Source organism: Capsicum annuum, chromosome 1 (genome assembly GCF_002878395.1).
Source record: "Capsicum annuum cultivar UCD-10X-F1 chromosome 1, UCD10Xv1.1, whole genome shotgun sequence".
Taxonomy (NCBI): domain Eukaryota; kingdom Viridiplantae; phylum Streptophyta; class Magnoliopsida; order Solanales; family Solanaceae; genus Capsicum; species Capsicum annuum.
Genome location: NC_061111.1, coordinates 77,859,870 through 77,931,958, shown reverse-complemented (window position 1 = coordinate 77,931,958; position 72,089 = coordinate 77,859,870).

Sequence of the window (72,089 nt, the reverse complement as noted above, 5' to 3'; positions counted from 1 at the left end):
GGTTCGCTTGGTACTGAATCCTACTCCAAAATTAATATAAACTGAACTGATTCCTAGTCCATACAAGGCTTGACTGAACTATTACCGATTGTACTGTCTAATTGAATTGAACTGAATTCACTGTGTTCTGCAAACTAATGGTATACTACCGAATCTGGTTATCTAACTTAGTTAACTGAATTCTGGACTGAATACTAAACTGAGACTATGACTGATTATTGAGTAATAATGTTCATAACACCACTGAGAGTATTCTATAACTACTATATATCTAGGTAAACAACAAATTTTTCGGGTATTGAATACCCCCAGGACTCGATAGCATGAAAAGTAAAAACATGGAGTAAATTTGAAAATCATACCACTGTGCACTGGTTCATAACTCATCCATCGAGACATTTTATCAAACACCTATAAGGTATAATTTTAAACAAATACTAACATGCGATGAATTCTTCCCCACTTAACTCACATAAGCATTTTAACAAATAATTGATGAGTACAACTATGCATACGGTACTAAAACAACATGTGGGTATCATAACATAAATTTGCAAATTCCCAAATTCAATGTCTTTAACATGAATTCACATGATACTTCACAAATAATAATCAATTCCACATGAAATTTGTAATATACCATGGATTAGAAACCCAAATAACAGTATAAACACGAATACACTTAAATCCAATCATGAAAATCATGGAATTAATCTACTTGAAGTTTAAAAGAGTTTCTCGACTCCAAGGGTGAAAGGAACCGTTGGATGTAAAATTCACATGCCTGAGTACTTGAATTAATGAAAGTTGATAGTGAGTTCTTAAATCTTGAACCTTGAATTAGAAGCCCTAGGGTTTTGTTTCTTGAGAAATTTTGAGAATAGTGAATAGATTTTGCTTTTAAAGTATCTAAATCTCGTGTTTATGGAAATGATAGATATGGGAAAATAACCCAAATACCCCTGAGGACATGGCTTTTTAGTGACTAAAAACTGGCCTAGCGACGCGCAGACCGACGTGCTGCATCAAAAAGATTGATGCTATGGCTGATGATTTACGTCGAGTCCATATCGATTCACTAGAAATTACACTGGGATCTGGGGAAAATACTCATCGACATGATAGGTGATGCGGAACATCGAGATCGCATCTATAAACTGGTTTGTACTCCCAAACATGCTTCAAATGATGTTCAAAAAATCCAAAACTCATTTAAGAACAGATATTATATTCATTATCATGAAGCAACTTAAAGATCGACATTTAATGGTTCTAAGGGTCACAAAATAAGATCGCCTACTATAAAGGCTAAAATAAATCTAAGTATAAATACTTAGCTAAACTTTTCTAAGTCTAGGATCCCTTAACAAGCTTTAAAGGACTGAATTAAGTTTGAAATTTTGTGGGGTCTTACAATATCTCCCCCTTCGGAACATTCGTCCTAGAATAAGACTGACTAAAATGGGAGAACTGATAGACTTGAAGTACATCCAAGCCATGCACAATTGAAGCATGGTTTCATGGCTGAGACTACTGATATACTGAATTATCATACTGAACAAGCATAGTTGATACATGATTTCGTAACTGATATTACTGATAAGCTGAGTATGTATACTGAACATGCATATCTAATGCATGAGTACATGACTGAACTGATTCATGAATGCATGACTAAGTATGAAATATTACTTGATACCATGTTAGTAACTACATCAGAACATGAAACTGAGTAAATTTAAGGAAAACTGTTACCTTGAGCTTAGTCTGAGTTTGTGGAGAAGAGGTGAGGATACTTTATATATCTGCTTCTGCTTCCCAAGTTGCTCCCTCAACAGAATGATTCTACCAAAGAACTTTGACTAGAAGGACTTCTTTGTTCCTCAGTCTATGAATCTAATAATCAAGAATTTTGCTTGGAATTTCCTTATAAGAGAGATTGTTATGAACATCTATACCCTCTACAGGGACTACGACTGCTGGGTCACCTATACATTTCTTTACCAAGGAGACATAAAACATAGGGTGCACTGAAGCTAAGTCTGAAGGCAACTCAAGCTTATAAGCTACCTTTCCCAAATGGCTGAGAATTCGGTAAGAACAGATATATCGGGGATTGAGCTTCCCCTTCTTTCCAAAACTCTTCACTTCTTTCATAGGAGATATTTCCAAATACATATAGTCAACAATATCAAACTCAAGATCTTTTCTGTATATATCAGTATACAATTTCTGTCTGCTCTGAGTTATCTTAAGCCTTTCCCGGATAAACTAAACTTTTTCTAAGGTATCATATACCAAATCAGGCCCTATCACTATGACCTTATCCACTTCAAACCAACCGATGGGAGATATACATCTCCTCTCATAGAGCACCTCAAATAGAGACATCTAAATACTAGAATGGTATCTTTTGTTATATGCAGACTCAATCAAGGGCAAGTCATTATCCCAACTACCCTTAAAGTCAATAGTGCATGCTCTTAGCATATCTTTCAAAGTCTGAATGGTCCTTTCTTCTTAACCATCTATCTGAGGGTAGAATGCTATACTAAGGTAAAATTAGGTACCAATAACCTATTAGAAGACTTTCCAGAAATTAGAGGTAAACTGGGTACCTCTATTAGTGATAATGAACAACAGATCTTCATGCAATCTGACTAACTCTCTGACGTAGAGCTTGGAAAAATCCTAGGCTAAATAAGAGGCATGGATTGGTAAGAAATAAGTTGACTTGGTCATCCTCTCTATGATAACCCATATAGAATTATGCTGGCGATGAGTACAAGGCAAACCCGTCACAAAGTCTATGTTCACTCTTCCTATTTTCATGTGGGAATACTGAACTCCAACATGGACCCACTAGGCTTCTGATGTTCAATCTTAATCTGCTGATATGTTGAGAATTTAGCTACAAACTCTGTAATATCTCTCTTTATCCCACTACAATAATAGAATTCTTGCAAGTCTCGGTACATCTTAGTGGCCCCTAGATGAATTGAGTAGCGTGCACCATGCGCTTCTGAAAAATCCGTTGCCTCAAGTTATCTACATATGGAACATATAGACGACCCTGGAAACGCAATACACCATCTTCACCTTGGGAGAAAACCTCCCCTTTATGATCTCTGACTGACTTTTTCAACTTAACTAGACTGGGATCTTTGTCCTACTTTTCCTTCACCTCGGACACCAGAGATGATTCTGAACTACTCTGCACCCATACACTACTTTCTGCTGAATCGACTAAGCAGACACCTAGTCGGATAAGATGATGAACTTACTGAGCTAAGTTCTTCTTATCCTTATCAACATGAGCAACACTACCCATAGGCATCCTACTGAGAGCATCAGCCACTATATTGGCCTTGCTTGGATGATACAGGACACTCATGTCGTAGTCTTTCAACAACTCCAGCCACCTTCTCTAATGTAGGTTTAGATTTTTATAAGAGAATTCATACTAAAGGATCGTATGGTCTGTGAACACATCAACATATACCCCATACTAATAGTGCCTCCAAATCTTTAAAGCAAATACTACATTTTCTAACTCAAGATCATGGGTGGGGTAGTTCTTCTCATGGGGCTTAAGCTATCTAGAGGCATAGGCTACGACCTTACCTCTCAACATCAAACACACCCTAAAATAACCCTGGAGGTATTACAATATACCGAAAACCCATCTGAACTATCTGGTAGAGTAAAAATTGGAGTTGTAGTGAGTCGAGTATTCAATTCATGAAAACTCTTCTCACAAGAATCTTACCACAAGAACTTGACTTTTTTCTGAGTCAATCTGGACATGGGGGATGCAATAGATGAAAATCCCTTAACAAACCATCGGTAATAGCTAGTCAAGCCTAAGAAACTCCTGATATCTGATGGAGAGATGAGTTTGGGTCAGTTTCTCACTACTTTGATCTTTTGGGGAACAACTCTATAATGTCATCACTGAAAATGTTATGGCCAAGGAAAGCTACTAACCTTAGACAAATTTCACATTTACTAAATTTGGCAAACAGCTAATGGTTTTTGAGAGTTTGTAACACTATTCTAAGAAGGTCTGTGAGATCATGTTCAGTATGGGAGTAAAAAAGAATGTCATTTATGAATACTATGACAAGCATGTCTAAGTACTGCTTGAACACATGGTTCATTAAGTCCATGAAAGTTATTGGGTCATTTGTAAGACCAAAGGACATGACTAGGAATTTGAAGTAACCATACCGCATTTTGAAAGTTGTTTTTTGAATATCACATTCTCGGACTCTGAGCTGATGATAGCCTGATCTGAGGTATATATTAGAAAAGTAACTGGCACCCTAAATTTGGTCAAACAAGTCATCGATTCTGGGAAGTGGATACTTGTTCTTGACCGTAACCTTATTTGGTTGATGGTAGTCAACAAAAATTCAAAGAGAATAGTCTTTCTTGCACACGAATAGGACTAGTGCACCCTACGAGGATACGTTGGGTCTGATGAATCCCTTATCTATGAGATCATTCAACTTTTCTTTTAATTCTTTGAGTTCTGTTGGAGCCATTTTATATGGCAGAATAGATATGGGCTGAGTATTAGGAAGAATGTTTATTCCAAAGTCAATTTTCCTCATAGGAGGAACCTTAGGAAGATCTTTGGGAAACACATCTGGGAATTCACATGCTATTAGAACAGACTCAAGATTGGGTATATCGGAACTAAGATCCTTAACTCAAATGAGATGATAGACACATCCCTTAGATATCACTTTTCTCACCCTTAGGTAAGAAATAAGTTGACCGCTAAGTTCTAAGGTACTACCCCTCCATTCTAGGATAGGTTTATTCAAAAACTAAAATTGGATAATTCTATTTCTACAGTCAATTGAGGTATAGAATGAATGAAGCCAATCCATACCGAGAATGACATCAAAATATGTCATCTCTAATTCTACTAAGTTTGTTAAAGTGACTTTCTAAGATAACATAAATGGACAGTTTTGTATAACTATAGGGCTATGATAGATATACTCATTGGAGTAGATATAGAGAAAGGCTCTATTAGAATTTTGAGACTGACTCCAAAGTCAACAGCTATATAAGGAGTTATAAAGGACAAGGAATCTCCTAGATCTAGCAAAGCAAAAACATGTAAATGATAAAATTTTAATGTACCAGTGACCACATAAGGAAAACTCTCCTAATCCTATCAGGACTAAAGTGCATAGAGTCAATTTGGGCATTGCCCAATGGTGGCGCTGGAAAGTGGCACCCTGCTGATTCAGGTGACCGGATTGAGCTGGTAGAAGATTATGCTGACTCTGTAAACCTACCTGAGGACACTATATAACCTTGTGGCTTGTTTTTCACATCCAAAACATACATCACCACCAGCTCTACAGACACCTTGATGGTTTCTGCAACACTTCTGGCAGAGAGTACTTGTTCGGGCATTGCTAACACTACCCTGGGGTTTAGGGCCTGGTGCCCTATCTCTATTGTCATCTCTGAATTTCAACACTGGAGCACTAGCTGAGGATAGAATTGAAACTGAAGATTTTGGGTAGAACTGAGAACAATTCCTACCCTCTGACTTAGGCTGAGTAAAGTTGAAGCTACTTATTCTATCTCTCTTGTTTACTCTCTCCTTCTTTTTATTCTTAGCCTCCTCTATCTATTTAGTATGTACCATGAGATTAGATAAATCCATCTTCTTAATCAACATTATGGTCCTACATTTCTTGAACACACTGTTGGACACACCAGAAACAAACTTACTTATCTTAGATCTGCTATCTGCTACCACATGAGGGGCATATCTGGCTAACTAATTAAGCATTAGAGAATACTCTTGTACTTTCATATTTCCCTACTTTAGATTAATAAAGGTTTGTCCTACATTAGATTAATAAACTCTAAAACCTTTGCGTTCTTTAACTCTAGCGGAAAGAACCTATCCAGGAAAGCAATGGAAAACTCCACCCATTCTATGGGTCTTACATCTGTGGCCCTCTCTGCTTTCCGCTATTTAAACCATGAGTAAGCCATATCTTGTAACTGATATGTATCCAACTTAGCACTCTCACTAACAATGATCCCCATAATATCGATAACATTCTGCACCTGATCAAGAAATTCCTGTGGGTCCTCATCTGACTTCAACCCAAAAAAAAAGAGAAGGTTTATTTGGGTGAAGTCTCAAATTATGGTTGTAGTAGTATTGGCCACTAGGTTAGCCATAATGGTTGTTGGGTATTCATTCTGGGATGCCACAGAATGAGCTAGGATGGTGAAAGTTGTTCTAAATTTTGCGTGGGAGACAAGCTCATCTTGAGGATCTGGCTGGATGGGCTGAAGTACTGATTGGTCTCCCATTCCTCTTCCCTAAGTCCTTTTAAAAGGCATGTTTTGTAAATGGAAAAAGAAAGGATAAGACTGAGAGTTTATCTGGAGCTCATGCTCACTAGCACGACATGAATACTGAAAAAAGGAAAAATTTTCCCAAGACATCTAATATCCCCTGTACATAAGTGTGGCACACTACACACCCATGCACAAGACTCTATTAGGCGCAGCTTTCAGACTTCCTAAGACTCTATTGAACCTTAGGCTCTGATACTAAGTTTATAATTCCCCGAGTCTGTACCCCGAATGCTACACAGTGCTAGCGACCCCAAAGGACCACCAGCTAACCCATGACTGGTACCTACTGTGAGCACTAAAAATAATAGCACTGCAATACTGATATTACTGAAATAAATATGGAAAGTTGAATAAAATCACCATAAGGTTTATAACTGAAAACAAGTACTGAATACTGAAAACTAAATACTAAAATATCTACCTAAAATACTTTAGTTTGAAAGCCTCTAACTGTCTGAATTATAGAGTTGATGGGATAAGCCCCCAACTAACCCCAACTACTGAAAACTATACTAATATACTGAAATAATACTCTATCCTCAAACTATGAGGACTCACTACTAAGTTTGTTTTTGATAGGATAGACTGCTAAGTATAGTCACGAGACCATAAGTCTAAACCTATGATATAAGACATCATAGCGCAAAATAAAAGTATGTGTCAATACTTTGAATGTACTGGTATGCTAAGTGAGGTAGGCTGATATGTATGGGTTTATATGCATGAACAATAACTGACTGAATAATGTGAAAATAATTATGAGAGTACATGCATAAACACATAAACTATAACTGAGATCATGTCAATGCTGGTAACTAAGTTCTAAATATTGATTAACTGATATCTGAGTTTAATGATATTGTAATACTGATAACTGAGTGACTATTTTTGATTGTCTTGATTGATAACTGGGTGAGTGTTTCTGACAATCCTGATTTTGTAGAATTGAACGAAGTTTTATACTGAGCTAGGTGACTGTATCTGACAGTCCTGATTCTATAGAATCAAACTGAGTTTTATACTGATACTGAAACTGAAATTGAAAGTATGGGAGGTAATTATCTAAATGATATGCACCTCTCTATATGGATTGGGGTCCATCCTGTAACCCAGTAGGAAGAGTGTCAATACCATACCATGGGTAAAGATAAGCCGTGAGTTAACTCTCTCTGACTGGACGCTCTTTCATCAACCCTCGCTAGCAGGAAAACTCATATAAGATATATCAACCCTAGTCTGGTAGGAAGATATCTCAACCTATGCTGGCTACGTAGTTCTGTAATATAGGGATTGCTACTAAGGATCAAACCTTATACTGGCAGGAATACCCCCATCCTTGGGTTCGCTTAGTGCTAAATCCTACTACCAACTGATTAGACACTGAACTGATTTCTAGTCTATACAAAGCTTGACTGAATTGTCACTGATCATACTATCTAATTGAACTAAACTGAATTCACTGGGTTTCACTAATTGACGGAATACTACTGAATCTGGTTATCTAACTGAGTTCACTGAATTCTAGGCTAAATACTGAACTAAGACTGTGACTGATTACTAAGTAGTACTATTAGTAACACTACTAAGACTGTTCTTTAACTAGTGTAGCTCTAGGTAAATAGCTAAATTTTTGGGTATTGAATAACCCCATGACTTGATAGCATGAAAATTAAAGCATAGGGTAAACTTGAAAAGCATAACACTGTGCACTAGTTCATAACTCATCCATAGAGACATATTATCAAACACCTATAAGGTATAAGTTTAAACCTATACTAACATGCCATGAATTATTCCTCATTTAACTCACATTGGTATTTTAACAAATAATTGGGGAGCAAAACTATGCACATGATACTAAAACAACATGTAGGCATCATAGCATAAATTTCCAAATTCACAAATTCAATGCCTTTAACATGAATTCATATGACAATACACACATAATAATCAATTTCACATGAAACGTGTAATAGATCATGGATTAGAAACCCAATTAATATTATAATCATGAATACACTTAAATCTAATTATGGAAATCATAGAATTAATCGACTTTAAATTTAAAAGAGTCTATTAGACTCCAAGGGTGAAAGGAACCCTTGGATGAACACTTCACATACCTAAGTACTTGAATTAATAAAGGTTGATGGTGAGTTCTTAAATCTTGAATTGGAATTTCCATCAATCATGAGCTCCATTCATCTGCCATTTCATGTATCTATTTTGCTGAAATGTATGGGTGATCCTTCATTAGTTGTTCCCTTGGAGAACATTGGTATTTTAGATTTCTTGTCCTGTGAGGAGGTTACGGTGAAGATATTAGATTGGCAAGTTAATTGGTTATGAAAAAAAGATGTGGCTTCGATATAGGTTCTATGATGGAACCAAAAGTTCAAGGAAGCTTCTTGGGAGGCCAAAGAGGACATCAAGTCCAAGTATCCATCCTTGTCCCAATTTTAGAAATTATGCATAAGGTATATGTTGCTCTTAACATCTTTGCTTTCTATCTTTGTTGATGGTAGATTGTGAACTCCTTAGTGAATTATTTTATGTCTTAAAAGTAGGAGTAGATATATTTGAGGTCTAATCATTCTATTCAATGCCTTGTCCCATTATTCGAGGATGAATGATCTTAAGGAGGGGTGACTGAAACATCCCTAACTTTGGCCCTTGCAAATTTCTTGAGTTTTGAACCTTCAAATCATTATATGACTCACACCATAATTCATATGGTGTTGTTGCGGGTCTAGGAACCCTAGTCGTATGTTGCTCAGTATAATGTTGTGCAAGTTCTGTTCAAGGTATGAGAGAATCCATATGAGTCGTATGGTCATATGATAAGAAGTATAGAGTCAAACGGTATGTTGTCCAGTATCTAGCCATTAATGTTCTGCCTAGGGTATGACTTGATGATATTAGTTGTATGGTGATGATATGAGTTGGGTAAGGGACTCGTATGTTAGATAGAATGTAGTGTCCAACTTTTTGATCTAGTGACGATCAGAGGGTACCACTCGTATGATGTTGTTTCGAGTTGGAGGGTCTACTCGTACCCATCTATAAGTTTTCTACAACTTTTAAGATGAGGGTATTCTGGACATTTACCATACTGAGCCCTTGAGACCCCACATCTTATAACACTTATTTGCCTTTCATTATACACTTTAGAAAATTGAAACACTCTCTAAACACTCTCTAAAAACACTCAAGAAGATTGGGCTAGGGTTTCTTAAAGATGGTTATCAAAAGGCTTAAGGATCAAAATCTCTCCATAAATCTTTGTAACTTAGGCTTGTGACTCTCCTTTCATTGTTAGTTCACAAAATTCATGTGTTTTAAACATTGTTTATGAATCATTAATGTTTGTTTTGAAAACCATGGTTGATGGTTTGAATGCATAATGTTAAGTATTTTTCTCTCACAATTTCACATTTTTTATGCTTGATTTAATAATAGTTTTGCACATGTGGGTGCTTGGGAATTGTGATTTAAACTAAGGGGTCATGGTTACCACTCACTTAATGGTTTATGGCCTGAATAATAGTTTAATAATGTTATTCCCTCAACCAATTTGTGATAATGTCAATTAGAAGAATCTTGTCACGTATGAATTGTGACTTGAACTATAGCATTGGCCTTTGAATGTTGATGATTGGTAAATGGTTTTATGAAGGCCTTATTAGCCATAAATTAATTCGAATTGTAACCTTAGTGGTTTAATTGGCTAAATTGGCTCGAGTCCTTAATTATTGAATTGAATTGATGTCTTTGTTTAAACAATAGGTTCGAGTTCCAAAATTATTTAATAATGGTTATGGAATGTTGTACGCTTGCAAGTGGGGTTTGTATGACAATACCAACGGTATGCCTTTGGTAAGTAATTGGATTTATAGTCGTGTATGTGTAATGAATATTTTAGTTAGGCTTTAAAGTCGGATATGTATCCGAGCCGTGAAAGTAGAGTTCGAAGGACTAACACTGGAAACTGCACTAGTCTATATGGGTGTTATTATGATTAGGAGGTTTGAGTCTCCCAAATGAATATATGAATGGGAGGTTTGAGTCCCCCATATTATACACATTTATACTTAAATCACTTTGACTATACCAGGAGATTTGAGTCCCCCATAAAGGCATATATAGATACAAATATTCTCTGGTTCGTGCAGCTACACACATTGGGGACCTTATATCTAGGGTAGAGCTGGAACCATATAGCCTGTGGGTGCCTTGTTTTATGGTGGTTATGTTACACAAAGTAGGTTAAGGTTTACAAAGTTCATACTAAGCCTTGTTCTCTATCCCAACACGATATATATGTATACATGTGATTGCATATGATGATTTGATTTGATTTTGAATTATGGCATTATTTTAGCCTTTTCCCTAAGTTACATGTTAGCACTCCAACTGCTAACAATCTCTGAATGTGGTATCTCCATATGATGCAGGAGCCAAAAATTCTTTTTTATTTCCTGCACAGTGATTAGGTGTTTGAGTAGTTTGTGAGTTAACATTGAAGTTGTGAGATTCCATACTTTAGAAGGACTCAATTCATGGTCTATTACATGGCTTAGACTTTTTAATACTCTATTTTGTCTATTATCGAGGGCATATCCCGATATTTTATTCACTTTAGATTTATAGAGGCTTTATGGATTATTGTGGACTTGGATTTGTTGGTTTAGTGTGTTATTTGGTGGATTGGCTTAGACTTTTCATGAGTTCTCATTAGTCTTATTTTTCACTATCTTTTTATATGTTCAGAATTCATCCTACACTTGAAGTTGTTAAGATGACTAGGTTAGGTGTATAGGGTGATCTACGATCCATGTGGCACTTGAGATACCCATCTAGACAAAGCCCTTGTTCAGGTTGTGACATTAAGATTTTAAAGTGCATGTTAAACCTTGTTCTATATCCAGGCATGAAATATATATAATATATATATGTGTGTGTGTGTGTGTGTTTCTGTGTTTGTGTGTATTTACATATGGTTTTGTGAATTGGATGACTTGTCTTGAATTGACGACTTTATTTTATATTTATCCTTGAGTTATATGCTAACGTTTACCCCTCTATACATCTTCAGACATGGTATCCCCACACAATGCAATATTTGGTCATACTTATTCTTCTCTTGCTTAGTGATAGTAGATTGATTGAGTGTTGACTTGAAGTGGTGTCTTCTATGCTTTTGAAGGCTCTATTAAAGATTATGTTTTCCTTTTGAGTTATAGACTATTGGATACTATTTTTGGATATAGTTAGGGACATAACCCAATAATTTATTGATATTCGATTTGTTAGAGGCTTTATCGAACTATTGTAGACTTGGGATGGTTTGGTTGTTTATTGATTTGGTTATACCCATATCAGAATATCTTTAATTTCAAGTTCTCTTATTTTTTATATGTTTGGGGGTGGTCTTTGATCCTTGTTGGATTGGAATACCCATGATGACCAGGACCTAGTTTGGGTTGTGTTAGATGGTATCGGAGCCAGGTTTATGTTCAATTGGGTATCCACAAAGTTGTGTTTTGTAGAATCTCTTTTATGGTTGGTAGAACCCAACATATATAAGGGAGAGGCTTTGAGGCATTTAGGAATATTTTTATTTCTTATTGTCTTATTTAAGGTGGTGGAGTCTATTGTCTTGAAATTTTCTCTAATATCCATTTTTTTCTTTTCAAATCATGCCTCCCATATAATCAAAAGCTTATGGAAAATCCTCCGTCCTACTTGAAGACAATGCTAATTAGACATGCCTTGCTTATGAGGTACAAATCTAGTCTAAGGGTCCAGTTCCTGATTTCCCTTCTAAAGTTCCACTAGTTCCCTCTAGTCCTCCTCGAGTTCCTCAGAATTATGTGTTGAATATGGAATTTCATCAGTCTATTCATATACTGGATCAGTTGGTAGCTTCTCAGTCTGAGCGTGTAGATTCTGTTACTCCATCTTCTAAGGCCACAAGGATTGTCCAGTTTATAAGATTAAGTCCTCAAACTTTTACTTGTGTTAAGGTTGAGGAGGATCCGTAAGGTTTTATAGATGAGATGGAGAAAACATTTTGGGTAATGCATGCCTCAAATGTTGAGGGTATGGAATTCTCTGCCTATCAACTGAAGGATGTAGCATACAAATAGTATGAGGATAGGGAACAGCCTAGGGGAGATAATGCCAAATTGACACAATGGGATAATTTCTCTAGTGCTTTTTTGGACTGCTTCTTTTCTAAAGAGTTAAGGAGGCAAAAGAAGAAGAGTTTAAATCTGAAGCAAGGCAAAATGACAATCAAGGAGTATGCCTTGAAATTTCATCAGTTGCCCCAGTATGCTCCTGATTTAGTGTCTATAATGAGGTCTAGAATAAGGAAATTTTCTTTTAGGTTGTCCCATGATTTGATTCTAGAGAGTAAGGCTCCCTTATTGAACAAGGATATGGACATCTCTAGACTGGTTATATGTATGTAGTAGGTTGAGGAGTAGAAGAAGAAGCAGGTGGAAATAAGGGAAAGACAGAATAGGAAGTTTAGATTTTCTGATCAGGGTGGAGGTTAGTACCAGAGTGGCAGAGATGGTGGAAAGTGGTCGAAAAAGAAGTAGGGGAGTTCTGGTTCCTACTCTATGGATAGTGTTTCTTATCTAAGGCCATTGGATGATCGTCGTTCTTAGCATAATAGTGGGTTTAAGGAACTAGGTGCCCAATATCCTGCTTGTGGGTTTTAGTCAACTTTATCATATCTTTCTTATTGATTCTGCAGGTGGGTGCACCATGGTTTTTTGAGAAGATAGAAGGAACAAGTGTTTTAAATATGGTCAGAGGGGTCATTTGCAAGGGGAATATCCTTATAAGGTTTCTTTTGGGGTAAATAATATTCCTATTTCCACTTCATTAGTTCCTGCACCAAAGCGTGCTACTTCTACTTTTTTTATCGGCATAGCCAAATTGCTTATATGCTTTTCCTACCCTCCAGGACTCCGAGGCATCTCCTGATATCGTCACTAGTATGTTATGACTCTTTTCTCATGATGTGTATTTCTTACTTGATTCATGGTCAACTTTTTCTAATGTAACCCTATTTCTGGATGTATATTTTCCTTTCAGTCCTAAGTTTATCCCTGATCCTTTTGCTGTTTCTACCTTAGTGGGTAACTCTATTGTTGCTAGAAGAGTCTATAGGGGTTTTGTAGTGTCTGTTGGTGGCAAATAAACTCTAATAGATTTAGACATGGTAAATTTTGATGTCATATTAGGGATAGAATGGTTGCACTTGTGTTATTCCTCCTTAGATTGTTGAACCCATAAGATCTTCTTTAAATTTTAAAATGAGCTAGTCGGTAAGAGGGAAAGGGGTTTCCTAGAGCCCAAGGAAGGATTTATATCGTATCTTAGAGCCTAAAAGTTAATTTCCAAGGGATGTCTTTATCATTTAGTTTGGATAAAAGTTCTAACTCAGAGGGTCCTTTCTTACAATCCATTCCCAGTTACTATAGCTGCCCCACTGACTAAGTTGATCAAGAAGAAGGTGAAGTTCTTGCGATCTTATTATTGTGAGGGTAGTTTTTAAAAGTAAAAAGATAAGTTGACTTCATCTCAAGTTTTAACCATTCTTGACGATAATGATAGATTTATGGTTTATTGTGATTTATCCCATATGGGACTTGGGTGTGTGATGACGCAACATGGTAGGGTGGTGTCCTATGCTTCTACGTAGTTGAAAGTTCATGAGAGGAATTATCCAAGTCATGAAATGAAGTTGTTATCTATGGTGTTTGCACTGAAGATTTTGCATCATTATTTGTATGGAATCCCTCCTATTAATTGTACTAACCAAGGCAAGACCCGCGAAATATGACACGGTATAGTAGTTAGAAGGTACTCCATAGTAACCACCTGGGTAATAAATGGAGGACCGTACTGATATAAACACACCATAGCACTAGTCCTTATGACTGGGCACCAGGAGAAACACACTTGCATATATCATGGATAATGTAACGTAAAGTTGAGATTCATATTTAGGAAACAAGGTGAGGATTGTCGCTTGAGACTACTGTTTCATGGAAGGAGACATGATGTGAGACATGAATATATGAATCATGAGTGTCATGATATAGATCTTGAACACTTGGAAGCTCAGATTTCTGAGAATCATTAATGCCTTTGTTTTAGGGCTAGAGTATGGACAAAAGCGGCACACAGAATGCGGACATTAGGCATAAGCATTATTAGAATACGTTCAACACTAGTAGAGCACCCTCCTAACAAAAATAAGAGGGAATCACTAGAATAGGATTAAATTTACCCCAACTTTCCTATAAAGTCCACCGCTAGGAGAAAATTTAAGATTATCCCTCGATCTCCATCTTACTACACCTATAAGCACAACACTCCGCTCTAAGGGGTATCACCATGGACATGTACTAGGGACACTTGGATCTCTTATACTTAAAATCTCATCTATCCAGATGCTACCTAGGGTTTAGCATAGTCTTATAAACTCCATGCTCTAACCCATTGAATGACTTAGCCCCCGATCCATCAATTCAACCTGGACCTCTGGCCTATATATCACAACTTTCCCACTTTTATATCCCCTAAGTCATCAACCTTATCTCTTCTTCAAACCTTACCAAGCGTACCATTCTACCTCTATAATCTCGCCTTTTTATCCTTAAGCTAACATATTCCTTCACTAAAATTAACATCTATGGTTCAAACATACTGTCTATCAACCCTCATGTACTACTAACAGAGTACCCTGCGTAGAATATATATATGGCCCACCTTATAAGGAGGTCACCCTAAATCCCTTATTCACCCATCTTAACCTATACATGCCCAGAGAAAATCATCATTCCTTACGTACAAAAGAATGGAAACATCCCACAGAGAAATGCTAGGATGGACAAACCCTTATCCAAAGGATACTTCAACTATTTCTAAAACTCGTTCAACTCAATAGAAGCCATTCTATAAAGAGGGATAGAGATAGAACGAGTGTTCGTAAGGAGAATAATCCCAAAATCAATTTCCCCATCGGGAGGGGTACCTGGAAGGTCATCAGGGAATACCTTAGAAAATTCATTAACCACATAATAAAATGTAATGAAGGACTTTCTAAGTAAGAATTTTTAACTCAGACCAAATGGTAAAGACACCCCTCGAAAATCAGTTTTAAGGCTTGAGGATATGATATGAGCCTCTCCTTAGGCACTAGGGAACTCCCTTCCCATTTCAAATATGGGATCCTTAAGGAATTCAAAAATGACCTTTTAGGTTCGACAGTCTAGAAAAGCTTATCACAAGTGCAATCAACCCATCCCCAGTATGACATCAAAGATGACCACGTCTAATTCAAACAAATCCACCAAAGTCTCTCTACCACCCATAGTTCAAAACCAAACATCAACATCTCATGAACAAAACTTTGAATCATATGCTTTTATAAAATTAACAATGAGAGAAGAGTAACATGCCTTAAACACCAAGAAGTATAAATAAAAATCACCCTTGAAATCCTGAATTGATATCTTGATAAAACCATAGCTTGACTTACTTGAGGGAATAGAGAGAACCTTTTTGGAGTGTTTATGAATCACCCTAGTTTTTGGACCTTAGAAAATTTTCTGGTATTTTGGTCAATCATCTCAATACGACTCATGGGTACGAGATATATGTTGGGGTATAAATGGTATGGTCCAGTTGTATGCTTACCAGTGTTAGTTGTTGGGATAGAGTTTTTTCACTAGAATGGGCACGACTTAGTGGTATGATTCATATGGTTGGATAAGGTCCATTTGGTTCCTTTACTTAACCTTAGACTATTAAGTTGTATCTGCATACGAGTGGCTCACCAAGAATTATAAGCCAAGGTAAAAGTTGTACTAAGAACTCGCATGGTGGACAATGTTCAAATATTCTATGATTCTATCGTGCCAAGGATATGTGTGAAGGGTACAGATTAAATATTGTCAATATGACTTGAGTAGGATAAGTCTTAAACTAGATAGTGTTGGGTCCAAGGGTTAAGTCTTAGGATACAAGTGGTGGGTAGCACTCATATCAAACGGTACGACTCGAGAGGGTCATTCGTACCCCTATGATGGGATTTTTTTACAACTTAAGTAGGGGTATTCTGGTCATTTCCCTAACTTACCCTAATAAGGCACCGAGACTTTTAATCATTTGTGAGGCTATTTACCATATTATTCTATTCATTAACACTTTGAAACTCTTCGAAAATACTCTATTATTCTCTTAAGAGCTTTTGGACAAGAAAGCTAGGGTTTCCACAAGAGGACTAAATTGGGGATCTTGTTGGTGGTTTCTCTCTGTCTACTTTTTAAATTAAGGCATGTTCTCTTCCCTCATTATTAGTTCCAATTAAAGGCATGGTTTTATTTAATGTTTTTATGATTTGAATATTGTATGATTTTGGGTTCTTAAATATGATTTGGGAGTTTTGGTTATAAATGCTTGGTTATGGTTCTTTGGTAATGGACTTTGGTTTTGGAAATACTATGCCCCAAATGTGTTTGATAATATGCCTTTAACAATGTTTCCACTATAATATTGGTTTTTGAATGGAACTTATGCATAGTTTAAACTTGGTAATGGAACCTATATGACATGAATGGCTTAAATGGTTTTAAATAGATTTGAAAGGCCTTGGTGGCCGTAGTTTTGGTTAATTAGAAAGCATGAAAGGTACATGGAATCTCTCAAACCTATATGTGGTTGGCTATGGACAAAACTCGCAAGTATAATTGGTATGATGATATCACTACTAATGGCATTGGTTAATAAATAGTTAATGGATTGGTTGGTTGCTTGGTAATGGTTTTAATTTGGCAATAATAATGGGGTATGTAGAAATGATATGGAAGGTGGAGGTTCTCGGGGGACCAAAATTGGAAACTCATAATTACCAATGTGAGGTTAGGTCCAAGTGATAATGTGCATGATGTCATATTTTATATTTGGAGATGTACTAGTAATACCAGGTTTTATTCCCTGGTCATGTGGCTTCACACACTAGGGACTTTTTAGCAGGGAGAGCTGAACACATATAGCACATGGGTGGTTAAGGATGGCAAAGCTACATATCCTAGGTAAAGGTTTTAATGGCATGCCAAGATTGGTTCCCTTTCCCGGCATGGATATATATATATGGTTTGTGTGCATATGGATGGTTTTACTTGGTTTTATAAATAGAAAAATTTTATCCTTATGTTGAGTTCATGCTAGCGTTCACCTGCTAACCCATCTTTGGCTGGCTGTATACCCACGCTATGCAGGATCTAACCATTCTACTCCCACTATATAGTGATTGACTCGAGGATAGTTGTTGGATTAAAGTGATGAGCTTCCATATTTTTGGAAGGCTCTATTTTATGTCATGGATAGTTTTAGACATTTTAATTTATTGTTGGATAATGGTTTTGGCTATGGTTGGGGGCATTTCCTAATCAAATATTCTTATTATTTTGGTTAAAGTCTTTGTAGTGCTGCTATGGGTAGTCAGGATGGTGGAAAATGACAAAAAAAATAAGTGGGGGAGTTTTGGATATTCCTCAACTGCTAGTGCTCCTCATGTGAAGCAGTCAGGTGATGGGCTTTATTAGGGTGGTCAAAATTTTTGGGCATCGGGTGCCTAATCTCAGGCTAACAGGGGTTAATCCTTTTTTTTAATCTTTTTTATCGGTTCTATTGTCATCCTCATAAGGATTATTGTGTTGAACACAGGGAAAAATGCTTCAAGGGTGGCCAAAAAGGCCATCCGCTCAAAGATTGTCCAGTTAATAAGGTTGTTACAGGAGAAAATTAGGTATCGATGGCTTTATCTTTTGCTCTTGCACCCAATGGTTTCATTTCTACTTTTGTTACTGCTCCTGGTTCTAGTATTGGACAAAATAAGTTGTATACTTTGGCATCCCGATAGGAATTCAAGGCATCGTCTGATGTCGTTACTGGTATGTTATAACTCTTTCTCATTACGTGTATTGTCTACTTGATCTGATATCTACTTTTTTTTATGTGACCCTATTTGGGGTTGTGTGTATTAGTTTTGATCCTGAGGTTATTTTGGATCCTTTTTCTATTTCTACCCTGGTAGGTGATTTAGTTATTATAAAGAGAGTCTATTGGGGCTGTGTTATCTATTGGTGGTAGGCAGACTTTTGTGGATTTATTTGAACTTGATATGGTAGATTTTAATATTATTCTAGGGATGGATTGGTTACACTCTTGCTATACATCCTTGGACTATTAGACCTATAAGATGGTCTTTAGGTTCCCTAGTGAACTGGTTATAGAGTTGGAGGGTGGTTCCCTAGCTCTTTGGGGAAGGTTTATTTTTTATCTTAGAGCTCGGAGGTTAATATCTATAGGTTGTCTTTATTACTTGGTCTGGGTTAAAGCTTCTAACTTGAAAGGTCCTTCATTATAGTCAGTCCCGATGGTAAATGAGTTTTCTGAGGTCTTTCCAGAAGACCTTGCTGGTGTTTCTCTGGATAGGGAAAGAGAGTTTGGTATTGATTTAGTTCTAGACACTCGTCCAATATCTATTCCTACTTTAAAAATGGCTCCGATTGAGTTAAGGAATCTTAAGGAGTAGCTTAAGAATCTTCTGGATAAGGGTTTTATTCATCCTAGTGGATCCCCGTTCATGCACTAGTGTTATTCATGTTCAATAAGGATGGTTCCCTTTGGATGTGCCTTGACTATAGGCAGTTGAATAAGGTGACAGTCAAGAACAAGTATCCTCTCCAGAGGATAGATAATTTGTTTGATTAGTTTCAAGGTGCCAAGTTCTTTCCCAAGATAGATCTTTAATATGGGTATGATCAACTAAAGATTAGGGAGATGGATATCCCTCAGAAGGCTTTTCGTACTCAGTATGGGCACTTTAAGTTTTGGTAATGTTGTATGGATTGACTAACGCCTCAGCGGCATTTATGAACTTGATAAATAGGGTTTTTAGGTAGTTCTTGGATTTCTTTATCATTATATGTATTGATGATATTTTGGTTTATTCCAAATGTGAGGTGGATCATGCTAATAACCTCCGTGTGGTATTGCAGAGCTTAAAGGAACAACAATTGTATGACAAGTTCTCCAAGTGTAAGTTTTGGTTGAACACTATGACTTTTCTTGGTCATAGTATTTCTAATGAGGGGATCATGGTAGATCCGCAAAAGATTGCTATGGTTAAGAGGTGGCCTAGACCCATGACTCCAACCAACATGCAGAGCTTCTTGGGCTTGGTTGGGTATTATAAGTGGTTTATGGAAGGATTTTCATTGATAGATGCTTCTTTAACTAAGTTGACTCAGAGGAAGGTTAAGTTTTCTTGGTCAGATGCTTGTGAGGGAAGTTTTGAGAAGTTGAAAGATAATCTAACTTTGGGTGAAATTCTATCTTTGCCGGAAGGAAATGAATAGTTTGTGGTCTATTGTGATGCCTCTCCGATAGGTCTTGGTGTGTTTTGATATAGTATGGGAAGGTTATTGCCTATGCTTCCAGGCAGTTGAAGGTACATGAGAGAAACTATCCTACTCATGATTTGCAGCTATTGGCGGTTGTGTTTGCCTTGAAAATATGGTGGTATTATTTGTACGGTGTACATATGGACATCTTTTTTGACCGTACGAGTCCACAATATGTGTTTAGTCAGAAGAAGCTCAATCTCAGGTAGAGGAGATGGCTAGAGTTTGTCAAGGACTATGATATGAGTCTTCACTATCACCCAGGTAAGGCTAACGTGGTTGCTAATGCCCTAAGAAGGTTTTACATGAAAAGGATGGAGTTCACCTCTTAGACTCCAAGGATAGATGTATAATGGTACAAGACGTAGTTCGATCGTCTCTTGGTGAAGAGATCAAGGAGAAGCAAGTGTTGGATCTTGTCTTGATGGAAATCAAGGGAGATGTTGGTGGGCAAAAGGTGATGGTGTTTGAGATTAGTGGTGATGGTACTTTATGATACCAAGAAAGGTTGTATGTTCCTGATGTCGACAGTTTGTGATAAAGGATTTTAGATTAGGCGCATGAGTCGTGCTATGTTGTTTATCACAGTTCCACAAAGATGTATCATGATCTCAAAGAGATATATTGTTGAATGGTATGAAGAGGGATGTGTCTGATTTTGTGGCCAAGTGCTTGGTGTGTCAACAAATTAAAAGTTGAGCACATTTGACCTGGTAGGTTGTATCAAGAGATTATTTTGCCCGAATGAAAATAGGAGTTCATCAATATGGATTTTATTACCATTCTTCCTCGGTCTGGTAATCAATATTATTTGATTTGGGTTATCATGGATAGGATGATGAAGTCTTCTCACTTCTTACCAATGAGGACTACCTTTTCAGTGAAGGATTATGCGAAGTTATATCTTCAGGATATTGTAAAGCTGTATGGGGTACCTATTTTAATTATTTCTGATCATGGCACGCAGTTTACTAACTTTTGGCAGTCTTTCCAGAAGGGGTTGGGGACTAAGGTTAGTCTGATTACTACTTTTCACCTGCAGATAGATGGACAAGCAGAGAGAACTTTTCAGATGTTGAAAGATATGTTTTGGTATTGTGTGATTGATTATGGTGGTAATTGGATTGAGCATCTACCTTTGGTAGAGTTTTCTTACAGCAATAGCTATCATTCTTTGATTAGTATGGCTCCTTTTGAGGCATTGTATCATAAGAGGCATAGATATCCTATTGGTTGGTTGAGCTTGGGGAGGCAGATATGTTTGGTCCTAACTTGGTTTACCAGGTTATGGAGAAGGTGAAGGTGATACGGGATAGTCTTAAGGCTTCCTAAATATACCAAAAGTCCTATACAAATGTCAAGAGTAGAGACTTGGAGATTGAGGTTGGGGATAAGTTTTTCCTTAAGGTATCTCCCATGAAGGGAGTAGTGTGGTTTGGTAAGAAGGGGAAGCTCAGTCCCTGATATATTGGTCCTTATGTGATTCTGCAGAGAGTTGTTAATGTTGTTTACGACTTAAGAGATACCTTCTAGCTTGAGCTTGGTTCATCCGGTATTTCATGTCTCTATGTTGAAAAAATGTGTTGGTGATCCTTCTTCGATTGTTCCTTTGGAGGGGTTGGGTATCTTGGACTCTCTGTCTTATGAGAGGTCAAAGTTGAGATCTTTGATAAGCAAGTTTATTGGCTCTAAAACAAGGATATGGCTTCGATTAAGATTATATGGCGGAACCATAAAGTGGAAGAAGCTACAAAGGAAGCAGAGGAGGACATGAGGTCCAAGGATCCACATCTATTTTCTACTCTTTAGTATGTGTTAAACATATCTTTATTTTATAAGTTTGTTATAGGAACGATTAACATCTTTTCCTCATTGTTTTCAAACTTTGTTAAAGATTGAAAATATATTTGATAATGCAAATGACTCGTGTCTTTTATTACCCCTACCTTATCTGTCATTCGGGGACGAATATTCCTACTATGGGAGAATGAAATACCCTGGTTTCTGGAACTTAGAGAAATTCCTAGAATTCTAGTCTCTGGACACAATACAACTCATGGATACGAGCCGTATATTGTTGTATGAATGGTATGGTCCAGTCATATACTGGCTAGTTTTAGTTGGTGGGATGGATTTTGGTTACTAAACTTGGTACGACTTAGTGGTATGAGTTGTATGGTTGGATATGAATCATTTGGTTCCTTCACTTATTCTTAGAGTTGGTAACTTAAGTTGGACCTAAGTATGACTGGCTTAGCATGAGCCATAAGCCAAGGTACGAGTTATACCAGGGACTAGTATGGTGGACAGTGTTCAAACCTTCTGTGATTCTATCTTGCCAGGGATAGGGTTGAAAGGTACATATCGTATACTTTTAATACGACTTAGGTAGGTTGATTCATACTCAGGATAATGTCTAGTCAAAGTTTTAAGGCTTAGGATACGAGTGGTGGGTACCACTCGCATCAAAGTGTACGACTCGCGAAGGTCAGTCGTACCCCTGTGATGGGATTTTTGTGCAACTTAAGTGGGGGTATTTTGGACATTTTCCCACTTACCCTAATAAGGCCCCACAACTTCTAACTCACTTGGGAGGTTATTTTACCCTATTAGTCTATTCATTAAAACTTATAAACTCTTCCTAAAAACTCTATAATTGTCTCAAGAGCGTTTGGGTAAGGAAGCTAGGGTTTTAAGTAGAGAACTAAATTGGTGATATTGTTGGTGGTTTATCTCCATCTACTTTGTCAATTAAGGCATGTTCTCTTCCCTCATTGCTAGTTCTAATTAAAGGCATGGTTTTATATGATGTTTTTATGATTTGAATGTTGTATGATTTTGGGTTATCAAATATGATTTGGGGGTTTTGGTTATAAATGCTTGTTATGGTTTTTACATGTTTTAATTATACTTTTATATGCATTAATGATGGTTTTGGATAATTGGTTTCATGAGAATGGTTCTTTGGTAATGGACTTTGGTTTTGGAAATACTATGCCCCCAACAAGTTTGATAAAATACGTTTAACAATGTTTCCACTATAATATTGGTTATTCAATGGAACTTATGCATGGTTTTAACTTGGTAATGGAAACTTAAATGATATGAATAGTTTAAATGGATTCGAAAGGCCTTGGTACCCACGGTTTAGGTTAATTGGAAATCATGAAGGGTACATGGAATCCCTTAAACCTATATGTGGCTGGGTATGGATAAAACTTACAAGTATTGTCTATATGACGATACCACTTCTAATGGCCTTGGTTAATAAAGGTTAATGGATTGGTTGGTTGCTTAGTAATGGTTTTAATTTGGCAATAATGTCGAGGTGTGTAGAAAAAATGTGGAAGGTGGAGGTAATAATGGCCTTGATGCATTTGGCTTTGTATATGAATGTGGATTGCGATCTCCCTGCATACTTTGTCCTCTTCATATATACCCTTCTAAAATCTGATGCTATTTCTGCCTCTCCAGATGATGTTAACCATCATTCCAAATACACTACATTAGATAGCACCTTGTACATACTTTCCTCTAGCTTTTCCGGATACCCACTCAGTCTCTTGAGTCCAACTGCCTATATTTCTCAGAACACCTAGCCAATTCAGCAACCTCTTCCATAAGTGTCTGGTGATACTGCATTCAAGAAATGGGTAGTTATGTGTTTCATCAGCATTCCCATAATACACATATATTTTTGGCACATGAATTCCAATATTTTCTAGCCTCTCGACTGTAGAAAGTCTATTCAGCAGAGCTAGTTAGAGAATATTATTTTGTCTGGGGTGCACTAAGTGCTGTAATATAATACTTTTCCAGGGAACTTTTGGGAGTTGGAGAGTTAAAACATTGTACATCTTCTTTATTGTGAAAGTCCCTCTTGAGGCAAAAGCTCTCAATCTAACCTTCATGTCCCTTGTAATCCTGGAGCTTCCATAACATGCTGCTTTGCACTGCTGATTTTCCTAATTGCCCATAAGGCATTTTTTGGACAGTCATAGGATTCAACATTTTAAGACTTCAAGTAATAGGTATGCACCCATTTTATCCATAAACCATCCTTCTTCTCAGACAATGCCCAAAGTTGCTCTGTGATAGCAGCTTTATTCCAAAGTTATATATTTAGAAAATTTAAACCACCTGCTGATTTTGGAAGACAATTTTTTTCCTAAACAACAAGTGCCTTCTTTAAAGTCAGGATGGCACCTGTCCATAAGAACACTCTACAAAGACCTGTGATCACTTTCATAATTTTTTTAGGCAGTAGAAAGATCTGAGCCCAGTAGGTTTGTATGCCAAAGATAATAGATTTAATCAGTTGTAGTCTACCTGCATATAACAGTAATTTAGCACTCTAGCATTTCATTTTTTTCCACTATGCTATCAACAAGTGGTTGACATTGGTTGATTGTGATCTTTTTTCAGGACAATGGCACCTCTAGGTATTTAAAGGGAAATTCTCCTTTAGTATAGCCCAAGTATTCTAGGATGTTCTGCTTTACCTGAGGTTTAGTACCAGAAAAATAGATTGACCTCTTGTCAATATTAGCTTGTAACCCTATGGCTCTTGAGAATTTTAGGAAAGCTTGTTGGAGCGTTGTTACAGAGTTAAGATCAGCTTTACAGAACAGAAGCAGGTCATTTGCAAAACATATGTGCTTTATACCAAGTTTCTTGCACTTGGGGTTATATTGAGTCAACCCCTTGACTCGTACCCATACCTTATGACTCGTGACCACGAGTCTTAACCAAGATAGTGATTTGGGACCCCACACACTACCTACATTATGACTCCACCAACCCACTCGTAATGATATCTTACGACTTCTAAGGTCTAGTCTTAAGTTACACATAACCCAAATGAATTGAACACTGGATATCTTACAAGTTGAACCAATGACTCATAACATATCCTCGTGGCTCATAGTGAGCAGCTCATACTCAGAGAAGAACTTTGCCACTATGTTTCTGATCTGGTTATGACTTGGGTCCCTAGGACCCATAACCACACCCTATGATTCATACCCCAAGTCGTACCCATGAGTGTAACTCAAAACCCACCCACTGGACACCTTATTGCTAGGGTCACCTTACCCGTCAAGTCATCATACTACTTGTGGGGTGAATCGTAATCAAAGAAGTAAACTCAAAGCTCAAGAATTTTTCAAAAGCCCAAAATTCAAGGTGTTACAGTGACATATCACTATGTTATAGATTATCGCCTCCTTCAGCATGATATGTTATTATATAATGGATCATCACCTTCTTTAGATTGATGTATTATTATTCTATGGACAATCACCTCCTTCAGCATGACATGTTATTATGTTACAAACTGTCACCTCCTTCTGATTGGCATGCTATTATGTTATAGTCTATCACCTCCTTAAGAGTGATACATTATATGGATCGTCACCTCCTGCAACATGATATGTTATTATATTATGGACTATTACCTCCTTCTATGTGGCTTATTAAAACAAGGTTTGCACAATTGCCCATACACTGTATTTGCTGCTAATATTATTAGCGTAGGTGATTAATAGGCACATCAGGCTATCATTTGAAAGTTGCATTCAAGATAGGTCATCCGTTATTCAATGAGAGATATAGACTGTCCTCCTTTCAGTGAGACACATTGGGCTATCAACCCAATTAAAGTGGCATAAAATATTTAAGTCATCCGTCTTTCAGTAAGATAATTTGTAATACCCTAATTATTCAAGATTTAGACCCATCAAAAGACAAACCATTAAATTAGCTTTCCAATGCCATAAGTCTTGCCTAAATACAATATTGTGGCAAAGATTTATGAAAATTTCATAAGGGATTGTCAACTTTCAAGTGACAACGACTCAAGTAATAACCCGTTACCAGAAATAACAAGATGTTATGTGGAAGTCATTCTCACTACCCTAGATATTAGACCAGAGATAATGACTCTGCCCTACGACTTGTGATCAGTGATTATCATTCATTAGGTGAATTCGCTACCATAATAGAAGTAAACCTAGAAAACTGAGTCTCAGACCTTGACTACTCCTAATGACCCATGATCAGATCTAATTAGTCATTAGCATGAGGAGTCGTGATCACAACAGAAAGGGTCTAGACCTCAGAACCTCAGTTCATGACTTAGCCACAACTCGTGACTAGTCATAATGAGTCATGATGTGAGCCATGATGACTCGACCGAAAATTCCTGGATGATTTTAAGAAGGGCTTTTTGGTATTTTTCCACCCTTTTAACCTCAAACCCACGATTCTTGGGCACTTTAATATCATTTATTGAGGGATTAAATAACCCTAACACTTCATAAACTCCAAAATTATTATGCTTAGCAAAAAGAAGAGATTTTACTCTTCTCCAAAGCAGATTAGGGTTCGCCAAGTTCAAGCTCAAGTTCCAAGCTATTCCCTAAGGAAATAACTCCAAGTATGTGGGATTTTATTAATTGGTTTCTTCCACCCATTGAGTCTTAAAGACACCCCAATTCTAAAGTATATTTTCCCTTCAAGTTGGGTTCCAGGTCAAATATGAGTTTTCTTTAAACTCTTTAGTTTATTGTGAAATAAAATAATGAATACATGTTTTCCCAACCAAAACAACATCTTTCATGTTCAAAACAATGAATTCACTTATCATGACATGTTAATATTCTAGTTTAAATTGTGAATTTTTCCTCTTAATATTAGTTAATGTCATCATGTGTAGATCTGGTGGGTTATGAACACCCGATACCTAGGAATTCAGTTATATCGCTCATTTTACATATTATTGAGTACTTCAAGTTTATACATGCATGTTACATACAAAACACCCTAACTTCAGCATATCGGTTATCAGTTCATGTATTAATTTACTTTAGTATCATTCAGTTGGGACTAGTAGTTAGCACATGGCGTCTCACCTATTAGTTAAGCTTGAGACTGTTAGTAGAAGTCCCTAAGTTCTAGAACTATGGTACCACCATAGGTTATAAAGGGTCACCCATTAGTTTAGGCTTGGCTCCCTAGCCCTTTGGGACATTATTTTAGTGGATCCACGCCAGCCAGTGTTGGCACTCTTTGCAAGGTATTGACACCCTTACAACTGGGGTTATAGGTTAGACCTCAATTTTGCTCAGATTGGGGTATTTTTTTGTAGTTAGCTTCCACAGTGCTTAGTTTTTTATTCTGCTCATGTTTCATCTTTAGACTTTGCATGACATTTTTTATAGATATACAAATTATTTAGTACATGTGATTATGTTTGATATTGTATTTAGATTATCATTTTTATATGTATCCATGTTTATCTTATGCCAGTTGTATTTCCATTCGGCATACTCAGTACATTTAAAGTACTAATCATATACTTCTTTTCACTAAATTTTTTCATAATATAGGTTTGGAGGTTCAGTACCCAGACCATACTAAGGTTATTTCAATTCCATTCAGCTGCAACCTTGGTGAGTTCTCATCAATCAAAGAGTGGTTTTTACTTGTTTATTTTGAGCATTTTTATTCACTTCAGCTAGTCAGAGTTAGTTGGGGACTTTTCTGAACAACCCATCATAATTTAGAGTCTTTTAGATAGTCAGACAGATGTTTAGATTTTCATTATGGTTTTATCGGAAATCACTATTATTTCTAGATTTGGTTGATTTTCCATATTTCATTATGACTATTTCATCAGTTGTTTATTTTAGTTTTAGCTCCCACCCAAAATATTATTAATATCTTTCAGTAGTCATAGTGTTTTCTTAGCCATAGGTTAGCTTGGGGTCACCTGTGATTCTAAGCACCGTGTTACAACTGGGGGTAGTCTTGGGTCATGAAAAACTCGGTATCAAAGTAAAAGTTTTAAAGTGTCCTAGGGTGTCTGAAAGTGGCATTGAATAAAGTATAGTTCATGGGTGTGAAGTACGCCACACTTATGGGCGAGATACTACGAAATATTTTAGAAAAGAATCATTTGTTTCATTATTCATGTCATGTGATATAGTGTAAGCTCTATTAAACTTATTCTTCTAGCTCGTCCTCTACCCTTCTATAGAAAAGGCATCTAAAAAAGGTTAACGAAAAGATGAATAGGGACCAGCAAGCACCACCTCTTATTCCTGAAAACCCTCTAAATGAGCAAGTCTCCTATGCTGAATTTAGGGCTTCTTTCACAATATTAGCTCAATCTATATCAGAATAATTAGTAAGTCATTTCCCCAACCAACACAGTAGCTAATACGACAATAACTAAAATCTTGGAGTTTACTCAGATGAATCCCCTAGTGTTCTTTAGATCCAAGTACGAGGAGGATCATTAATAATTTTTAGATAGTGTATTGAAGGTGATAGATATCATAGGTGTCACCTTGAGTGAAAGTGCTGATTTAGATACTTACTAATTGCAAGTGGTGGCTCACATCTTTGTTAAGCAGTGGAAGGAAGATAGAGGTGCTGATCTAGGTCCTGTAGAGTGGGATAAGTTTGTTACTACATTTCTAGATATGTTCTTCCCACTTTTGCTAAGGGAAGAAAAGGTGCAAGTGTTTATTAACATAAAGTAGGGTAGCATGAGTAAGAAGGAGTATTCGCTCAAGTTTACTCAGTTGGCAAGGTATGCTCCGAATATGGTTGTTGATTCTAGGGCCTGAATAAGTAAGTTTGTTTCTAGTATTTCTAACGATGTGGTCAAGGACTGTAGGATGGCTATGTTGATTAAGGAGATAGACCTCTATAGATTTGTTGTTCATTCTTAGCAGATTGAGGAAGAGAAACTTAAGGAGAAGGAAAGGGAAAAATAAGATGGCCAAGAGAGGTAGCTTTAATTTCTCTTAGTAAAGTTCAAATAGTGGAAATTGTTTCGAGTTATGCCAAAGATCATCATCCCCAGCTCCGTCGTCTACTAGTGCCCCAGTGCCTAAGTTTAGATAGGATACTCGTGATAGGGTGTCAGGCTCAAGGTCCTAGGAAAGCATGAATAATAGTTTCACCAACCCAGTTTGCAAGATGTGTAGTAGGAACCACAAGAGAGATTGCATAGATGGAAGTTAAGTTTGTTTGGGTGTGGAAAGACAAGACACAGAGTAAGAGAGTGTCCACTAGTTGCATAGAAAGGTAGAAATAATCTATCGTAGAGTCAGACTATCTCTTCCACTATTCCAGCAAGCCGCCTGACTCAACTGGTTGCCATCTCTAGTGCTATTAGTGGACAACTTCAGAATAGGCTTTATGCCTTTGAGACTTTATAGGATTCGGAGGGTTCTCTTAATGTGGTTACTAGTACGTTGTTAGTTTTTCATATTCATGTGTATGCACTATTAGATCCTAGTGCCATACATTCTTTTGTGACTCCCTATATAGCAGTAGGTTTTGGTGTGAATCCCAAAATTCTAGAAAAACCTTTCTTAGTCTCAACTCTAGTCGGTAGTTCTATTATAGACAGGTGGGTATAGAGATATTACCCAATCATAGTGTCCCAAAAAGTCACCTTGGTCAACCTCGTAGTATTAGAAATGACTAATTTTAATGTTATTCTTGGCATGGAATGGTTCTGGTCTTGCTATGACTTAGTTGATTGTAGAAATAGAGTAGTCGAATTTTAGTTCCCAAATAAGCCAGTCTTAGAATGGAGGGATAGTACCTCAGTTCCTATAGGTCGATTTGTCTCTTTCCATAAACTAAGAAAAATGATTTCCAAGGGATGTATTTATCATCTTGTTCGAGTCAAGGACTCATGTTCTAAAATTTTGAGTCTTGAGACAGTTCCAGTAGTAAGTGAATTTCCACAAGTATTTCTAAAGATCTTCCTAGAGTTCCTCCCAAGAAGGAAATTGACTTCAGAATAGACCTCCTTCCAGATACCCAACCTATTTTGATTCCACCATATAGGATGGATCCAGCCGAGCTTAAGGAATGAAAGAACAGTTGAAAGATCTTCTTGGTAAGGATTTTATGAGGGCAGTGTCTCTCTGTGGGTTGGTCCAGTTATATTCATGTGCAAGAAAGATAGTTCTCTGAGAATATGCATCGACTATCATTAGTTGAACAAAGTCACAAAAAAGAATAAGTATCCCATCCCCAGTATTGATGACTTGTTCAACAAACTTTCGGGTGCACACTATTTTTCTAAGATAGACTTCAGATTCGTCTATCACCAACTCAGAGTCAAAGAATGTGATACTCCGAAGGCATCCTTCAGAACATGGTATGGTCACTTTGAATTTGTAGTCATGTCTTTTGGAATAACAAATGCTCCTATAGATTTTATGGACTTGATAAATAGGGTGTTCAAGCAGTACCTGGACATGTTTGTCATAGTCTTCATAGATGACATTCTTTTCTATTCCAGTAGTGAGGGTGAGCATCTAGACCATTTGAAGATAGTTTTGCAAACTCTCTGATGACGTCCAAATAATACCTCCTCTTAAAAGATGATACGATCATTCTCAAAATATAGTAACCCACCAGAGGATGGTTTCGAATCCCAAGGGAACACATTGAATCATGGATCTCAGTAGTTGTAGTCTACGGGCAGAACAAGAAAATAAAATCGGGGGTTTTGATGTAGTAATCTATAGCAAGTAATAATAGCAAATTCAGTTGTAATCAGTCATAGGTGAAAACTAGGATTATGTTGCCCCTGGCTTCTGAACTTCGTAGTCTTATCATGTTTTATTGAACAGAATGGATACTTTGCATGCAAAATTGATAAGTAATGTACATTCTCTAGTCTTTTGGATGAGCATAAAGATTTCACCCTTTACCTTTTGAGTCTCAGGATGTCGCCTTACTAACCCTTATTTTGATCCTAGTTAACTATTACCTTTTGGGTATCTAGTTATTAGATGAAAGCTAACCATCTTACTTAGATATTACCTAGTAGCATGGATCGATAGTTAAACCTCAAATTACTATTGTCATTAACTTTTCCTAGTCACTACTTCTCTTTTTGAGTAAGTAGCAATAATCTAGGAGGGCTTCTAATGTTTGCAACCACTAAGAAATCTATTATAATGAAGTTAATCCAATCAATGCCACAGGTATCGGTTCAATTCAACAACAGAACTTTCCCTACTTCATCAATCTTCATGCACAACCTTAGCTATGGGTTTTTAGCCACTTATGCTTGTAAAGAACTTAATAACATTCATATTTGAAAGCATAGATGAAATCACAATGATAAGAAGTGTAAAAACCCACAACCGTAACTGAATTAATAAACTGAAGTCAATACAAAGGAATCCTATGATCAAAATCTGATCATGGGATCAAAATATGTTTGTAAGAATCAAAAGTGTGTAACTCCTACTAAAAAGACACAAAGGGTATTTATAGGACATGAGGAAACCCTAAATCAAAGCCCAAATAAAATAGGAGATAACAGTGCCGGTGGCCACATGTGTTCTGTACCTACGCTCTAACCCTAGATGAAGGTAGTACCTGCGGTCCTAAACCTAGGTGCAGCTTCAAGGTGCATAAAATCCTACAAGTTTAGCTATAAATATTTTGGACTTCTGGCACTTGCTTTTCCTACGTGCGGTCTGTAGGTCCTACATGCAGTCCATTTGTTGTCTTAGTAAGTATCGGGAGTTATCTTTTTACCTCAGCTTTAATTATCGAACGTGCTTTTTACGAACAAGCTGGAAAGTGTTCTAATCATCTATAATTGCTCCAAAAATAGCTAAAAACACCTTTTTCACGAACTTATCATCCAAAACATGATTTCCTGCAAAACATACCCAAAACAAATCATATCTAACAAAATAACCTCTGAAACTTTCATATTTTATTTGTTTTAAGAATCAAAAGTGTTACATTTCTGTAACACATCAACACCCTCAACTTAGAATGTTTGCATGTCCTCGGGCAACAAAACACAACAAAAACAAAAATGACTCTTAACTAGTAGAATCTAGGCTATTCAAGGCAGTCAGTGAACACTTAAAGCTCAAATTACAATATCCCCTTCCTATCTCACTTCTGAAAACCAACTGTGTATATGAACATGAAGCACAATAATGTTACACAATGGGATCAAGGTTTGGCAATTACATTAGCAACAGACAGCCACTCATATGTAAAAGTTACACTACTCGAAACAAGCAAATAGCTAGCAATATAACTCAAGTGCCCTCATAACAAGGATGTCCCACTCACTCATATGAAATAATGTATGCAAATACAAGGAAAATTAAGAGACACTCACACATAGAAGAGAAATTCCAACCAATATATGTCGAATACCATAGGCTTGCCCTTAATTTGTTTACCGTAGTATTCAGATAATCAAGTTAGGATCACTATAGGACTTTCTTTGGCTAGTACTGCAGGCTTGGGGGCTAGTATATTACATATGGACATATCAAGTGACTAAGCCTCCTTGGCACTACACCAACCCTGGGTTCTCACTTACTAGCCAATTTCCTTTTTTTATTCTTCCCTTATTTCTCCCTTTTTAATCTTTTATGCACATTTAGGTTGGTATGGTCTTTTATTCTTTCTTTTTCATTTTTTTCACATTTTTTCTTTTCTTTTTCTACCACACTCGGCCTCACTAACTTTTTCTCTTATTTTATCCTTCTTCATACCCACTTTACACTACACATCTCTATGATAAACAACCTCAACTTAGGCATTTTGCCTGAGTTAAGATGCATAATGTCCAAGGAGGACCAGGGTCAAAACAAGTTTATTGTAATATAAACGGGAAGATGAATGGTGAAACAAGAAAAATAGGCTTATAAGGCTCAAACTAGGCAAGACTAACAAAACAAGTTCTGAATTCAAAGCACAAAGGGAACTAGGGAGTATCTCATAAACACATAGTTTGAGTCAATATTACCAACTAATACCTTTCCGGTTCATTGCAATTATTAACAAGTGATTGTCATGTTTCTAATTCTAACGCCATAACAAGATCCACAATGTTCACACAAATATACATTCACATAGTTCTAAAACATAAATTTTTAGAGGGGTATCAAAAATCAATCAAAACATGACTACTACCCTAAACACTTAAAAATCTCTTAATTTCACAAAAAAAAAAAAACACAATACAAAATATAACACAATACGACACAAAAATATCCTACATATGATGGTTCTACAACCATACCACGGACGACATAAAAAGAAGAATGACAACAAAAACCCGTGACTTCATGGTATGACCACCTCCAACTAAAAATAGAGCATTGTCCTTAATATGCTAAAATAAAATAAAATAAGGGGAGGTGAGAACATACTTGGGATGCAATTGGAATCCCTGTACCTTGGGTTGCCTTCCAAGCAACACCTGAATTACTATTGTGGCATGACTCAGTTCCCTTGGCTATTTAAGCCCAAACTCCTACTTCTTCCAAGTTTCCCATGTAGAGTTTCACTCGCTTCCCGTTCAATTTAAACGGGATATAACCATCATGTTTTATCTATTTAGCATGATATAGGAACACCTTAACCACAGTTAATGTTCTAGACCATCTTGATTTTAGATTGCCAAGAAATAATCAAAGTCTTAAATTATATAACAAGACCAAATAACTGGGTTTGAATATTCTCTTCTCAATTTTTTTGTCATAGTAAAACATTATTCTCTCTTTGTAAATGGCCTAGCTCTCATAATCATGAATTTGAAATTCATCCAACTCATTCACTTTGCTCAACCTCAAGTTTTTTGTATCATGCCACTCAAAATTTAGCCTTTTCAACGCTCATAGTGTCTTATGCTCAAGCTCAACCAGTAAGTGGCATGCTTTGCCATACACAAGCTGATCTAGAAAGGAACCTATGGGTGTTTTATAGGTTTTCCAATAGGCTCACAATGCATCATCTAACTTTCTAGATAAGTCAGTCCTATCAACATTCACAGTATTCGCAAATATGGACTTTATCTCTCTATTTGAGACTTTCACTTGTCCACTCGTTTGAGGATGGTAAGGTGTCACCACCTTATGCCTTACCCTATATCTATCAAGAAGTTCTTTGAACAAGCAGTTGCAAAAGTATGACGCACCATCACGGATAATTGCATGTGGAGTACGAAATCTGGAAAAGATATTTGTCTTTAAAAAGGAGGTAAACTTCTACCTTCATTATATGGAAGTACAACTGCCTCTACCCATTGTTATACATAGTTAACCACTACCATAATGTATCTTATTCTATATGAGCTCACAAACAGGCCCATGAAATCAATCCACTATACATCAAACAACTCTAACTCTAGAATAGGTGTCATGGGGAGTTCCTAGCGCTGTAAAATGTTGCCTTGATACTAAAATTGGTCATAGGCTTTTGCAAAATCAAGAGCATCATTCTAAATTGAATTCCAGTAAAAACCACACTATAGAATTTTGTGGGATGTCTGTGTGCCACTATAGTAACCCCCAACTGGTGAAGAATGATAATCTTCCAGAATGGTCATTATCTCTACCTTTGGAATGTATCTGGGACTCATACCATCAGTGAAAATGCTAAAAAATTATGGCTCTTCCATTCAGATATTTCTTACCTCATGCATAAATCTCTATCGCTGCTAGAAGGATAGATCTTGTAGGATAAGATCGATTGCCAAATAGTTGGCAAAATCAGTAAACCAGGAAATTAAATCATGAGATGCTAAAAATACTCGCTCGTAAAGAAAAGAATCATCTATCTCAAGATTATCCCCTAGTTTCAATATGGTTACCTCCTTATGTCTAGATACGAGGTTTGTAACTTGATTTTCTTTCCCTTTTTTGTCCTTAACTTCAAAATCAAACTCTTGCAGTAAGAGAACCCAATGAATCAATTAGGGTTTTAAATCTTTCTTTTGACATTAAGTACCTCAAGGCTGCATGGTCAGTGTGCACTATCACCGTAGTCCCAATAAGATTGAAATTTTTTAAAAGTAAAAACCATCACAAATAGCTCTTGCTCTATAATTACCTAATTTTTCTGTACTGGGTTTAAATCTTTCCTGGCATAGTAGATGGGATGCAGTATCTTATATCTTATTTGGCCAACATAGCTTCCAAGGACACTTCTCTTGCATCACAGATTGCCTCAAAATGTGCAGACCATTCAAGGGACACAATGATGGGCACTGAAATTAATTGTTTCTTTAGGCCTTTGAAAGCCTGGAGGCAAGCATCATCGAATAGAAATTTACCTCATTCTCTAAAAGAGGGCTTGTAATTTTAGAGAAGCACTTGATGAACCTCCTATAAAAGCCTGCGTGACCTAAAAAACTTCATATGCCTCTAACTAAACTTGGCGGTGACAACTTCTCATTTACCTCAATCTTTTATTTTCCACCTCAATATATGTATGGAAAAACCACCCCATTATCTATCCATTTGATTATCTCTTTTTTTATTACTTCTTTCATAGAAGGATTCAACCTCCTATGATGTTCAATACTGGGAATGTTATTTGGTTCAAGATGTATCTTATGTGTGTGTATAGCTAGTGGAATACCTATAATATCTTCAATGGTCCACCCAATAGATCTTTTGAACTTTTGTGACATTGATATCGAAGCTTCCACCTGTGTTCCGACCAAATCTGCCACAATAATTACCGTTAAAGTATTGTTTGCCCCTAAGAATACATAATGCAAATGAGGTGGTAAGGCCTTTAATTCTAATACATGTGGTTCTTCAATCGATAGTCTTGCAGGAGGTGAAATTTTGTTCTTTAAGTTAATATCCAGCTTCTTAGAAGCATATTTTTAAGAACCTATGCCATGTAGTGCATGGACCTGCTCATCATATTTATCTATACCATCACTCTTAAAGTTCATGATCACTATTGTTTATGCTTTTACCCTAATCTCTCCTTAATAGGTACATCAACTGCAACCACATCATCATCCACGACATCAATCACTACCACCACTCATATCATCAGGCTGTAGAACTATCATGCATATATTCAAAACTATTTTCTTATCATTCCAATTAAAGGTTATCTCTTCTAAGTCCATATCAATCAACACCCGACCAGTGGATAAGAAAGGTCTATCAAAAATGATCAAAGAGTGGGCATCCACTTCTCAATCTAATATTATGAAATATTTTGTATAAATGAATGATAACACCCTTACTTTAACATTGTGCACAATACCCATTGGCTCTTATACAGATGAATCAACCATCAACAACCTTCCAGATATAGTCTTCAGTTTGCCTAACCCCAACACATTGTATATTACCAATGGCATTACATTTATTCCTTCTCTCGAATCACATAGAGCCTAATTAATGTCATACGGCCTAATAGATCATGGAATGATGACTGCACGTGGGTCTCTCTTTTTTTCTACTGATATTGCATACAAATCTACAATAAATTATTGTACTATATCTTGGATATCTCTTGCTACCCCATCGTTATTGTCATCACTCCCAAAATCATCATCACTAACAGTCATCTTCTCAAATTCAGCTTCAGGTGGCTCATCCACAATAATATTTTCCTTCTTTGGTTCATTAGTAGTAGGCAAAAAATGTTCATTAGGTGGGGATTCATTCATTATTTTAATAAATAAGCAATGAACCAGCGTTGATGGATTTGGAATATTGTCACTAAGATGTACACATGCCTGACATTGGGCCAAAGTGATAGATATTTTCCCATACTACTTCTTCAACTATTTGATAGTAGTTGCATGTGTTTCAAGATTCTTTGTCAATGTAGAAACATCCTCCTTGAGTTTTTTGAGGAAAGTTTCCTGACTCTCTTGACCCTTCATCATCTTAGCTAACATCTCTTCCATTCTTGATTCTGCATCTTATTTGCCGAGTAGAATGTATTTGTCTCTATCATCATAGTTTGAACATTTATTCCCTTTACCTTGGGCTAGGAAACCTGCCTATTGACTATCCACATTCTTTGCTTCCTCCTCTAACTTAAATTCATGCACGCTAAAAGTTGTATCCTGTGCCCTTACTGCATTATTCTTTGCAGAATTTATTGTTACAAATTGTTTGCCAAATCACCAATGTCTTTCCTCAATGGTGAAATCCCCATAGCTACAACATCCTCAATTACTCTCTATTCACCCAAAGCTCCAGGTATAAATATCATACCCTCTCTCAACCTACCGAGTTTGACACACTCGATAAGTTAATAAGTTCTAATCTATAATACTCAATATCATATCCCATAATAATCTCATGAAGGGTCCTCCAGAGATAGTGCCTTCCATTGCTATGGAACTAATAGTCAGAGCACTATAAAAAAATCTCCAATAAGTTTGTCCCTAAAATTAGGTGGTTGAGCACCATGCTAAGCATTTTATTAAACCAGAACCATGCCTCATACATAGATTCTGACTGCAGCTGCCTGAATTTATAAATCTCATCCTTAAGCTACAATACCCTAGATGGAGGAAAGAACCTATTTAAGAACTTTCTGTGTAACTCATTGCGTGTATTGGAAGTTTCCCTAGCCATAAATATGTTTCTCCAATAAGTGAGGAAGGAAACAATGTCAGTCTCAATGCCTCCTAATCTACCCCAAGTATGGTATACAAAGTACAGATCCCAATAAAATTCACTAGATGCATGTATGTGTCATCTATAGGCAACCCTACAAACACGCCTTTCAAGTATACGAGCTAAATCATTGCACTAGAAATGTTGAACTTGACATCAAGGGTCAAAACAGAAGGAATGATAGCTCCACTCTCTGTTGGCTCAACATATCCCATATTTTTTTCATCATTAACACATGGATGCACGTATTGATAAGTTGGGAATACTTGAGGTGGGCACCTCTGGCTCTATTCTAGTTTCTATCTAGTACTACTCGATGGTCTATTGCCTGTCTCTTCTTAGCTAACTCTACCTCTCAAGATATACATTGATCTTATTCTACTATCCGCTTCTTACTTTTATCTATATCTAAAAGCTCACTAGTATATCGATCAATAATATGCTAAACTCATTTAGGTGGAGGGGTAGGAACAATATAATGAACCCCTTTAGGAAGTAAGTCTCTTTTCTGCTCAAACATCCTACTAGGTGTTTGTAGGATCCTCTCTAGATTTGGATTCAGTGGGGGTAAGGTATTACCTCAACTCCATTTTCCAGGCATACACTGACATATACCCAACTATTAACAAAAAGAAAAACCCAAAAAGTACAATAACTTAAAGTCATAAATCAATATTATGTCCCCCGGCAATGGTACCCAAATTTTGATGATGTTCAAACAACACCTCCTCTCAGAAGATGATACTATTATTTTCAAAGTGTAGAAACCCACCAGAGGTTAGGGCCAAATCCCAAGGAAACACATGGAATTTTGGATCTCAGCAGTTGTAGGCAGTGGGCAGAGCAAGAAAAATAAATGGGAGGTTTTGATGTAGTAATCTTGAGCAAGTAACTATATTAAATTTGGTTGTAATCAGTCATAGGTGAACACTAGGATTGTGTTCCTCGTGACTTCTCAACTCTGTAGGCTCATCGTGTTTTATTAAACCAATGTGATACTTTGCATGCAGAATTGATAAGTTATGTACCTTTTGTAGTCTTTTGGACTAGTAGAAAGTTTCATCTTTTACCGTTTGAGTCTCAGGATGTTGCCTTACTAACCCTTATCTTTATTCCAATAAACTATTTCCTTTTAGGTCTCTAGTTATTATATGAAATCTAGCCATCATACTTAGATATTACCTAGTAGCGTGGATTGATAATTAAACCTCAATTTACTATTGTCATTATCTTATCCTAGTCACTACTCCTCTTTTGGATTAAGTATCCATAATTTAGTGGGGGATCCTAGTGTTTGAAACCTCTTTGAAATTTATTATAATAAATATAATGCAATGCATGCTATAGGTATCAGTTTAATTCAACTATAGCACTTCCCCTATTTTGTCAATCTCCATGGTTTCCACTACCCTGGCTATGGGTTTTTAGCCGATCATTCTCATAAAGAACTCACTAACATTCATAATTGAAAGCATAGATAAAGTCACAATGATAAGAAGCGTAAAAACATGCAACTGTAAGTGAATTAATAAACTAAAGCAATACAAGAGAATCCAAAGATCAAAATTGGATCTTAGAATCAAAATGTGTTTGTAAATATCAAAAGTATATAAATCCTACTAAAAAATATCAAGGTTATTTATAGTACATGTGGAAACCCTAAAACCAAAGACCAAATAAAATAGGAGAAACAAGGTTGGTGACCACATATGGCCTATACCTGTGCTCTAACCCTGGGAGCAGGTAGTACCTGCGGTCCTAACCTTGTGTACAGGTAGTACCTGCAGTCCTAGCCCTGTGTTCGGTATAGGGCGCAGGTTGCGAATTAAAAAAAATCCTAGAAGTTTAGCCCTATAAATTTTGGACTTTTGGCACTTGCTTTGCCTTCTTGCAGTTCGTAGGTCCTGCATGTGATCTGTAGGTTGACTTAGTAAGTGTCGGGACTCATTTTTTCAGCTCTATTTTAATTCTGGAACATGCTTTGATAAAGATCAAGTCAAAAAGTGTCCCAATCATCCATAATTGCTCCAAAAATAGCCGAAACACCTTTTTGACCTTTTATACTAACTTATCATCAAAAATAAGATTTCCTTCCAAACATACCCAAAATGCATCATATCTAACAAAATAACCTCTGAAACTTGCATATTTTTTTGTTTTAAGCATCAAAAGTGTTTTATTTCGATAGCGCATCACTCTCAAAGATCATCCATTATTCACTAAGTTCAACAAGTGTGAATTCTTGTTAAAATTGGTAGTTTTCCTTTGTCACATTATTTTGGTGAAGGCCTTTGAGTTGATCCTCAAAAGATCAAAGCAGTGAGAAACTGCATAGACCCATCTCTGTATTAGACATCAGGAGTTTCTTAGGTTTATCCAGTTACTATAGATGGTTTTTTTGGAGGGTTTTACTCCATTTCTTCTCCCATGTACTGACTCATAAGAAGGTCAAATTCCTGCAGTTTAATTCTTGCGAGAATAGTTTCAAGAATTAAAGACTCGACTCACCTCTACTCTAGTTTTGACTCTACCAGAGGGTTCACATAATTTTATGGTATATTCTGATACCTCTAGAGTTGTTCTTTGTTTTTGTTGATCCAGCTGAGCAATGTTATAGCATATACCTCTAGACATCTCAAACCCTATGAAAAGAACAACCCTACTCATGATCTTAAATTGTCAATAGTTGTATTTGCCTTAAATATTTGGAGGCACTACTTCTAAAGGGTTCATGTTGGTATGTTCATTGATCACAAGAGTCTTTAATATATTTTCAGTCAAAAAGATCTAAATCTTCATCAGAGAAGGTTGCTAGAATTGTTAAAAGACTATGATGTGAGTGTGTAGTATTACCCAGGTAAGGCCAATGTTATGGATAATTCCCTTAGAACATTGTCTATAGGAAGTGTTGCCCATGTTGAGGATGAAAAGAAGGATTTAGTTCATGAGGTTCATCAGCTTGCTAGGTTAGGAGTTTGGTTGGTTGATTCGACCAAAGGTAGTGTCTCGATTTAAAATGGTTCAAAATCTTCATTAGTTGTCGAGGTAATGAAAAATCAAGATAGTTATCCTATTTTGTCTAAGTTTAAGGACGCAATTTATAATTAGAAAGATGAGGTTTTCTCCAAAGTAGGAGATGATCTGCTTTATTGTCAGGATGAGCTATGTTTATCGAATATGGATGTTTTGAGGCAGTGGATATTAGTAGAGGTGCATGGTTCATGATATTCTATTCATATATGAGACACTAAGATGTATTGAAATTTTTGGGAAGTCTATTGATGGAATGGTATGAAGAAAGATACTACAGAATTTATGGTGAAGTGTGCAAATTGTTAGCAGGTTAAGGTTGAGAACCAGAGGCCTATCGATATGATTCAGGAATTTAGCATCCCTACTTTGAAGTGGGAAGTGGTGAATATAAACTTTATCATAGGGTTTTCTTGTACTCGGCGTCAAAATGATTTTATTTGGTTTATGTGGACCGAATGACTAAACCAGCTCATTTCTTGCTAGTTACTACTTTAGACTTAGTCAAAGATTATGCTATACTCTATCTTAGGGAGTTGGTGAAATTGCATGGAGTTATTTTGATCATTAAATAGATAGAGGTACCTAGTGTATCTCTCATTTTTGGGAGATATTTCAAAAGTGTTTTGGTACCTAAGTTCATCTCAGTACAACCTTTCACTTGAAGATAGATAGTCAAGCAAAGAGGACTATTCAGACTTTAGTGGACATTTCGAGATCCTGTGTAATTGATTTCAAGGATAGTTAGGATGATTATTTGCCTTTGATTGAGTTTTTATGAGTGGTACTTCTACAACTCATTCGTACACATTATACACACACACTACCATGTTTTATGTTAGAAAATGAGGCACTATCCGGATTTAAGTGCACTAATACCTACATTTTACAGGTATGAAGTGGATAAGATGAGCATATGTGGAATGGAGCTGAAAAAGAAGCAATTGGAAGAAAAAAAGTGCATCTAGAAATCGAAAGCAATCATCCTCGATTATCATGACACCATCAGTCTAGGGGGTCTATAAAGCATAGTCACGGAACCTAACCGCAGTCACGTAGCCTCAGTTGCATAGCAGCGATTGCGGTCAAACATGCGTGATCGTAGATCAGTAGGAACATGCCCAAGGATAGAATTGTCAAATGTCATGGACGAATCCCAAATCATATATATTAGCAAAATCCTTTCTTTTTTGGGTATTGCTTATCTCATAAGATAGTTTTGAATTCTAAGCTTGAAACCCTAATTAGGAAAGTGTATAATCTACTTTGGAGGCTTAAATCTCTTAGTTTCTGGTTGAAAAATGAATTTTCATGTTGAGCTACATGGTACATCTCTCTTTACCTTCTTCATGAGTAGCTAAATAATTTAGTATTAGGATTATGTTGAACTAGAGTTTGATTGTGTGTGGGTATTGTTGTGTTTGCACGGATTTTATTTGTTGAGTATGGATTTCACCATTGCTTGAGCTTATGTGTTACAATTTGATAGGTGAAAACTCCAAATATCCAAATGGATTTGATGGATGAAAGTTTCAAGCTCTAGAAACCCTTTTTTATCCTCGATAGAGAGATTTAGGTGAATATTAGGTAACCCATAACATCCTCGAAAGAGGGCTATTGGGGGACAAAGCAATGGTGAACAACTAAGTCTATGGTTTACTACCCTTTGCAATCTTAAAAAGAAGTGTTTAGGGAGTATAAATCATGTAAAGAGCATCATCCTAGAAATAGGAATGCTTGGTTGAGGTTTTGGGTGGTTATATAAACTCCACACTTGTTAGGTTCTTTAAAGGTCTAATGGGTGAAATTGTTGGGGTTTTGTCAAAATATTGACCCCAATGATATTTGACCTAGCATTTCCATTAATTAACAACTAAATCAATTATAATCTAATATTGTCCCTCATGCTTCACCTCTAAGGAGACATAATCCCAAGATTTCTCCAAACCTTGAAAAACAAAACAAAGATAGCATTCATCACGTACTTGTTGAAGTTTGTGTGAAGAATTTTCAAAAAAATCCCCCCATTTACTTATGCATGGTGTTTCCATTAGAATTTCAGGTAACCTTATAGTAACTTGAGTACCAATAGGTTGGAAGTCTATAGCATTCACTCCTTGATATTTGACCTCAGTTTACATTGGGTTACTTGACAATGACTACCTTACCCCTCAATTATAGGAGTGAGTTGAGCGTTATCAAGTTTGCCTATAATAACAGCTATCACACCAGTATTTAGATAGATTTGTTTGAAGCACTTTATGGTGGGAGGTGTAGGCCTCCTATTATTTGGTTTGAGGTTGGTAAAGCTGCACTAATAAGGCCAAATTCATTGTATAAAGTGATGGAAAAGGTTTAGCTAATTAGAGAAAGGCTCAGTCCCTACTATGTTGGTCCTTATAAGATTTTGGGTAGGTATAGAAAGGTATCCTATTAGTTGGAATTGTCTACAGAATTAGAATCAGTGCACCCAGTGTTCCATGTCTCCTTATTGAGGAAATCTAATGGAGACCCAACATCAGTAATACCTGACGAAAGGATAGGCATGGAAAATACCCTCTCTTATGAAGAAGTCCCACTTGAGATCCTTAATCATCGGATTCATAGGATGAGGAATAAATAGGTCACTTTAGTAAAGGTTGTATGGAGAAATCAGTCAGTGGAGGGAGATACTTGGAAAGAAAAGGCATATATGATGACCAAGTACCCTTACCTTTTCTCTTCGAACCTAGTCATAACATAAGGTAATAGTCTCCTTAATCAACTAATTCTTTTGTTTCTATCTTTGTCATCCATCCATCCTCATGTTATAGCATGCATTTATGATCTTAGTTCATTTCATGTACCAGTCATTAATTCAAGCATAAGTTCATGACTCGGCTCATATATGTTCAGTGCAAAGTTTCTGTTTTCCTCAAAACTATTAGTTTAGTCTGTTTCATTCGAGGACGAATGATCTCAAGGGGGATATATTGTAATACCCTAATTTTTCCATCTCTAGACCCATCAAATGACATACCATTAAAGTAGATTTACAATACCACAAGTCTAGCCTAAATTCGATATCGTGGCAAAGAGTTATGAAAATGTCCTGAGGGACTGTTAACTTTCCAGTGATGATGACTCAGGTAATAATCCAATACCAAACATAACGAGTCATTATATGGATGTCATTGTCACAACAGTGAGAACTCCAAATTTTAGCACTGGGATTTCGACTCTACTCTATTACTCGTGATCAATGACAAGGAGTCATTAGGTGGGCTCATTACCATAACAGAAGGAAATCTAGAAAATTAAGTGTTAGACCATAACTACTCCTAATGAACTGTGATCAGATCTAATAATTCATTAGGAGGAGGAGTCATGATCATAATAAAAAGGGCCAAGACCTCAGAACCTATGGTCACGTCTCAAACTATGACTCGTGACCAGTCGTAATGAGTCATGATGAGAGTCGTGGTAATTGAAAACCAAAATTCTTGCACAATTTTAAGAAGGGATTTTTGGTATCCCACCCTTTTAACCCGAATAACATATCATTTGAGCAGTCCAATATCAGTTACAGAATGATTAAATTACCCTAAAACTTCATAAACTCCAAACTTATTAAACTTAGCCAAAAAGAAATAATTTTTCTCTTCTCTAAAGTAGACTAGCGTTCTCCAAGTTCAAGCACGAGTTCCAAGATATTCCACAAGGAATGCACTCTAGGTATATGGGATTTTATCAATGGGTTTCTTCCACCTATTGATTCCCAAAGACACCCCAATTCTTAAGTATATTTTCCCTTAAAGTTAGGTTACAAGTCTAATATGAGTTTCTTTGAACTCTTTAGTTTATTGTGAAATAAAACCATGAATATGTGTTTTTCCAACTGAAAGAGCATCTTCCATGTTCGAAACCATAAGTTCCCATATCATGACATGTTGTTGAGTTTATGGGTTTAAATTGTGAATTTTTCTCTTAATTTTAGTTAATGTCATCACGTATAGAGCTGGTGGGTTATGAGCACACCATACCTAGGAATTTAGTTATATCTATCACTTTACATATTATTTAGTACTTTAAATTTATACATACAATATTATGTACAGAATACCATGACTTGAGCATATCAGTTATCAGTTTATGTATCAATTTATACATTAGTGACATTCAGTTGGGAGTAGTACTTAGCACCGAGTGAATATAGGGATGGCGGCTCACCCATCAATTAGGCTTGAGATCGTTAGTAGCAGTCCCTATGTTCTAGAAATATGGTGCCATTGTAGGTTGTAAGGTATCACACGTCAATTTAAGATTGATACCCTAGTCCTTCAGGACATTATTTTAATAGATCCACGCCAGCCAGTGTTGGAGTAAGACCCCACAAAATTCTCTCATATTCTAAGCCTTAGAGCATGTTCAATAGAGTGTTAATCCAGCCCTAAAAGGTTGAGAAGTGTCTTCCTAAGTGAGAAGTATTTTAAACCATGCAGAATTTCCCTAATATCAACTTTTTGTCATGTAGAGAATTGAATAAGCTTTTTGTCGATACCAAATTTTCCCAAATCTGACACTCAAGTAAAGAGTTAGAGCTATTTTAGTGAGACATTGTGCCACCTCGCACTTTAGCGCATCGCTGAGCTAGCCAAAATGGCAATTGTCAAAATCCAGTAAGCCTCAGCAATTATGGCGCGTTGTCCCAAAGATTAGTTTCAGAATTGTCAATTTCCAATGCACCAACGCGATTCCACCACATCGCGGTGCCTTTTCAGTTCGCAACCAAGGTAGCAACGCGATTTCCACTGCGTCGCGCCATCAAGAAGTTTCCCAATTTTCCAATTACCAGTGACCTTGCACTATTATGGCGTGTCGCGCCATCATGTAAAATTAGGATTTCTCAGTTTAATTCCAAGAAAGAAAAGGGTCTTTTCCCAACCCCTATATATACTTCTTAACATGGGATTTAGCCTCATTTCACCCAAAATATCCTTGTTTTATCTCAAATTTGTTCAAGAACAAGAGCTAGGGTTCCAAAATCAAAACCTTTCCTTCTTCTTCAAGAGAAATCAAGAAATTAAGAATCTCTCCAAGGGATTTCAAGAAAGAGTTTTTCTAAGGTATACAGATGTTGATTCTTGGGTCCCTTTCATCCAAGAAGCTCAAGAAACCTTTTCTAAATTTCAAATCTTCTTATGTTTATGAGTTTTCATGATTCATGTAAGTTGAAATTGATGTTCATGCTATGATTGAGTTGTGATTCATGTTTGTTTATAAGGTTTTCAAGATTTGACCGTAGTAAGTGATATTCATGTGATGTTTATGATAAACCCTCTTCAAGTTGCTTGTTAAGTGGTGTGTTTATGTCAATTAAGTGTAGAAATTGTTGAATAAGCAAAGCATGCTCCCCATATGTTTGATAAAATGCTTATGTGAAGGAATTAGAGTCATTCTAGCATATTGATTAGAAATCCCCAATTGTGTGCAAGCCCATACATGCCAAGTGTTTGTTGAAAAGCCTTAGTGAATGAATTGTGACATGATAGCATGAAATTCCCCAATTATGTGCTCTTCGATACATGCTAAGACTTTAATACATGCTAAGTATTTGATGAATGAATTGTAACATAATAGCATGAAGTTTCCCAATTATGCATTCTCCGGTACATGCCAAGACTTAAATATGTGCGAAGTGCTTGATGCAAGGCCTTGTTGAATGGAGTATGATCCAATAGCATGTTCCCCTATGTTATTACATGTGTAGGATTCCTAAACACTTGAAGTGATGCCTTAGTGATTGTGCTGATGAATGATTGTCCGTGGTCATGATTATTCAAGAATGATTATATTTTACTTTTATGTTATCGAGTCCTGGGGGTATTTATACTCGATAATTTAGCTGTTGTCTAGACCCCATTTTAATTTTCACAATAATTCTGCTGTCTAAAGCCCATTTCAATTTTCACAATAATTCCAGTTGAGCCATGATTCTCAGAACTCAGCGAGTTATAGAACTCTGTATTCTCAGACAGATACAGAACTTAAGAAAATCTCAGTAATCTCTGTAATCATCGTAATCTCGGTACGCTAGTCATCTAGCCTCAGTTCTATACTCAGCTCAGATCTAGTAGTATTCAAGTATTCAATTCAGTCCTCAGTAGTATTCGAGTAATCTAGTGTCATTTAGTCTGATAATGAGATTCAGTAGTATTTTGTTAGATACGGAACCAAGTGAATTCAGCTTAACTCAGTCAGGTCATTTGAGAAACATGATTAGTATAAGATTCAACTTAGTTTGTGTTTATTTAAGAATCAGTTCAGAGTCTTTCAGTTGGGAATAGGAGCTAGCACCAAGCGAGGGCGGGGATGGTAGCTCCCCGTCAGAGAGGCAGAGTCGTTAGGAGAAATCCTTAAACTCTAGAACTGTGTAGCCAGTGCAGGATGTAGGAGTCACCCATCAGGAAAGGCTAGTCACCTGTTAGATAGGCTTGACTATTATATTTTTTTAGGCTTAACTTCCTGCGAGGGTCACCCATTAGATAGGCTTGACCAGAGAGGTCTTTACTCGTGGTACAGTATTGACACCCTTCCAGCTGCACTTATAGGTTGGAACCCACCAGTTAAGATCGAGGCATGTCAGTTAAGTGACTACTTCCCACAGTTACAGTTTTAATATCAATCTTCAGAAATCAGGACTGTCAGATACAGGCATCTATCTCAGTAGGGAACTCAGATAGTTCAATTAATTCATGGACCACCCGTCAGATAGTCTTGGTCCCATATAAAGTTATTCTATATCAGATTTAGAGATCACCCATCAGATAGGCTTGATCTCAGTATCATATTCAGTTGAGTAATCTCATTATCAGATCCCGAGATCAACCGTCAGATGGGCTTGATCTCAATCTCAAATTTAGTTGAGTATTCTTGTTATCAGATCTAGAGATCATCCATCAGATAGGCTTAATCTCAATCTCATATTCAGTTAAGTAATCTCATTATCAGATCTTGAGATTACCCATCATATAGGCTTGATCTCAGTCTCAAATTCAGTTAAGTAATCTTGTTATCAGATCCCGAGATCACTCGCTAGGTAATAATGATCTCACCCCAGTACTTATTTATCAGTATCAGATGATTCAGTTGTTCAATATCACAGTATTATTAGTGAGTTCAGATGTCAGTAATACAGTACCCGAGTTTCAGTACTCAGAGTTGTGATGATTTTAATTATGGTTTGTGCATTCATGCATGTGTTCTTATTCAGTACTCTCATGATTATTAAATTAAGTAATTATTCATGCATAATCCCTTGCATTTAGACTTACCTCATCTTCATGCTCGGTATATTCCCGTACTAACGCATTTGTGCTATGGTGTTTTATTTGACAGCATAGGTTCAGAGGCACGAGATCCAGAGTACCTTTAGTAGTTCAATCCCAGCTAGCAGCAGTAGACGTAGGAGTGAGTCCTCTTCATTTGAGGATGATTCTTTTAGCATTTTTATATCAGATTTTTTTTATTTTCAGTAGACGAAGTTAGTTGGGGACATGTCCCATCAACTCTACAGTTCAGACAGTTTAGAGGCTTTTTAGACAGATGTATCAGTATTCAATTTTCAATTTTAAGTATTTTTAGATGTTTTGAACCTTATGGCCAGTTTCTGCATTTATTATCTATATTATGAGTGTTTAGGTACAGATATTATTAGAGGGTTGACTTGTGGTCACTTGGGATCATGCGCACCGTGTGACGTTCCAGTTCTAGAAAATTAGGTCGTTACAGTTGGTACCCTTGGTAAGGTAATGATATCCTTCCTACTATGTTTATAGGTTGGACCCCGATTTTGCACATACTAGCATATGTCGGTTGTATTTATCTTCCACAGTCCTCAGTTTGTGATTTATTCATGTTTCAACTTCAGACTTTGTATGACCTTGCTTGCAGATACATAACTTATTCAGTAGATGTTATTATTTTTGGTCTTACATTTAGACTATCATGTTTACATGTATCCATGATAATTTTTTCAAGTTAGTTTTCCATCCTGCATACTCAGTACATTCAAAAAACTTATCACATACTTCTTTGTTCTATATTGTCTTATAATATAGGTTCAGAAGCTTAGAACTTAGGTTGCACTTAGCACATTACTATTACATTCAGCTGCATCCTTAGTGAGTCCTCATCAGTCAAGGATAGTTTTCATTTCTTTATTTTCAGCATTTTTATTCACTTTAGCTAGTCAGAGTTAGTTGGGGACATGTCCCAGCAGCTCATCATGATTTTGAGGCTTTCAGACAGTCAGATAGATGTTTAGATTTTTACTATGGTTTATTGGCAGTCACTCTTATTTTTAGCTTTCGTTGATTTTCAGTATTTCATTATTACTATATCATCATTTGTTTATTTCAGTTTCAACTCGCGCCCAAAGTATTATTAATATCTTTTAATATTTGTAGTATTTTCCAAGTAATGGGTTAGCTTGGGATCACTTGTGACTCTAAGCACCGTGTTTAGACTAGGGGTAGTCTCTAGTCATGACACAGTTTGGTCATCACAACATTCAAAGTGGCATAAAATATTCAAGATAAGTCATTCACCTTTTAATGAGATACATGGGTCATCTATCTTTTAATGAGACATATTGTGTTGTCATTTCGTACAAAGTGACATTAAATATTTAAGATGGGTTATCACCTTTCAGTTAGACACGTATGGTTTTTAAACCATTTAATATAGGTCGTTTGCATTTTACTGGTACACGTTGAATTGCCACCCCATTCAATGTGGCATGATATTTTTAGAAAAGGTTGTGAAAAATAGTTCTTCAACTATCTCAACGTGATAGTTTCAAACAAGTTTGTACCAATTTATATTTGTGTCATGCTATGTTTACAATTAACCATTTTGTTTGAGGTGTGTCGAGAGCATTGAAAAGGATGAAATTTTCCAATTAAAATCACAGGTGTGGACGACTCCAAAAAGGATACAACACAACATGGAAATTTTCCTTAGCAAAAAAGTAGGACATAGTCCGAAGAGGAACATCAAAATCTTTAGATGTGAGCTAAAGAAAGACTTCCAATACCATTAAACCACACCCCTATGAGAAGGCATGTGGGCATTTTAGGACGTTTGTTATTTTAGTTTCGCCTATTGGGAATTTATAAACTTGCACTAGAGGTAACTTTCCTTTTTCTTGAAATTTGGGTGACAACACACCTAGAACTTTGCAAATTATGTTATTTATCTCACAATTACGGGTTTAAGAGGCCCCATGTTTGTAATTTAGATAATTAAAAACCTTTTTCATAACTCAATGTATTTTTCACTCATTTTGAATCAAAGGCCATCTAAAATAAGAGATTATCTTTTCTAACAATCGAGTCGAACTATAAGTAGTTTGATTTCCTTAGTGTTGGGGATATGTAGGTTAGGCTCTATGTTGAAAATTCAACTACATTACAACCTGCTCTAATCCTTTTATTCCCCAGGTTTTTGGTTTCACCAAAATTCAAAAATTGGGATAGCTTGTGAATTCTTTGAAAATCATTCTTAAAATCAAGTGTTATGAAGTAAAAACGGCCTGAATTCTTAGCTAACCTGAGATATGCAGGAAACCTGATATCAGGGACTGGCCATAACTCCTTAAAATTTATGTGAAAACCAACCTCTTTCGATAAACAAATTTATGGTCGGACAAAATTAGGTACGCCAAACATCCTTTGCCTAGGGTTACTTATATTCAACCTACCCAAAGGGATGGGGTAGTTGTTGACATCTATTTTTTCCCTCCAATATTAGGTGTGATTTTGAGTTTTCTCGATTTAAAATAAAATTAAAATATTTATTTTATCCATATATATATATATATATATATATATATATATATATATATATATATTCTAGATTATTTATTTGGGTTAATTTTTCACTTAAATTATGAATTATACATTTCCATATTTAAGTATACGAGATCTCATAATTTTTGTTGCTTAAATAATTATTTTATCAAAAAAAATAAAATTTTTATGAAAAACTATCTAGAAAATTATTCAAACATGCAAATATTAATTTTAACATAATTGGTTATGAAAAATAGTAATAATAATTTATTTGGAAAATATTAGTTTGATTTTATTAAATCAACAAGCTCGAGATTAAATTAGTTGTTAATTTATTTTAAATTTTGATTCAATTTAGCCAATTTATTAAATCTAACCTTAATTGAAATCAACTTGACAACAATTGCAATGCAATTGGCCAATTGATTTTCAATTAGGTTAAGATTTAAACACAATTGACTAAAACCCTAGTAATTATGCTATTTGATAAATAACCTAAACCTAATCCTATACCTTTATTCCTAAATCAACCCAGCTAGCCCATTTCCCTTTTAATCAGCTAGCCAACCCTATCCAACCCAACAACAACAACAACAATGAAACTACCTTAAGCTCAATCCCATGATCCTAACTGGCCTACACCCTTCACTCTCATACCCCCTCTTCTCCACTTAAACCAAAACAAATGACCACCTAGCATGTAGCAAAAATAATGACAACAGCAGAATAACACCATCAATAAAGGAACAACATCAACAATACAACAGCATATTCAAAGTAGGAGTATTTAACAAGTAGAACTAGACAAAAACCCTAAGCCCCAATTCAACCTCTCCTTTCCAATATAAGTCTCATCTTTATCTCTTTGTACCTGTACAATCCTTGCATGCTTAGAATGACGATTGTACCTTGCAGATTCTAGAATAGGTGACATAGTAACCCCTTATTCATTCCTCAAGTTTACCTTTTTAATTCAAATTTGAATTTTAAATTCTCAGATGCGTACTGAAAAGGTACATTTTCTAGCTTGTCAAACCTTATCCCTCAGTTAAATTCCTAAATTACCCTTGAAATTTTCTATCGCACAATGAAAATTAGCCAAGAATTGAGATTTTTGATTTCTATATAAGCCCTTCCCTCTCACTATTGAAGGGACAGTATTTTTTAACCCACAAAGAGCTACAATTCTCTTACTCAGTTAGGATTCAGAATTCTATCCCTATCCTAAAGTTGTGAGAATTTTGGCTCAATTTTTAATTTTTCTTTTCGTTTTTAAATCGAAGAAAATGGTGAAGCAGTAGTCGTCAATTCGTCGTCCCAGTTGTCTGCTCTGAAAGGATAAAAACTTTATCTTTTGCACCTTCTTCTTCTTCATGTTAGTAGGCCTAATTATTTTCATTCATCGATTAGACATAGTCATAATATATTTTTTCTTATGAAATCTCATTAAGTGAGAATGCTAGGACTATGTGTTGTAGAAGGCTTTACAAAAGTAATGGGTTTTGGTACAAAGATTCAGTGTCGTAATATGTTGGTTGATCTTCAAATCGTTAACCTCTCTACGTTAATCAACTATTCTCTTTTGATTTATTCTATTCGGAGTTTGGACGATGTGTGTTCTTACCTAAATTGTTAAATTTTTGCATGTTGTATAACTTTGAATTTCTGCGTGTATGACTTGATTTGTTCTCACTCATGGCAAAATAACCTGATAATGGATGGCATAGTTGTTTCTGTAGAACTAGGTCAAGGAGTTAAAAATTGAAATTTTAGTTTGTTTAGTAGATGCTTTCTTCGATTCGGTTTACCTAGATTTTATATTAGCCTCATGGATTTTGACTAGGTATTTGAATCCATATTGAAGATTACATTAGTTGTGCACCACTTTGAACTTGTTTGTGTGTAGGACTTTAGTAAAAACAAAGGTGTAAAGATCTAACTTTACATTTTTTTTAGATAACAAGATCACTGTAACTCCCATTCTCACATTTTGAAGCAGTAAAAACAAATTAGGAGTTCAAATTTTCGAAGAGCAGAATTACCCAACTAGAAATGGTAAAATAACAAAGCCTTCAAGGATCCACCATAGTCAAATCACATCAGAATAAGGTAGTAATAACCTTTTCTAAAACTTATTGGCTATGAAATTCAGCTCAAATAACTAGGCAGCGTATTTAGGAGCTTCCCAATGCTTAAAAAGCTTCTTCTCGAGCTCATCTTTTAGCCCCAACCACTCTCTCTACTTCCTTTACTTGCTTCAGCAGCAAAAACATCGGCATAGCTTGCACTCCAAACTCTTGTGCTACATCCGAGAGATCATCAACGTCAATTTTGTCGAAGTCAACGTTAGTATACTTGGAAGCCATAGCATTGATAGACGACTCCATGAACTTTCAAGGGCCACACGATAAAGCCACAAAATCAACAACAATCAGTTTATTTAGTTGCTTAGAGTTGTTGAAGTGAAGTTACCAGCGATTGAATGAATGAAAAGCAATCACACATGATTCATCTAACAGCGATCCTGATTCTTCTGTTGCTGCCTATGCCTCACCTCCGCCCACCATACTTGAAAGGAAGCCTCTCATTCTACTTTTCACTTCCTACGCAAAGTCGGTCAAAATATGAAGACACTTCTTTACTTGTTTGAAATACCAACTTTCAATTTTTTTTTTTTTTTAAAAAAACATGTTTTGAAGTATTTTGTGTGGTATCTTGGGGTAAAATGTAGAAAGCTTCCTCTCATGTTTAACATTGGAGCTTACAATGTATGACTAGATACTTTCTATATGTTATGAACCTACTGTTAAGCCTCTATGGAAATATTTCTTTTAATTTGAGTGTCTAAATAACCTAGATTATAGTAACTCAATGTGAGAAAATGATTTGTGAATAATGCTTACTTGTTTGTTTTGTATATCAATCTTTTGCCTAAGAGAAATAGAATTTCTTTTGCATCAATTCATAATTTTTTCTTTGAAGAATTGCAAAATGATCCAGACCTTCTTGCATTTTTGTATGCTTGAAATTATGCTATAGACTTTTCTTAATGACTTTAAGCTTGTTTCTTGTGAACCTATGGATAATTATTCGACCATAAGCTTGATAGAAATTAAGTTAAATAAGGAATATAGTCTTCCCCGGGGGATTAGCTTAAACCTATTTATGGATGAGACCGCATCTTGATTAACTTTTCAGTTATTGGCTTAAGTTCCTTTGTTTTGCATCTCTTGATTGACCATCACTAGATAGTAATTAATGGTTCGAACGGTTGCTATCCTCATTCCTTCTAGTTATAGTTAGTAGCAATTTTTTTTGTATTTTTTTTGCTTATTTAATCTTTAAGAAAATCTATCCATTTAGTCTGCACTAAGTACAACTTTTTGTTGTTATGATTAACTTAAACTTTCATGTTTGCTCTTAATTTATAAGAGACCTGCTAATTATTTTTGAACAAATAGGTTCTTCTCCATAAAATAATATATGGCATATATAGTAGTAAATAAAGGCAAGGAAGTGAAGATACCCATTTTATACACTTATATACAGTATATATTCATAAATGCAGCAAAGACAAGGCTGATATATAGTCAGTATACAATTGGTCTACACTACAAAAATCGACCAAAGTCCATAAAAAATAAGGCCCAAAATCTGGACAGATCTGAAAGGGGCCAAATCTCAACTTTTCTTCCTTTATTTTCTTGTAAATGATTTTATTATTCGTTTATAATTTAATCTAATTAATCTAGATGAATCCTCGGGGAGCAAGTTTATGTTGTATTCATTTTATTTTTGTTATTTTTTAATTTTTATTATTGTTATTATTATTTTTTTCATTATTATTATTATTATTATTATTATTTTATTATTATTATTATTATTATTATTATTATTATTATTCGCTCTATATAGGCAAAGTGAAGCTCATAGAATAACTTGGGGAATTTTTTATATCCCTTCATAATTATTAAGTAGCTTAAATCTACGTTCAGTAATTGGGTTAACTAATTAACTCAAAAGCTTTACTCAGATAAGATTGTTAAAGTTAGAATGATCTTGAAACTTTGGTGTTTAGTTTACATCATTATTTGAAATGGTTTAAATGGATAGGTATTAGAAATTTTATTTATTTAAAATAAAATTTTTGAATAAATTCAATATCTTTATAAAATAATTTCAAGATTTTCTTTAGTAATTAAAATAATATTTTTAAATAAATTCAAGATTTTTTGTAAAATAATTTCAAGATTCTCTCATGTAACTTATAGTTTTTAAATTATCCAAATAAGTTTAATCCTCCCAGGAATCATACTTTGTGGATTTTCAAAAATGCCTAACACCTTCTTTCGAATTTAATTGAACCCTTGCCTAGAGTCTTGCTATTTTTAATAAAAGGTTTTCTTTCAAAAATTACCTTTGTTTGAATGATTTTCTTAATTTTCTTAAAATTAAGTGGCGACTCTATTTTTCCTAAAAGGTATTTTGCAAATAAAATCAAATAGACTCTTTTTTTGCTCCATGAAGTTATGGAATATTTTAAACTAGTTTAAAAATGGGTCGTAATAATGACTATATTGCTATGTGATTTAGTATACAAGTGCGACTATACTTTGGCCATTTATTCTAAATATATAGCATATGATAGATATACCATATGAATTATAAAAGTTTTAATGAACATGAATACAATCATGTATCACTCTATCGATACTTGACTTGACATGAGTAATATGAATATTGTGACTCCAATAAATAGACACATGAAGAGTGGATACAAGTAATTCCAAATAGAAACGACACACGGATATTGTGGTGATATTAGGAAATAGTCATGTGTTAGACGTATAGAAATTGAAAGATTTATTCTCGTATATTATGTAGACTATATCTAATCCACTAGGAGAAACAAATGACTACGGGTTGCTCATTAACAACAACGGAGGGTTTAGTTTTACAAATATTTAATACCTTCCTAGATAATCATATTACAATGAGTATCCAACAAGTTCACCCTTGGGAGTATAGCCTTTACATCACCAAACAACAATTTCCACTCCTGGTTAGCCAACTCATTACTATAAAAATTATGTATACAAACATCAATAATTGCAAGTTTATCCCACATTTTATACCAACTCATATAATTCATGTCACGACCTAATTTCCCAGGTCATGATGACACCTACCTTAACCTACCAATATGTAAGCCAAACTATAGCACAGAACAATGAGTAATTGGATAACATGTGGAAGATAGAGGAATATGTGTACAACTATAATAATAAGCTACTAGAAGAGGAAAATATATATGTAGCATGCCTTACAAGAGAGGGAAAATGTCAAAGTTAATCCCCTAAGACTTGGTAAGGTCAAGAGTCACTAAAACTTAAGGTGTACTAGATAGTGTCAAAATGTACATCACAGTGTCATTACCTAATTTCTTATGTCATAATGGAACCTACTCCAACCCACCAGTAGGTAAGCCAAGCCATACCCTGAAACAAAAAGTAACAAACTAACAGGAAGGATATGAAAAGAATAAGAAGTAAAGCCTATAATAACAGTAACATAAACGGAAAATGAAATATACACATATAATAAATCGTATTTGAAAAGAAAGAGGATAAAATACATGAAATGTAACCCTTCTAAGAACTGGTAAGGTTGGTCTAGGCCATTACAACCTAAAATTAGAGTACTAGAAAGTATCCGAAATATACATATGTACAGTAATAGGGGAATGCAAAAGACTATAATCAAAACAGGTGGAGGAGGATAAGCCTCAGACTCTAAAAAAATTACCCTATTTCCATATCAACAGCAAGGCTCAAGGATACACCAACGTTGGTGGCTCGTACTTGAATTTGCATAAAAAAAAAGATGTAGAAGTGCAGTATGAATACCAAAGCAATGGGTACCCGATAGACATCATCAGCTAACTAATCCCAAATATAGTAACAACAAAAATATAATGCGAGTATGCAAGTTAAGTTAACAGAAACATGGTAGAAATAAAAATATCTACTTAGTTATGCAATGGCGATAAAGGAAATAAATAAAAATAATATAGGAATTAAAAAACTCAACGGTAAGGAAAACAAGTTAACTATAACCTAAATGGACCCCCACAAGCTCAGAAGACGCACAAAAGAAGACAACTAACCCTATCGAGCCCACATAAGCCAGCGGGTATATTCAAGGAGTAACTAAAGTAGAAAGTACAAGTAACTATAGACGTAGCAATCTCAGGTAACCATCTGATCCCATATATATGATAAAGCTATCAGATATGCACCGGTCATGAGCCGACACCAATGGGTAATAACAAAATGCCAGAAGCTGGGATCGAATCAAAAGTAGTGGATGATAACGAGAGGCCATATACAGGATTCAATTCGGAAACAGTAGGTAGTAACGAGATGCCACATAAATCATGCACAAAATAACTTAGTAACATAGTAAATACTCCAAAACATCCGTAATCAACTCTAGGACACCATAATTATATCTTAACCAGATGATGGACTTAAACCAAAACTTATAGAAACCATACCGCAACTAGAAATCATTGATCCAATACAATTCTAATCTCAAATAAAAAACAAATACAAAAACATAATTGATTTCAAAGCCATGCCAAAACTCATAAGAATACTAAAAATAAAATATATGTCAGATTTAAACTGGAATGAAACACATTTATGAAAATATAAGCATATCTAGCTAAAGAGAAACCCCCCAAGATTTTTAAGACTATTTCCATACCATAAGGTCATAATACCAATCTCGGGCAGATAAGGCCCCTAAGGAGAAACGGGTCCCGAATTACTATGTCCATAAAGAACGATCCAGGTCAAATACTACTCTATCTTAGAAAAAGAGAAAAAATACGCCAAAAATTAAGTCTAGGGTGAACCCAACCTAAGGTAATATCCTAAACTGGAAATCAAGATTCTTCAACCTAAGTATACTAGCTAAAAAAAGTAGTTGGGCCCACTACAAGATCCCAAAAACTAGATCTAGGCCAGAATTTAACCTTTTGAGAGGCCTTTGAGTGCTTCCATGCTATCAAAATAAGAGTTTATGCATCAAGAAGAGACAAATGATGCCCATATTGCATATTAACACTCCAAGTCAGAACTCAAACTAAAAATCCCAAATGGGGCCCAAAAAATCCCAAATGGGGCCTACTTGTGGAATTATTAAAATTGAAATAGTCACAGCATCCCTCAAAACTCAAGGACCATTTTCCATATAAAACTTAGCTAAATCCAAGCTCAATTGACCCCAAATTAGTCCCAAGCGTAGTTAAAATATAAGGAATAAATCTAGTAATTACATGAAAAATTTAATGAAAGACACACAGATTAACAAGATGTAGGGTCCACAACTACGTCCCCAAGCTAAAACTAGCTAAATTATATGCTCTCTTAATGATTTACAAGATCAACCCACCCTCTAATAGAGTTTACATTTAGATAAATATGAAGGAGACTAAAGGAGATGATATATATACTGCTAAGGGTTTCCTTATTGCGGTCACAATCGCAACACCCCACTAATGGGACTATCGCGATCGTAGTGTCCTAGCCATGTGGTCGCAATGATAAGCTGGCTCAGCCCCATGACCTTCTTTATCACAATTGTGAGCCCTCAAGCATCGTGATCACAATGACTAAGATCATGGCCCCTTGAAATCACGGGAAATCTAATAGAGATCATGATGAAGGAACTGGGCCGACACCAGATATTGATGCACCAATAATTCCACCAAGTTAAAAAATCTGAATTGGGCCCTCAAGATTCATTAGGAACCCTATGAATGCAAGCAAACTATGCTACCCTACCAAGTTTGGCATTGTAAACTCAACATCACCATCAAATATTCCATCTAAGGTTATTTCAATTAAAAGTCGAGCCCATACCCCAAGGAGCCATTTTTGCCAAATTTTACCCAATAGCTTAAAGTGAGTTCGAAAGCCTTGAGACTCGAGCCAATGCTCCCCAAAGACTAAAATCTACATTCTAGAGATGTTGAGTTTGTCAGAAATGACATCTAAGATCGTTTACGCAAGTTTTGGCTGGGAACCCATTCTTAACTTTAGAAATGCCTAAACAGGGAAATGACTCTAAAAAACAAATGAACTACCCAGTAACCTAACTGTTAGCCCTACCAAGTGATAATTGACATGAGGAAGCTATAAGAAGCTCTAAACATAAGATATACATGAAAAGGAAATAACCTGGAGGTTTATTACAATACCCACTGCTAAAAGGATATTAGCCCATGAAAGTAAATGATTGAAAACTACACGAAGGATCAAACAGGTAGGGATACTGGGTTTGCATCTCATGCTTGATATCCCAGGTAGCCTACTCCACTGGATAGAAATGCGACAGAACCTTGACTATAAGAATTTCTCTTGAGCACAACTACCTGACATCTAGCAAAAATGAACACAGGCTCATCCAAAAATGCTAAGCTCTCATCTAACTGAAAGTCTACTAAATCACGTTAGACTAATCTAGGATATACTATCACAACATAGATATATAAAACACAAAGTGGATGGTTGAAAAGGTAGGAGGTGATGCAAGCTTATATGCTAGTTCACCAACTATTTGTAGGATCTTAAATAGTCCAGTATATTTGGGGATAAGGTTGTCCCTCCTCCCAAACCTCATCACGCGCTTCATAAGCAATACTCAGCAGAAGACCCTGTCATCAAGTCTAAACCTCAAGGAACAAAGTCTAAAATTAGCATAACTTTTTTTCCTACTTTAAGCTTTTCATAGCCTATCCTGAATCACCCAAACCCAGATAATGACTCACAAAGTAAATCTCTATTACGAGGCCTAATCAGAAGTATCAAATAAACTAATCGGAGATCAACATTGCCTACCATAAAATGCCTCAAATAGGGCCATCTAAATACTATAATGAAAGTTATTATTAGACACAAACTCTTCCAAAGAAAAGGAATTATCCCATTAAACTTTAAAATTCAACACATAAGTGTGGAGTATATCCTTCAAAACCAGAATAGTTTGCTTCAGCTACCCATCAGTTTGGGAAAGAAATATAGTGCTAAGCTCAACCTAGGTCCTAAGTCCTCCTGAAATGTCCTCCAGAATCTAAAAGTAAACTAAGAACCTTGATTTAAAATAATAGACACAGGTACCCCATAAAGGTAAATAACCTCTCAAATATAGACATGGCCAACGTCTTAGCACAGTAGGAGTTTTGAATAGGGATAAAATAAGTAGATTTAGTCAATCATTCAATAATGACCCAAATGCTATCAACCATGAGAAGTACGAGGTAAACCTCTTATGAAATCCATAATAACCTGCTCCTACTTCCACTTAAGAATAGGCATCCTCTAAAGCAATCCACCAAGTCTTTGATACTCAGCCTTTACCTGTTAAAAATAAAGGTAACAAGCCACAAAATCTGCTATATCTCTCCATTTACTACCTAACCAATAACATTGCCTCAAATCCCTATATATCTTAGCTACCCTGGGGTGAATAAAATACCTAGATCTATGGGCCTCAAGAAAGATCCAATAAATCAAATCTCCAGTGCTTGGAACATAAATACAACCATCAAATATCAAAACAACCTCCAAATCTAAGGTAGACCTCAAGGACTCACCTATCAACACCTGTCTTCAAATGCTAGAAAGCCTTTTATCCTCAAGCCATTGGCTTTAAATTTGCTCTAATATGGTAGATCTAGCCTTTACATTAGTAAAAATTCTCATAGGGTCAAAAACATCAAGAAAAACCATCAAGTTGCCTAAGGACTAGATGTCCATATCCGACAACTATTATGAAACTAAAATGATAGCCAAGCTACCCATACTTACTTTCTTCTGACTCAAGGCATCCACTACCACATTCACCTTGGTTTGTTCTTCAGAACCTAAATCCATCTGTCTATATAGATAATACCTTAAAATCTTAAGCACAAATATTATCGCTGCCAACTCCAAATCATAAGTAGGGTAGTTTCACTCATGCATCTTTATTTGACTTAGTGCATATGCAATAACACAACCCTTGCATTAGAACAAACCCTAAAATAACACCAGAAACATCATAATATATTATAAACCCCTCGCTCTCAACTACAAGAGTTATAATAAGTGATGAAGTGAGCAAGTAATTGAACTTAATAAAGCTCACCTCACAACTCATAGACCACTAAAATTGAAGGAATAAAAGAAACCTAATAATCTCTCAATGAACCACATGTAGTATCCTACTAACCTAATGAAATTGCAAACCTCAATAAGAGACATTGGCCTAGCCCAACCATAAATAGCATCAATCATTTTTTATTCTACCATAATACCATCCTTAGACACCACATACCCCAAAAAGATACAGACTCAATCTAGAATCACACTTTGAGAATTTGGCATAAAGTCGATGATTTCTCAAAGTGTAGAGCACAGTCCTCAGATATTGCTCATGCTCCTCCCTACTCCTTAAATATACCAAGATTTCATCAATGAAAACTATCATGAAGGAGTCCAAATATGGCCTAAAAATATTGTTAATCAAATCAATAAATGTTGTTAGGGCATTAGTCAACTTAAAAGTCATCGCCAAGAACTCATAATAATTGTAATGGGTCTTAAAGGATGACTTAGGGATGTCCTCAGCCCTCATCCTTTACTAATGGTAACAGACCTCAAATTAATCTTAGAGAACATTGAAGCTAGTTAAACAAATCATCAATATAAGGCATATGATACTTATTATTTACTGTCACCTTATACAACTGCCTGCAGTCGATACACATATGAATAGAGCCATTTTTTTTACTAATAGAACTAGAGAACCCTAAGGCGATACATATAGTGTGATAAAGCCATTATCTAGAAGATCCTGAAGCTGAATATTTAGCTTTTTTAGCTTGACAGGAGCCGTAGAAATTAATTAGGTGCTCAACTCGAGGGTCAATAAAAAAATTAGTATCTCATTCAAGAGAAAGGCCATGTAATAGGAAAACTTTAGGAAAATCACAAAAAATAAAAACAGAGTTAAGTGAAGTACTCACCGAACTAACATCCCAAACATAAGCAAGAAATAACCCATAACCTCTCGACAATAGTCTCCTAGCATGCATATATGAAATAATCCCTATCAACACGGCCAAAAAAATACTTCCATACAATTGAGGGCGTGTCAAACATGGCTAAGGTAATAGTATTGGTAAAGTAATCCAAAACTGCATAGTGGGGGATAATTAGTTTGTGCCTAGAATTATATTAAATCAATCATCTTTAACATAATGAGATCAACCTGAATATCATACACTCGAACAATCACCATACATAATCTATATAACTAATACACTACTAAGGAATCACCATGGGGGTAGCTACACACAAAGTCATAGTTAATAACTCCAAAGACAAACCCAATCGCGGTGCATAAGGAGCAGAAACATATAAAAGTATGGATTTGAGTTCAAATAAAGTAGAAGTTGGTAGATGAAATATGAAAATCATACCTATAATCATAAGAACTGAAGTCTCAATCTTTGGTCTACCCATTACAATGTATAAATATACATGTTCTCTACTATATAGAATGCCTACCCTATCACCTATCCTACTTCCATGAGGACTATGTTTCAAACCTTAGGACCATCTTTATGGACCTATAAATCACCTTAGTTTGAGGTGGCACTGATCTGATTGGTTGTGCATTCTTAAATAAATACTCAATGATCCCACAACTGGGACACTCTGGAGCAAATTGGCACACAACCCCATAATAATAGCATGTCATCGGTACTCTATTATTTCTAGAAAGTTTGACTAATTTAGATGACCACCTTGACCTGATAGCCCTGACTGAACACTTTCATGAGGCTGGCCATTTCTTCAACCACCAAAACTACTATAATCGAGCAGACTTATATCTAATATCGCCCTGAATGATCTTGCTTAACTAATCCTGATGCTTATAAGGCTGATGCTAGGGTACCTATCCTGAGATCCTCAGCTTCTAAACTATGAGCCACTATGGCTTCCACTGTAACTTCTATGAGAACGGGGTCTATTATTGTTTCCCCTTAGGCTTCGCAAACCAAACCCTTAAGAAAACATTGAATTTGCTCATACTTTATAGGAAGAATCATAATAGTATGTCTGGATCATCTCAATATAGACATAGGACCTATCTCAATGTAGAAAACTTATCTCTCAAGTGCTCGTGTATGCTGTGAGCCATATAGTTAAACAAGAAAGCCTTAGAGAACTGAGTCTAAGTCATAGGTGGAGATCCAACTATCCTAGAATCAAGATAAACTCTCTACAACTTCCTCGCTATTGTATCTAGCTGATAAGTAACAAAATACACTCCTCGCAACTCAACCAACCCTAATGTAATCTATCCTCACAATTGGTGAGGAAATTATAAGCATTCTCTCTTAGAATCGAAACTTATCTAGGTGGTGTCAACCTCAAAAATTAGCCTAGCATTTTCTTCTCCTCCATATACATAACTGGCTGGGCTGCTACCGGCTATGGAACTACCGATTCTAGTGAAACCTCTGCTCTTTGGTTACAACTACAAGCTGGGCCCCTATATCAATACCACCTTATACTGTTGGCTAAGCTTCATCGGTCGGTAGACCACTAACTAACCCTAATAATTAAGATAATTTATCCTAAAAAATCAAATGAGATATAAACTTGGGTGAGGCCTGGGTTGCCTCCTATCCTACCTGCTACTATGGTGGAGAAATCTCTGGAGAAAAGGTCGAGAGCAATTAGGATTTGACGATGGCTCCCTAGCCTAATCTGGAATTAGGGACATAGCTCTAGCTTGACCTCATCTCAAGGTCGACCTCTACCTTAAACAGAAGCTCTAATAGTTAGCTCGGGATCATGATTTTTAACTACAACACCCCATATCCTAGCCATCCATAAAAATATAAAAAAATAAAAATTTAGAAACTAAAATAGACATAATGCTAAAAAGCGAACCAAAAAGATAAAATATTCCTAAATATGATCCGTAGACTCCTAAAAATAGGATATAGATATCTCTGTGCTAATCTGCAGGACTCTACAAAACATTAGAACTTGCACTAATAATATTAGTTAGACTTGGCTCTGATATCGAGCTTTCACAACCTAATTTATTAGGTCATGATGGAACCTACTCTAACGCACCAGTAGGTAAGCCAAGAAATATACTAGAATGGCATGTAATGGGAAAAGTGGTAACGTCTAAGCTACACCTTCACTCTAAAGATTATGTGGTCCTGTCAAATATAGTAACCCAACAAAGGTTGGGTTTGAATCCTAAGGGAATACGTGGAATCATGCCTCTCAGTTATTGTAATCAACGAGAAAAACTGGAAAAGTAAATGGGGGATTTTAGTAGCAATATCAAACTAGCATCTAATATCAACTTCGAATGTAATTAGTTGTTCGTGGATACTAGGATGGTGTTCCCCTTAGATTCTCAATTCCGAAGTCTTATCGTGCTTTGGTAAACCAACTTGATGCCTTGCATATAGAATCTAATAAGTTATGTAATGTTAACTATGTTTTAGACTAGCCAAAAAGTTTTGCCCTTTACCTTTTGAGTCTCAGGATGTCGCCTTACTAACCCTTATCCTCGATCCTAGTTAACTATTACTTTTTGAGTCTCTAGTTATTAGATGCCCGCTAACCATCTTACGTAGATAATACCTAGTAGCGTGAATCGACAGTTAAATTTTAAATTATTATTGTAATTATGTTTTCCTAGTAACTACACCTCTTTTGGAGTAAGTAGCAATAATCTATGTGAGATCCTAAAATTTACAATCGCTAAGATAATATTAAAGTAAAGATAATACAATGAACGCATATGTACCAGTTTGGAACAAGAATCACACTTCCCATATTTTGTCAATCCCTCAGGGTTTCCACAACCCTAGCTAAGGGATTTTAGCTGCTCATGCTTGTAAAGAATCAACAACATTTTTGATTGAACGCATAATATGAATCACAATAATCACAATTAGAAAACCCAAAATTTTAACTGAATAAATCAACTGAAATCACTATAGGAGAATTCTAAAACCTAAATCAAATCTTAGAATCAAAATATATTTTTAAGTATCAAGAGTGCATTCCTTCTACTAAAAACACATAAAAGGTATTTATAGTATATTAGGAAACCCTAAAATCAAAGACTGGATGAAAAAGGACAAAAAAGGGTCGGTGGCCACTTACCTGTTCAACATGCGGCCTGGCTTTAGGCGCATGTGCCACAAATGACTTGAGGCTGGGCGCATGTAGACACTTATAAATGCCAAAAAAATTTCCTGGACATTCAGCTCTAAGGATTTTGGACTACTGACACTTACCCTATCAACATGCGGTCCATATGAGGTATATCCAATCCGCATGTTGACATAAGTAAGTGCCAAAGGTTCTTTTTGTAGCTATTTCACTTTTTGGATCTTTAATTTTGGTACTTACCTTAGTTTCATACAGACCACATGTGCTATATACGGTCTATATTTTCTAGCAACCATACTTTAAATCTTCAACTTTTATCACATGCGTTGGTCATGTACATCCAGAAAGTGTCACAAATGCCAAAAATTGATCAAGTAAGTAGGCAAAACTCTATTTTTCAAGTTTTTCATGAACATAGCATCCAAAACCTAGTTTCCTGCAAAACATATCCAAAACCCATCATATCTAACAAAACTACCTAAGAAACATGCATATTTTTTTTTTATAGTTTTAAGCATTGAAAGTGCCATATTTCTATAGCACATCAACACCCCAAACATAGAATATTTGTGTGTCCTCAGGCAACACAACACAACAAAACAAAAAAAATGAAACACGATGCTTAACTAGGAGAATCTAAGTTATTCAAGGCAGTTAATCAACATTTTAATCTAAAACCACAATACCCCCCTTCTATCTCAACTTTTCAAAATCAACTATGTATAAACATAAAACACAAAAATGTGAAACAATGGAATCAAGGTATGGCATTAAATTAGAAACAAAAAACTATACATATGTACAAGTTACACTACCAAAACACATAAATAGCTAGCAGTATGACTCATGGGCCCTCACAACAAAGAAGTCCCACTCACTAATATGAAATAATGTATGTGATGTAGGGAAAGTCAAGATACACTGACACTCAGAAGAGAAGTTCCAATCAATGTGCATTAAATACCATAAGCTTGCCCTTATTTTCTTTACCTTAGTTTTCAGACATCAAATTAGGATCACTATAGGACTTTATTCAGCTTATAATGTTGGCTTGGTGAGATGGTGTGGTATATATAGATAGATCAAGTGCCTAAGTCTCCTTGGCACTACACTAACTTTAGGGTGCACTTATTTAACATCTTTATTTTTATTCCACCCTTATTTCTCCCTTTTTTATTCTTTATTGCATATTTCGGTTGGGTGTGCTCTTTTATTCATTCTTTATCACTTTTTTACAATTTTTTTCTATTCTTTTGCTACCACACCCACCCCTACAAACTTTTTCTCTTATTTTACCCTTCTATATACCTACTTTACATCACATACCCCTATGATAGCCACTCTCAACTTACGCGATTTTCCTGAGTTGGGGTGTATAATGTCTAAAGAGGGAGAATCCAAAATAGGTTATTGCAACACAAATAGAAAGGTGATAGGTAAAACAAGAAAAATAGGCTATAAAGCTCAAAACAGGGATAAAGGGATACTATTTCACATAGGTATGGTCATTTAGAGTAAAAGTGGACAAAAAATAAAAAATGGCCTATGATCCTTTCCTAACTGAATATCCTACAACCAGTGCAAGACTAACTGGGAAAGTTTTGAATCTAACACACAAAGGGAACTAAGTAGCATCTCACATATACATGGCACAAAGTCAATATTACACACTACTACTTATCCAGTTCTTGTAATTATTATCAAGTGATTATTATGTCCCTAATCCTAATGCCATAATAAGATCAATAATGTTCATAGATATGTTCATTCACACAATTCTAAAATCTTAGAGGGTTATCATTTTTTCAAAAATCAATGAAAATATGTTAATTTCTCTACATACTTAAAAATCTCATAATTACACAAAACACAACACAATAAGAAATAAAACACAATTCAATAAAAAATTTTAACCTAGACATGTTTATTTTACCACCATATCGCAATTGATAGGATAAAAATAAGACAATAAAAACCCTCAGTGGCTATGGTATACCCCACATGCAACTAAAACTGTGCACTATCCCTAATGCACTAAAATAATATATAACAAAGGGAATAAGGACAAACTTGGGATGCACTAGGCGTTATTGTCATGAGCATCCTCAGATGGGGTATATTATCTAGCAGAGGTAGTGGTGGTGGCAGTACATTATTAAAAGATGCACTGCTGCTATGCTAGCATACCTCTACTTCTCAACAGCTGCGAACACCATCGATGTATGTTTGGCCCTTTTCAAGACCTGGTCATATATAATATTTGGGTCCTACAGGTCTCCCATGTGCCCTTTCTTGGTCCTTACGGGACCTCTTCCTTATATTCTAGAAAGAAATCAAACCTTCTGGGCATGTGTGGAGGTAATATCTATCTAGACCACTGGGGTATGACTGAAAGAGTGGCTACCATATGGCCCTCTGTGAGAGAGTGTATCTCTACTTGGATTATATCTATTTCCTCCCTCATATGGCCTAGATCTTATGTCTCTATCTTTATAAATCTAGCTATAACACCTCTCTCAAAAACATCAATATATGCCTATAAATCAGCACGTAGCTCAGACATAGCAACTCTTTGTACAACATCCTATCTAGTCTTTGCCATCCTGAATTAAGTCTGGACCCCTGACTTGATCTAACCATATAGAGTAGTAATCTCAGTCTGAATAACCCATAATCAAGAATTGGTATCACTCTGACTGTCCACTAAGCTCTGCAATTCTTGAGATACCATAATCATGCATGTAGGAGGAGCCATAGTGGATGGGCAAGTGGGCTTTGAAGATATGGCAACCGGCTCTTTGGTCGAAGCCGGGGCTGACAAAGAAGTGGTTGGTATCCCCTTACCCCGACTACTCAAATATGGGGCCTCTCTCTTCTCTCCTATGTTAATATCAACATTATCTCCTACATTTACTTTATGTACATCACCCATCTCTGTGGAAATAGAAAGGTCCCATGTCAATGCCTTAGGTACTGTGGCAGGCTCACTTAGTCTCTTGGGAAGGGTTGGGCGTGCCAGATCTTTAATAATTTTTTCCTATGTAGTGGCTATCATAATTATTCTCTCATCAACCCTAGGTATCTATGGTATATCGTTCTCATCACAATCTCCGAATTAGTCTAGGGAATGGAAAATTTGTCGCCTCTCTAAAAGCTCTATCATGAATCTCATGCTAGAGAATGGCTTCAAAATCAAAAGCATACCCGACCATCATACTAAAAATTAGGGTGGATCCCTCCTAAGTCAATACATTATTTGAAGTAATTGGGAATAGTAGATATCAGATGATCAACCACTAAAAGTTGGCATCAAAAGTAAATGAACCTTTCTTTTGTCACACCATCTCCCTCGATCCATGGGGTCTTATCACCATAGACCTGGCTATCCACCTAGAAATTTCAAATCTCTGTCGTCTATGCTTAGCCTTCTTCCTAATGTATCTATCATGTGCGACTCTCACTTTATAGTTAGACTCTACTGTGGATACATGAGTGATATAGTCTAGATCTTAAATAACTCGGTGGACAGTCTCTGCTGAAAGATCAACCCTGACCTTTCTCACACAGGCCTGCTCAAGCTGTGGCTACTCTATATGTATCATTAGGCCTAGAAATATGTGCATTGAAAGAACTACTATGGCAGGATATGATGCATAAAACTCTCATACCAAGGCCAGTCTATAAGAACCAAGTGGTCTAATCATCCACTTTAACTGATAGAGATCAAAGGAAGCCCGCAACTGCAGTACTCTACTCAGTCCAGATAGATCAATCCTGGATTCCTAAAAAATAAGACTCTTAGGCCTGCCAGTTTCTAAGATATGACTATCTATATCATAGATAATTCAAATTCCCTCCACACACCACCTCGGGTTCTCATCATTAAGAGGTGTCTCCAAGGCATATGTAGGGGTGATAGAACTCTGTCCCTACTATACTGGTGTGCCTTCATTTGGAATAGGAACCTCATAGAAAGCCTGCTCTATACCTTCCTCACACTGGGTTACATCGATTGTTGTACATAAACTGTGGTACCTTCCTTAGACTTGGGTACTGCTGATGACTCCTCTTGCTCTATAGCCTCGAATGAATCCTGAGACCCCTCTTCAGACTAGGGGTCCTAAGCTATACCATGTGAAGCTTGATTAGAATCTACCTCATTCTCATTATCATCATCAATCAACGGAGAATAATAAAGAGGTGATCTCCGTGCTGACTTTATCCTTGGTCAAGCTAGAGCTGCCTGGACAACTTAAATAGCCTCTATCTGAGACCTAGGTCGGGTAAAGGCTGTCCTTTTTGCCCTACCATGAGTGCTCAGGTAGCAGCTATCCAAAAGTTCAAAAATAATAGTCTCACCTATGTGGTGCACTTAGCCTCTAGTCACTCTGCGTGTTCCCCCGACCGCAACTTCTCTAATCCATGTATGAGGGTACTCCTCTATTGAACCACTTAGATCAGGGGACTCATCCCATATCCTCGATGTATCAACCTTCTTCTTAGAATATTTTGGTGGGATGTGTACCTAAAAAACTATCCATTAGTTTCCAACAAAAAATAAGGGATTGCAAAAGTTGAAGAAAAACTCAAAATTTGGAAAGTTCAAAATTTTCCTCAATTTTCACACACTTATAACTTATTTGAAGTCCCAATAAGTCCAATGTGCACATCTATATCAAGAATCATTATTTTTAATGCAAATTAACATGCCCAACCATTGATATTCCATTAATTGTTCAAGTTTAACTTCCGTTTAGGGCCTAATCTTAGAAATTAATTCAGAACTACATAAATATTTTAGGCTACTTCAAGGATCCTACACACAATAATGATTATTTCCATATATTTAACATGAAATACACATATCAAATTGTTTTTTCAATAATTAAATCAAGATATAACCATTAGGAGCCGAGAAAGTTACCTATTTTATGATAATCTAGAAGTTAACAATGAAAAAATCGAGCAAAACCCAAATTTGAACTTGTTTGTAGTGTGTTAGGACAAGTTGGTACCTCAATTAAGTTTCAATATAGCCTTTTTCTAAGTGTGGGATTAATTTCAATATAGCATTTTTCTAAGTGTGGGATTAGTTTAGGCTTGGAGAGGGAAGTCTGAAAAGTAACATTTTTAGGATTAGAATGGGTTAGAATAAGGAAAAAGTGTTTAAATAGTGAGGGGGGCTGAATTAGGTATTAAATAAGCATTGGTGGGCCTGAAATTTAAAATAAAATTTAGGCCCACAAATGGACCACATGCAGCCTGCCCGTCGCCGCATTTCCTACATGCGATCCGCATGTGCTGGGCGCATATGGGCCTTATTTTTCATCCCAACTTATTTCTTCTTGGACTTTGTGTTTTAATATTTTTCCAGCTACATATGGTTCCATAATTTGAATTTACGATTTCAAAAGTATGATTATGCACCAAAGTCCAGAACCTGCCATTATTATCTTTTAAATTTCATATTTTCTTTAATTATCGCTCACCTTACCTAGACTAAGTAGGGATCGTAACCGTGATGGGTTGGTCATATAGTCCCTTTACCTGAAAATCTATTCATGTAGCAATCCTACCGTATTGCGGGTAAGTCCATAAGTTATAAACCTACAAAATAAAAATAAACAAAAAGTAAACACTAAAATAGTGGGTTGCCTCCCACTCAATACTTGATTTACCATCACGACACGATGTAGCTGTGTTGGTTACTTAGACTTCAGCAAAAAACCCATGGGTTGCCTCCTACACAACACTTGATTTAATATCACAACATGACGTGGGTACCTTGATTACTCAAAATTCATCAAGATACCCATAAGAGTACCCTTTTAGGTCACCCTTACAATTAATTACCTACATCACCCTCATGTCAATTGGATTCTTCATCGATTTTAGGATGTTGAATGTGTTCTTCTTACTATTGACTCTAAACTTTAGTACCTCATTTTCTATGTCAACCATCGTTCTACCTGTGCCCATAAGTCTAGAATGACAAATTCATCTATAAAAATAAAGTTATCAACTCTCACAATCACATCAAATGAAATGCACATAGGTTTTTTCACTATGCGATCAACCATAAATAACTGCATTGTAGTCGGTTCAGAAGGGTTCAATCCCAATTTCTTAAACACAATTGGTGGAGTAAAATTTATGTTGTCTCCTAAGTTGCATAAAGCTCTGGAAAACCAAGATAACCCAATAGTGCATGGTATAGTGAATTCTCCAATGTCATACTTTTTCTGGGCCAGAGACTTAGTAGTGACCGCACTACAATTGTGTGAGCCATCAACTTCCTCAATCGTAGCCCCTTTCTTCTTTGTAACCAATTGCTTCATAAACATGGCATATCCAGGAATCTGCTCCATGTTTCAAGAGAGGTATGTTAAAGATCAACTCTTTCAACATCTTAATAAATCTCTTGAACTTACCTTTCTCTCTCTTCTTCTTACATCTATGAAGGAAAGGTAGGGTCGTATTAGAATTTTTCTTATTTTTTCATTAATGATTGGACCCTTACCTTTGTCCTTACTAGATTTACCATCACCATCTATTGCCTTTTTTGACACCACAACAGGTGTCTCATCAACAACAGCTTCACAATGCCTTAGCACTTCTATAACAATTAGTGGGGGATCCGCAGTAGTAATAACCCTCTTTGTGGTAATAGAAAAAAAATGACCATCACTTTTCAGATTGTGCAAAGTGTTTCTCAAAAGGGTACCTAGCTTCCTCTCGTTCAGTGTTGCTAATATCTACCGGAATTATTTCTCCAACTATTTGATAGTAGTAGCATGAGATTCAAACTTTTGGGTCAACCTCAAAATGTCAGCCTTGATCTCCTTAAGGTTGTTCTCCTTATTTTCTTAACACTTTACTAGATTAGTCACCATCTCTTCCATTCTTGTTCCTGTATATTTTCTTCTAGATGGAATGTACCTATCTGTATTCTCTCTATAGTTACTCTTATTTCTTCATTAACTATCTCACTCGTTATTCTGATCTTTATATTTGTCATAATAGTTTTACCCTTGGTTCCCTTGTAGCTAGGCTCGAAAATCCGCAACCTGATGATCCAGATAGTTTGCTTCCTTCTCTAATTCTAACTTATAAGCTTTGGAATCTGAACCCTATGCTCCTACTACGTTCACTTTCTCAAAACTTGATGCTTCAAACTATTTTTCCAGTAACCCAAGATCTGTTCTTAGCAATAATCTTTTGCGTTATTGAATCATAAACTACTTTTTGGTCGCAGGAGGCACCAATAGTATACGTTCCTAATCCCCTCTTAGCTTCCCGAGTTTGCCACCTTTGATTAGTGAGCAAGGTCTGCTCTAGCATCTCTGAAGCTGCCTCCCAGTGTAGTCTTATAATAGCTCCTCTAGAGATGGTGTCTGCCATGGCTCTGGAACTAATGGTCAAGGCTCTGTAGAATATCCAATAGGCTTGTACATGATATTTAATGGTTGGGCACCATGCTCAGTTTCTTTTTGAACTTGAACCATGCCTTGTATATAAATTATGAATGTAGCTGCCTAAACTTATTGATCTCATCCTTAAGATGCAACATCTTAGATGGAGGAAAGAACTTGTTCAACA